Genomic DNA, 72,089 nt, shown 5'->3' with positions numbered 1-72,089 from the left:
ATTGTCCTTATCCATCTGTGGCCAAGGTATATACTGTGACCTTGCTCCTCCCTTCTCTAACAAAGGAAACTGTGAAAGCCCAAACTCGCATTCATCACCCATTGTCTGTCTATTCATAGCAGGGACAATGGTTCCACTCCGCCTTCTAACTGGAAGTGACCTTAGCTGGCTTACATAGGGTGGAGAGTCCCCACTCTGACCATGGGATCACTCTTTAGGTCAGTCTAGTCACATCAATGATTCTGACGGCAGAGATTTGGGTAAGTCTAACTCCGACCATCTTACTACCTTATCCATTGAAAAACACCCTTCAGGGCCACATGCGTCACCTTCCTCTTCCCCACGGAAGGTTGCTCTGTCCTCGTCTGACATATCATGTCCCCAACTCGTGTGACTTCTCTCCTCCTCATCTCTATTCAGAGTCAATCTATCTAAAGACAGCTCCTTTGGCTCAAAACTACATGAGGCTTCCTCATTGCCGTACCGCTGCGTACTCTCGAGTCGATCATTTTTACCCTTCCCTTGCAGTACTTTCTTAGTCTTTATATCATGATAGACTTTGTCGATAGTATCCCCAATGCTTCTCGAGTCAAATTCATCCTCTACATTTGCTCTAGATGGACCTGCTATTGGCTCATGTGCTGCGAAGAACTCTACTAAATCTTCCCATGACACTACTGGATTAGGATCCATTAACTCCTTTTCCATACAATCAATATCGCATGCTCTCTGCCTTCTCTTTTGTTCTCATTGTCAAATTCCCTTCACTTTCTTGCTTCCTCTCTTACCCATTCTTCGTCTTTTCTCTTCATGACTCTTCTCACATTTGCCCTTTGTATTTCCTCATCTCTACGTCTTAGCATTCTTTTATCCCTTAATTTCTGTTCCTCTTCCTCCATTATTTTCCTCTCTACTCTTTCTCTTTCTTTGATTGCCCTCTGTCTGTTCTCATATTTTCTCTGCTCTTCTGCTCTTTCCTGCTTTCTCAATTGCTCCTCTTGATACAATTGTTCCTGTCTTTGTCTAGCCTTTCTTTTCGCCCTATCATCTTTCAATATTTGCTCTCTTTCTTTATCCTTTTTGTCTTGGTTACCTCAATCTTCCCTTTGCCTTACGTCCTCGATGCTCTTACAATCAAGTTTGAGCAAGATCTGACCACCCATCCATTCGTTCTGTATAAGCGTTAACTCATCAGTCTCATCTTTTTCTCCTTTGCATCTCTTTATTTCTCTTCCTATTTCTATGGATGCACGTGGTCATTCGCTTCTCTCTTTATCACATCGCTCCTTGTCCCTCAGGCCGTTAGAGATTACATCTCTCTCAGTATTTTTCTCTGGGCCCTCGTCGCTGCTTTGCGCAGGCGACTCATCTGCCGGGTTACTATACCCTGTTGCCTTGAGCTCCCTTAATAGGTACAGCACATCATCCTTCTTACTATCGCCGTCTGCTTCAGGATGGAGCAGAAGCCTCCTCACCCCCCTCTTTGCATACATTAAGTACCAGCTCTAAACTCGCTAATCGTTTTTCTAACTTTATCCCTGTATATGCAGCATGCAAATATGGCATCATATGCTGCAGAACTGCTTTTGATAGTGATCCCTCTTGTGGCCATGGCATGAACATTTTGTCTGCTGTACCCTTCACCCACTCTACACTGTACTGCCTAAGCTTGGGTGCGGGCTTGGGTAACTGCTTGCAAAGGTCTACAAGCGGAGTAATAGCCTCCATTTTGACACGTCACTCTTGACTGTCAATACTCACCTCTACTCTTTGCAAATTAAAAAATATGTTTCAGAGGAATAAAACACTATGAGCATTCACCAATCATTGCAGGCTCCAAACCCTCTATATCACGTTTTTGACTTTACTCTATCTTGTCACTAAACACCATTAGTTAAATACCAACAAATAAAAATTAATTTACAATTCTCATTTTTTCTCTTTTGCGTCTATTAGTTCCTGTATTGTTTTTTCACCATTTATAATCACGTAAAATGAACAGACAAACGGACATACTCGACCGGCCACATATATCTCACAGTCTTCTCTTTAAGACCTGTCTTGCCCCTAAAAAACCCCGACATGGGATGTAAGTTGCCCTCTCAAAACTCGTCTTTAACTTAGTTCGTAGTCTACATCACCAGTAAAAAGGGCTCTAGGTGAAACTACTTCTGTTCCGTTTTTTAAAACGTCGAAATACCTGGGCGCATCCTTTATCGTGGCCTCTCTCCCAATACCTCTTAATTGCTTGGCCTCCCTTCAAGTCAATTACTTAATTTCAATGCTCATTGTTCTCAAGTTTCTTTACCCCAACCTCCCTCCGTTACTCGTTTTTCCCTTATCACTTTCTTCACCGACTGCCCATTCACACTTTTGCCACCTCACTCAGTTTTGCTCACCGTTCAGTTTTTCAACTTCCAACTCTCTGGATCGTACTCCTCCTCAGTAGCCTCTTCAACTTTTTGTCCGTTCAGCTTCTTGTAGATGCCAGGAGGGTTTCTGCCTGAAAACAAGGGACACGTCTAACCTGGCTTGCAAGACTTTGCGTTACACTAAAACCGCTATCTACAGTGGGCTTCACGTCTTTTCAGCCAAATGGCAGAGGTTGTGCGATATTTCCGGAACCCCAAAGCTTACTTATCTCGATGGGTATCTAACCATCCTATCTCTGCTACCACTTGTGTACGAGCGCAATAGAAACAAAATATCAATATCAATAACTGGGGTCTTCCAGCCCTTTAAGATGAGGTAGCAATACGCTTCAGATGGATGGGGATGCAGAAGTTACTCAAACATCAATAACCTAATTAACTCAGGTAGTTGGCAAAAGGATAACTGTTTTAATATCAATTATCTAAAACAGGGAGTACAATGGACATCAGCGGACGTCTCAGTGTTAGATCTCTCACTGCATCTTAAAAAAAAACATTCTTTTACAGCAAAAACCATCATAGGTGACGTCAACCTACATATTACTAACGTCATCCTACGTGGCAAACTACAAAAACCTAGTGGCAAGTATGATAGGGCCTAAGGGAACATCTAAGTTTACGATCCATACTCGTCTAAGGCAGTGAAGAATGTGATAGGTTTCTTAACATCAAGTGGGGCAACTAAGCCCTCCCCTAAAACAGGTCACTATGAACGTCACTAAATACATGACATCCCATTGGCTACACAAACTATAGGACCCTTAATTATGCAGTCCCCTACCATTGATTGGCACTCTAACCTCTGTCAGTAATTTTCCACCTATGTTTAGCAACACACAGACTGGGCTCCCAGGTGCTGGTGGGCTAGTCTTCATCCATAGATTCCCACCAATTAGCATAGTCATCCATCATCACCTCAGTGGTCTGCTGTCAATTAGGGCTTTGAACTTGTCCTTGGGAGTGTTCTTTGGATAATTCGGGGGAGTTAAGGCACGCTCTGCCCTCGTGTGTAGATGTGACCTTCATGTTCGTCCAACTTCATCCCTCCACGTAACTGAAGACCACAAAATCGATCCTCTCGTGTATTAAAAATACTATTTTCTACTAGACCTCTGATGTCTTCCTTGTTTTGTTTGTGCCTCCTGAAGAGGAGCTCTGTTCTTTTACACAATTTGTATCCAATGTCTGCTCACTCCAGCCTGATAAGTCCTTGGCTTCTTAGCTCATCCAGTCTCGCCTTTCTAAGATTCACTTCATAATTCACTTGTTTTCCAACTGCGACACACTGGAAAAAAGGCCTTCTTTCTTTAGCCTAGCTCTGCCATAACACGTAGTGGAAACATCCATTCTTTACTCACTTCTATATATATATATATATATATATATGTATATGTTGGCACATGGCGCAATCTATTCTCTACTTAGCTAGCCTCAAGAATACTTTGTCTGCTTGCGTTTCTCTGCACATGTACGCGTGTAAAATGTCTTGATATCTTCATCAGTTCTGTAGTATAAGTTTCTTCATCTTGATCCCAAGATGCCAATTATCTTCGATACTTTCTTGATGCCTTATAGAATATCTGCATTCTCTACTCTCTGCATCTCTTCTGTGTACGTCAGCTCGACTCTGTATGACGTTACCATTCATCTTCGTCATTCATTGGTCCTGCTTCTTCCGGATTTTCATTTAAATGACACTTGTACTGTCTTGTATGCAGGTATGGCGTCTCAACGGGAGCATTGCTTCCAGGATTCTCCTTGGTATCAGTATTTTCACTGGTACCGCACGTGTCTCACACTCTGATTCACAAGATATAGCAAGATGGGCGAAGTGGTTGAGGTGGGGGTACTTAGCTCCTTCTCTACACTCGGGCTAACAGACTGCAGTGCTTCTCCTTTTAAACAGTAATGTTATTGGTATTATCATTATTATTACAACCTTACAGGCAGCAGAGTCAAAAGAAATACATATATATTTTCTTAATGTGCCCTGCCCTTCATTCTGCCTACGCCTGGTGAAGAGATCTGAAGATTATGAAAACCTGGAAATGAATTGTTAGCCTAAGATTTCATCTAAGGCTTATGTTTTCTAATGTAATGTAATTTATTCAGTGATCTCAGTTCCTATGAAGTCATTGTAGTCATTGGTCAGGTGACATCACTTCCTATACCCCATCCATTTTGCTGATTTAAAGTAAGTTGGCACCCATGCCTGCAGGTGAATTTGAGTCCTGACAAGCGATGATTAGAGACAACAGACAAGTATCTTTACAAGGAGACTAGGTGGTGCTGCACCGAAGCATTCTGGCGTTGGGGTGACAGAAATATAAAAACATAAAGCCTCGACACGGATTCAAGTCTCTAGAAGCACTAGCAATAAGATGTAAAATATGTCATTGTAATAATAATACAACTGTATAGAGCTGGATCACCCTGTAACTTGTCTGCAAGCAGTTTAAATAAAGTTGGAAAAAAAAATATTAAAATAAATGTGAATCCGTTCTTTCTCAGTTTATGCCGCATTCCTCGGATTAGGACTGGCATTGGTTTCTTAACTGGTAGCCCTCCCACTTGCGGCTGAGATGGAATCACATCCCCTCTTAACAAGGCCAGAGTACTGGACTTGTCACACTTTATCTGCGAGGCCAAGGCCTAATGGTTGCTTAAGAATTAGGTGGAAAGAAACCTATTAAGAGGTCCCTAAACAATGGAAGCACACTAAACATGTTACCACCCTTGGTTAATTGAAATAGAAGAAATTTTTTAGGCATTTTCAAATATATTTGTTCTGGGATATAGATCTTCCCCAATAAATTCTATTTGACAACTTATAGATCAATTCAAAACAATACAATTTATTATTCATACAAAATAATGGGAATTGGCCCAACGCGTTTCGAGTTCAAAGAAGACTCTTCATCTGGGGCATCTTTTCATTTTCGATTACATTTCTATAAAGAAAAGAAACATTTTACATTTAAACAATACAAATGTATGTCTGTGTATATATATATTGTCAAAAGACAATTTTCAAAACAACTTGAGTGTGAACACCATTTCAAAATCACAAAGTAACGCTCAATTCCTCGAGTTTAAGAGTATATATTTAACATCAAGAATCTAGTGACCTGACTAGTTTGTTTGTATATGTTACTGGGTTCGAAAGAAGTGCCACAAAGCTATGCTTTCCGATGTGACCTTAGTCGATTTTGTGTTCGATGTTTTGTGGTCTAGACAGGGTGGACTACATGTGGCAGCCACATCCATGATAATTAATGTTAAGTCTGGGCCTATGGTTTTTAGGTTATTGTTGATCTGATCCTATTTGGAAGGATACAGAAGGTTCAAAGACCATGACGGGGTCCGTGTAAACCAGAGGGATTGTTTGCCCAATACTTACAAGATCCTCCATCAGAAAAATTGGAGGTTAGTGCGAGTTATCACAATGGAGTAATTCTGTGTTGTGTTGCATAAATCAAATATGCTGTGATAAAGAAATGAGGTTGGATTGTAACAAGTGTGTTTTTTTATTGTTTATAGGTGATTGAGGACTGTAGAATTTATGAAGACATCTACCACCTTATATTTTGGCATAAGCAGAGATCGAACTGCTTTTTGTTTGTATAGTTTGTCCTGAAGAAGGTCCTGAGAACTATGGGCAATATTGGTGCTTATTAGGGACCGAAACATATGTAGACATAGGCCACTAATCAATCTGAGTGGTCCGAAAGAAAGGCATACTGCAAAAGAGAATGTGGGGCCATAGTCACTATTGTAAATAGGTGAAGAGGAAAAGTAACTACAGTGTATATTACATTGTTTATATGTGCTAGAATATGTGGTAAATATTCGAGTGTGTGAAGGCATGAATGTGTATGCAAGGTGGTAGTGAGAAATGTGGTTAAAGTGTGGTGTATACAGTATCTATGACATTTTTATAAAATTTCTACGTATTTTGTTGTGAAAAAGAATAAAAAAAGAGATTTTTTTTTGCTAAATTCGATGCTATGAAGAATTTATACTAGTTGAATTAATCCAACCTCACTGCCCCTGATCCATGTTTTTGATTATACCTATATTGTTTACCTGAAAGGATTTGGGGTTATACAGGTATCCCTTTTTCGGTTTCTTAAGTCAATTTAACCTTGCATTCTCTGGGAAACAGTTGTTTATCCCAGAGAAAATATTTAAAGCTTTGGGAAGTCTAAAAAGACATCCCTGTGCCACTGCACTGAGGGTGCTGTGTAACACACATGAAAAGATGCCTATGGAGTTATCTTCAAACTCCATAATCAAAGAACACAAGAGTAAAACATACATCAAAATACCTGAAAGAGTGGGGAAAAGAGGCTCACACTCTTTCCAGGTAAAAAAATCAAGTCCTCAAAATCCAGCAAAGTTGCTTGGGGTCTCTAAGGTGAAGGGAATTAGCACATTTTTGAGAATTCTCCCAAGCAATATCTTCAGATGCTTTATGATATGATATGATGTGGCATTTATAACGCGCCTATACACAAGTGTTTCTAGGCGCTATGCCACGCTATGATTGGTTTATTCAAGAGCGGGCATGTCGTAAGCTGATTCATGCATCTATCTCATGTAAAAAGATGAAATATGGACACTGGAAAAGATAGTTTCAAATACGTTTGACAGGAGAAAAATAAAAACTGCCTCCCTTTATTCTCCTGTATTCCCACGCACCCTAAATGTAGAAAACCTGGAGGGAAGTAAGCAGCAAATCAGGGCCCACGGAGGCTTATACGCTTCTAAAGCAGATCTTTTTTTCTATATAAGAAGGGCTGTGGTCACAGCATCACTGGAAGTTTGACTGCACGCTATCCACGGCCATAGCCCCGGCTCCAGCAACAAGGGGACCAATGTGAAAGAGCCGCAGAGGGAACAGGGCTGGAAGCTATTTAAACACATAAGCGAAAGGGTGCTCCTTACTCTGAAAATCCCTTCAGCGCACAGTAAGGCATGCGCACAAATGCGGAAATTGAAACTACCGGTCCCACAATTCACTGCACTACAGTACGGCATGCGCACAAATGCGGAAATTGAAACTACCGGTCCCACAATTCACTGCACTATTTGAGTCAAAACCAGGTGTGAATCCCAGGTGTGATTCAACATACACGTATTTGCACTGGGTTCGCTAGGCAGGCTGGGAATATAAAACACAATTGCCACCGGGGTACACTGGTCAATTAACATCTATTATCTGCCCATAGCGCCCTGATGTCCTGCGTGGAGGTGGACATGTGCTTTAGAAATGCATCCGCCAACAGGCATTCATGCCAATCGATGCCAGTGTGCACAGGTAAGGCATGCTTGTTGTCAATGCTCAGGCAGGAGAGCTCTTTGAACAAATGCACCAAGAAAGCACGTGCTTTTCACCTTTACTTTTGGTGAGTTAGCACAGTTGCTTATGTGTTTTTATAAACATGAGTAATCTGTCTGCTTTAGAGATGTGCCCTCCAGCTTTGCCAGTGGCGCCTACACGTCATGCTGCCGTATGATCACACACACGCACAGGGCAGAGGAGAAGGGAACCGGATAAAGGGATGTGTGGTGCAGAGCGGCAGAGAGAAGAAGCGCGTCTGATCAGTGACCACGCCCAGACATGGACGCCATTGATGCGGCTTCTTGCACTGGAATGCCTGAATGCTACACATCTTGTAAATAAAGGCCCCCATTGCTTGATTTGGTGGAAAAATACAGGCAATAAAAATACGTGCTACAGGCAATATGTGCTAGACGTATTTCCAGTTGCCATGCCAACACACTATACTACTTATCAACAACCCTAACCTTTGTTGTTTTCTCTGTTGCTAGGAGTTGCAGAAATTACCATGGATGAACACAATTGCGTTTGCCCCTTTTGCACAAAAAGGGATCCTATGTGCCAAAACCATGGAGAGTGAAACTTGAAATATTCACATTCCTCATGTGAAATATTTTCAGTTATGTGAAAGTGACTTTTCTGTGTGAGTTGAAATTCGCTAAATTGGGCACATTTCTTTCAAATTTCAGTGATATATTTGCAGAGCAAATACACAGGACACATTTCGCCCCTATCTGTAGCATTGGTTTGGAGAGCATTGGTTTGCACTGTACCTAACATGAGACCATTTAAGTACTTTAATTCCGGGCTGTGGGCTGGAATGTGCCGTTGCTCAGAACTCAAGTTGCAGGAATTCACACATAGCTGGGGAGTTTCCCTACACAGGAAGCTGCTTGTTTGCTGCAATTAACTCATTGCATTTAGGCCGATGTGTTTGCAGACAGAAATTACAGCTTTACATTGCCTAAATGTGAATTCAGATAACGCATATAATTAGCTATAAGTCACAGTTCTGGAACATATGCACCCCTCCAAAAATGACAGAAAAAGACCCTGTGGTTTGGTATGCAAATAGTTTCTTCTCAGACATGCATCTATCACCAGCTCTTTAAGCCAACATAAAAAAGAGACTCTTTGATTCAAGTCCTGGAGAGCGCATCATCTAATCACTGAGCCTGGCATAACCGATCCACTGAGCATTAACATGAGCTCAGGTCTTCACAACACATCTAGCAGATCACATGATCCATCTTGAATTTCAATGTTGATGATTGGAATGCTTGTTGGGCAATTCTGAGAACGCAACTGGATTTTACTTTTTTACGAGCCCAGGAGTCCATCCCTGGTTACCCTTCGCTTTGGAGCAGCCACCAGGGCCGGAGTAACTCTGCAATAAAAACTATACACATTCATTCACTCACTCAAATGTACTTGCTTACAGGTACCCTCTATGATGGACACACTCATTCACTCACAGGCTGGCGCACCTGCTGATTCATCCACTGACTTCCACATTCACACACTCATTCCTACATTCACTAACACATCCAGGGGCTGATTCACACGTGCTTGCAAACATAGGAAAGTGTTCTTCCATGAAGGAGGAACACTTTCCTTACAAACACCATATTCAAACAAAGAAATAATTAATGTCCCTGATTTATGGCTTGCCAACAGCGCTGGCAACCATCAGGAATGCAGGGCAGCCACATGGAGGGGCTTCTCCATCTAGCGGCACTGGTTTAGCACGACAAAAAAAAGAGTTAAAATACAGTACCCGTGAGTTGACTTTGAACTCTACTGCATACATTTTCCCTTTATAAAAATTGCATGTCTTAGACTGCAGCACCACTTTTCTAGTTTAATGAAAGTTTAAGAAAACGTTCTCAAATTAGAAAAGTGGCAGACTTTTAAGAAATGCTCGCAATGCCACTGGAGTACATGCTTCCCCCACAATGAGGGATTTCAGCAGCTTTTGCTGCTGGAAAGCACAGCATCGCCCCACCAATATTTCCACCCACCTCAAAACGGTGGTGCTGGAAACTGGATGGGGAGAATGTCATATTTACACACTCTTTTTATCATGAGCACAGAATCGGCCTCTCAGTTGATAATTCCCACATTTACTCCTTCACTCACTCATAAACTCACTTGCTGACATACTCACTTATAGACACACTAATTCACTCACAGACTCATTCAACTGCTAACTCAGCCATTGACTTGCACATTCATGCATTCACTCATTCACTCTTGAAATCCTGATGGCTTCTGGAGTGCAATTATTTTTAAAAATGCTGCAGCTCAATTTTCAGTGGGAAGGAAGGGCCAAGTGGTACCATAACAACACAATAGCTGATGCTCTATGCTAATGCTCCCCAAACTCAAGCTCCTTCCACCTCCAGTGCTGCCTTTGTCCCTTCAACATCAATGCAGAGGAACCACTCAGCATGTTATCGTTACCATGGAGTGCTTCAAATACTTTTTCACCTAATAAGATTTCACCAAAAATGGTAGTGGAAATTGTATATGTGTAATAAGTGGGGTGTTGGGTAAGCGTATAAGTAAGGATAGGGAGCGGTGAGAGGGGGTTGCTGGGTGTTGCCCCTGCATTTAAAAAAAGTAGAAAAAGTAAAAAGTAGATTTCGTTTTTCAGTGAAATGGATTCGGTGAATTCTCTATTAGGTGAAATATTTTCGAAGAAATCGCATAGATCTGCATTTTTTCACGTCTCATCTGCTCACTTCCAACAGAAGTGACCAAAAGGTCCAGACTGCATAAAACGAGGAATATAGTGTGCTCATATATCCTCATGCCATAATGAGTAGGCAATCCAGGCCTGTTTTCCCTTTGAATTCTCGGATTTGTAGCCTGAAAAGCCAAAATGAAAATGATAAATCAGGGTTAGATCAAATTCCCCTACATGGCGTGAGCAAACGTGAGAGTTGTGGCTAAGTTGGACTATGTGCAACCCTTGCAACAAGAGTTTGTAACAGTACTGTGGGTTGGCTTTGCCAAACGTGCTTGACTTACAAGCTTGTGATGCCGGTTAAGAGCATAAAAGCTCCAAAGATCTGAGCATCCAGAGGCACGGAAATGGCTCTTCTGAACACCCGTGAAGAACTGCTTGCATCCCTGGACTCCAACGTCCCAGCTGTCCTCATCCGACTTGATCTCTCCTCAGCCTTTCACACTGCCAACCATGAGAAGGCTCCACAATACCGTTGGTATCTCGGAACGGGCACTGGAATGGCTGAACTCTTTCCTAACAGACCGCTCCTCCCAAGTCATCATGGGTACCTTCTCCTTTTCTTCCTTCTCCACCTGGGGTGTCCCCCAGGGTTCTCTCCTCTCTGCTGGCTCTTTAATATATACCTTGCTCACTGGCACTCTTCATCTCCTCCTTCTCCCCCAACTTCCAGTGTAATGCAGACGACACTCAACTCTTTTTCAGACTTCCTGCTGACTCACTCGCACCTTCCTTCATCCCTGAAGGCTTGCCTGCCATCCAGGCTTGGTGCTCTTCCAATGATCTCTGCCTCAATGACATCAAAACTTAGATCCTTCCTATTGGGACCCCTGCTCCCTCCTTCTTCCCTTCTCTCTGGCCTCCCTCCGTATTCTACCTAGCGCTAAAGATCCCATTGGGAGTACTGTGTCCAGTTCTGGTAGCGCAGTCATCCGTATTCTACCTAGTGCTGAAAATTGCATCTGGAGTACTGTGTCCAGTTCTGGTAGCCCTGTAATCAGTATTCTACCTAGCGCTGAAGATTGCATCTGGAGTACTGTGTCCAGTTCTGGTAGCCCCGTAATCAGTATTCTACCTAGTGCTGAAAATTGCATCTGGAGTACTGTGTCCAGTTTTGGCAGCCCCGTAATCAGTATTCTACCTAGCGCTGAAGATTGCATCTGGAGTATTGTGTCCAGTTCTGGTAGCCCCGTCATCAGTATTCTAACTAGTGCTGATGATCGTATCTGGAGTACTGTGTCCAGTTTTGGTAGCCCTGACATCAGTATTCTACCTAGCACTGAAGATCGCATCTGGAGTACTGTGTCCAGTTCTGGTAGCCTCGTCATCAGTATTCTACCTAGCGCTGACGATCGCATCTAGAGTACTGTGTCCATTTCTGGTAGCCCCGTCATCAGTATTCTACCTAGCGCTGAAGATCGCATTTGGAGTATTCTGTTCAGTTCTGGTAGCCCCGTCATCAGTAGTCTACCTATCGCTGAAGATCGCATCTGGAGTACTGTGTCCCGTTCTGGCAGTCCCGTCATCAGTATTCTACCTAGCGTTGAAGATCGCATCTGGAGTACTGTGTCCAGTTCTGGCAGCACAGTCAATGTATTCTACCTGACGCTGAAGATCACATCTGGAGTACTGTGTCCAGTTCTGGTAACCCCGTCATCAGTATTTTACCTAGCACTGAAGATCGCATCTGGAGTACTGTATCCAGATCTGGTAGCCCCGTCATCAGTATTCTACCTAGCGCTGAAGATTTCATTTGGAACATTCATCCAGTTCTTGTAGCCCAGTCATCAGTATTCTACCTAGCGCTGAAGATCGCATCTGGAGTACTGTGTCCAGTTTTGGCAGCCCCGTAATCAGTATTCTACCTAGCGCTGAAGATTGCATCTGGAGTATTGTGTCCAGTTCTGGTAGCCCCGTCATCAGTATTCTAACTAGTGCTGATGATCGTATCTGGAGTACTGTGTCCAGTTTTGGTAGCCCTGACATCAGTATTCTACCTAGCACTGAAGATCGCATCTGGAGTACTGTGTCCAGTTCTGGTAGCCTCGTCATCAGTATTCTACCTAGCGCTGACGATCGCATCTAGAGTACTGTGTCCATTTCTGGTAGCCCCGTCATCAGTATTCTACCTAGCGCTGAAGATCGCATTTGGAGTATTCTGTTCAGTTCTGGTAGCCCCGTCATCAGTAGTCTACCTATCGCTGAAGATCGCATCTGGAGTACTGTGTCCAGTTCTGGCAGTCCCGTCATCAGTATTCTACCTAGCGTTGAAGATCGCTTCTGGAGTACTGTGTCCAGTTCTGGCAGCACAGTCAATGTATTCTACCTGACGCTGAAGATCACATCTGGAGAACTGTGTCCAGTTCTGGTAACCCCGTCATCAGTATTTTACCTAGCACTGAAGATCGCATCTGGAGTACTGTGTCCAGATCTGGAAGCCCCGTCATCAGTATTCTACCTAGCGCTGAAGATTTCATTTGGAACATTCATCCAGTTCTTGTAGCCCAGTCATCAGTATTCTACCTAGCGCTGAAGATCGCATCTGGAGTACTGTGTCCAGTTCTGGTAGCCCCGTCATCAGTATTCTACCTAGCGCTGAAGATCGCATCTGGAGTACAGTGTCCAGTTCTGGTAGCCCCGTCATCAGTATTCTACCCAGTGCTGAAGATCGCATCTGCAGTACTGTGTCCAGTTCTGGTAGCCCTGTCATCACTATTCTACCTAGTGCTGAAGATCACATCTGGCGTATTCTGTACAGTTCTGGCAGCCCCATCATCAGTATTCTACCTAGCACTGAAGATCGCATCTGGAGTACTGTGCCCAGTTCTGGCAGCCCCGTCATCAGTATTCTACCTAGCGCCGAAGATAGCATCTGGAGTACTGTGTCCAGTTCTGGCAGCCCCGTCATCAGTATTCTACTTAGCGCTGAAGATCGCATCTGGAGTACTGTGTCCAGGTTGGGTCGCCCCATCATCAGTATTCTACCTAGTGCAGAAGATCACATCTGGAGTACTGTGTCCAGTGCTGGCAGCCCGCCATCAGTATTCTACCTAGTGCTGAAGATCGCATCTGGAGTACTGTGTCCAGTTCTGGTAGCCCCGTCATCAGTATTCTACCTAGCGCTGAAGATCACATTTGGAGTATTCTGTCCAGTTCTGGTAGACCTGTCATTAGTATTCTACCTAGCACTGAAGATCGCCTCTGGAGTACTGTGTGCAGTTCTGGTAGCCCCCTCATCAGTTTTCTACCTAGCGCTGAGGATCGCATCTGGAGTACTTGTCTAGTTCTGGTAGCCTCGTCATCAGTATTGTATCTAGCGCTGAAGATCGCATCTGGAGTACTGTGTCCAGTTCTGGTAGCCCGGTCATCAGTATTCTACCTAGTGCTAAAGATCACATCTGGAGTACAGTGTCCAGTTCTGGCAGCCCCGTCATCAGTATTCTACCTAGCACTGAAGATCACATCTGTAGTACTGTGCCCAGTTTTGGCAGCCCCATCATCAGTATTCTACCTAGCGCTGAAGATCGCATCTGGAGTACTGTGTCCAGTTCTGGCAGGCCCATCATCTGTATTGTACCTATCGCCAAAGATCGCATCTGGAGTACTGTGTCCAGTTCTGGTAGCCTCATCATCAATATTCTGCCTAGTGCTGAAGATCGCATCTGGACTACTGTGTCCAGTTCTGGTAGCCCTGTCATCAATATTCTATCTAGAGCAGAAGATCGCATCTGGAGTACTGTGTCCAGTTCTGGCAGCACGTCATCAGTATTCTACCTAGCGCTAAAGATCGAATCTGGAGTATTGTGTCCAGTTCTGGTAGCCCTGTCATCAGTATTCTACCTAGCGCTGAAGATCGCATCTGGAGTACTGTGTCCAGTTCTGGTAGCCCCGTCATCAGTATTCTACCTAGCGCTGAAGATCGCATCTGAAGTATTCTGCCCAGTTCTGGTTGCCCCATCATCATTATTCTACCTAGTGCTAAAGAACGCATTTGGAGTACTGTGTTCAGTTCTGGCAGCCCCGTCATCAGTATTCTACCTAGTGCTGAAGATATCATCTAGAGTACTGTGTCTAGTTCTGGTAGCCCCTTCATAAGTATTCTACCTAGCACTGAAGATCGCATCTGGAGTACTTGGCCAGTTCTGGCAGCCCCGTCATTAGTATTCTACCTAGCACTGAAGAAAGCATCTGGAGTACTGTGTCCAGTTCTGGTAGCCCCATCATCAGTATTCTACCTAGTGCTGAAGATATCGTCTGGAGTACTTTGTCCAGTTCTGGTAGCCCTGTCATCAGTTTTCTACCAAGTGCCGAGGATCGCATCTGGAGTACTTGTCTAGATCTGGTAGCCCCGTCATCAGTATTGTACCTAGCGCTGAAGATCACATCTGGACTACTGTGTCCATTTCTGGTAGCCCGGTCATCAGTATTCTACCAAGTGCTGAAGATCGCATTTGGAGTACTGTGTCCAGTTCTGGTAGCCCCGCCATCAGTATTCTCCCTAGCTCTGAAGAGCACATCTGGTGTATTCTGTCCAGTTCTGGCAGCCCCATCATCAGTATTCTACCTACCACTGAAGATCGCATCTAGCGTACTGTGCCCAGTTCTGGCAGCCCCGTCATCAGTATTCTACCTAGCGCTGAAGATCGCATCTGGAGTACTGTGTCCAGTTCTGGCAGCCCCGTCATCTGTATTGTACCTATCGCCAAAGATCGCATCTGGAGTACTGTGTCCAGTTCTGGTAGCCTCATCATCAGTATTCTGCCTAGTGCTGAAGATCACATCTGGAGTACTGTGCCCAGTTCTGGTAGCCCTGTCATCAATACTCTATCTAGCGCAGAAGATCGCATCTGGAGTACTGTGTCCAGTTCTGGCAGCCCGTCATCAGTATTCTACCTAGCGCTGAAGATTGCATCTGGAGTACTGTGTCCAGTTCTGGTAGCCCTGTCATCAGTATTCTACCTAGCGCTGAGGATTGCATCTGGAGTAGTGTGTCCAGTTCTGGTAGCCCCATCATCAGTATTCTACCTAGCGCTGAAGATCGCATCTGGAGTATTCTGTCCAGTTCTGGTTGACCCGTCATCATTATTCTACCTAGCGCTAAAGATCGCATTTGGAGTACTGTGTTCAGTTCTGGCAGCCCCGTCATCAGTATTCTACCTAGTGCCGAAGATCGCATCTGGAGTACTGTGTTCAGTTCTGGCAGACCCGTCATCAGTATTCTACCTAGCGATGAAGATCGCATCTGGAGTACTGTGTCCAGTTCTGGCAGCCCCACCATCAGTATTCTACCTAACGATGAAAATCGCATCTGGAGTACTTGGCCAGTTCTGGCAGCCCTGTCATTAGTATTCTACCTAGCGATGAAGATCGCATCTGGAGTACTGTGTCTAGTTCTGGCAGCCCCACCATCAGTATTCTACCTAGCGATGAAGATCGCATCTGGAGTACTTGGCCAGTTCTGGCACCCCCGTCGTTAGTATTCTACCTAGCGATGAAGATCGCATCTGGAGTACTGTGTCCCATTCTGGCAGCACCGTCATCAGTATTCTACCTAGCGCTGAAGATCGCATCTAGAGTATTCTGTCCAGTTCTGGTAGCCCCGTCATCAGTATTCTACCTAGCGATGAAGATCGCATCAGGAGTACTGTGCCCAGTTCTAGCAGCCCCGTCATCAGTATTCTACCTAGCGCTGTAGATCGCATCTAGAATACTGTGTCCAGTTCTGGCAGCCCTGTCATCTGTATTGTACCTATCGCCAAAGATCGCATCTGGAGTACTGTGTCCAGTTCTGGTAGCCTCATCATCAGTATTCTGCCTAGTGCTGAAGATCGTATCTGGAGTACTGTGTCCAGTTCTGGTAGCCCTGTCATCAATATTCTATCTAGCGCAGAAGATCGCATCTGGAGTACTGTGTCCAGTTCTGAAAGCCCGTCATCAGTATTCTACCTAGCGCTGAAGATCGCATTTGGAGTACTGTGTCCAGTTCTGGTAGCCCTGTCATCAGTATTCTACCTAGAGCTGAAGATCGCATCTGGAGTACTGTGTCCAGTTCTGGTAGCCCCGTCATCATTATTCCACCTAGCGCTAAAGATCGCATTTGGAGTACTGTGTTCAGTTCTGGCAGCCCCATCATCAGTATTGTACCTAGTGCTGAAGATCGCATCTGGAGTACTGTGTTCAGTTCTGGCAGCCCCGTCATCAGTATTCTACAATAGCGATGAAGATCGCATCTGGAGTATTCTGTCCAGTTCTGGTTGCCCCGTCATCATTATTCTAGCTAGCACTAAAGATCGCATTTGGAGTACTGTGTTCAGTTCTGGAAGCCCCACCATCAGTATTCTACCTAGCGATGAAGATCGCCTCTGGAGTACTTGGCCAGTTCTGGTAGCCCCTTCATTAGTATTCTACCTAGCGATGAAGATCGCATCTGGAGTACTGTGTCTAGTTCTGGCAGCCCCACCATAAGTATTCTACCTAGCGATGAAGATCGCATCTGGAGTACTTGGCCAGTTCTGGCAGCCCCATCATTAGTATTCTACCTAGCGAAGAAGATCGCATCTGGAGTGCTGTGCCTAGTTCTGGCAGCCCCACAATCAGTATTCTACCTAGCGATGATGATCGCATCTGGTGTACTGTGTCCAGTTCTGGTAGCCCCGTCATCAGTATTCTACCTAGCGCTGAAGGTCGCATCTGGAGTATTCTGTTCAGTTCTGGCAGCCCGTCATCAGTATTCTACCTAGCGCTGAAGATCGCATCTGGAGTACTGTGTTCAGTTCTGGTAGCCCCGTCATCAGTATTCTACCTAGCACTAAAGATCGCATTTGGAGTACTGTGTTCAGTTCTGGCAGCCCCGTCATCAGTATTCTACCTAGCGCTGAAGATTGCATTTGGAACATTTGACCAGTTCTTGTAGCCCCGTCATCAATATTCTACCTAGCGCTGAAGATTGCATCTGGAGTAGTGTGTCCAGTTCTGGTAGCCCCGTCATCAGTATTCTACCTAGCGCTAAAGATCGCATTTGGAGTACTGTGTTCAGTTCTGGCAGCCCCGTCATCAGTATTCTACCTAGTGCCGAAGATCGCATCTGGAGTACTGTGTTCAGTTCTGGCAGCCCCGTCATCAGTATTCTACCTAGCAATGAAGATCGCATCTGGAGTACTGTGTCTAGTTCTGGCAGCCCCACCATCAGTATTCTACCTAACGATGAAGATCGCATCTGGAGTACTTGGCCAGTTCTGGCAGCCCTGTCATTAGTATTCTACCTAGCGATGAAGATCGCATCTGGAGTACTGTGTCTAGTTCTGGCAGCCCCACCATCAGTATTCTACCTAGCGATGAAGATCGCATCTGGAGTACTTGGCCAGTTCTGGCACCCCCGTCGTTAGTATTCTACCTAGCGATGAAGATCGCATCTGGAGTACTGTGTCCCATTCTGGCAGCACCGTCATCAGTATTCTACCTAGCGCTGAAGATCGCATCTAGAGTATTCTGTCCAATTCTGGAAGCCCCGTCATCAGTATTCTACCTAGCGATGAAGATCGCATCAGGAGTACTGTGCCCAGTTCTAGCAGCCCCGTCATCAGTATTCTACCTAGCGCTGTAGATCGCATCTAGAATACTGTGTCCAGTTCTGGCAGCCCTGTCATCTGCATTGTACCTATCGCCAAAGATCGCATCTGGAGTACTGTGTCCAGTTCTGGTAGCCTCATCATCAGTATTCTGCCTAGTGCTGAAGATCGTATCTGGAGTACTGTGTCCAGTTCTGGTAGCCCTGTCATCAATATTCTATCTAGCGCAGAAGATCGCATCTGGAGTACTGTGTCCAGTTCTGAAAGCCCGTCATCAGTATTCTACCTAGCGCTGAAGATCGCATTTGGAGTACTGTGTCCAGTTCTGGTAGCCCTGTCATCAGTATTCTACCTAGCGCTGAAGATCGCATCTGGAGTACTGTGTCCAGTTCTGGTAGCCCCGTCATCATTATTCTACATAGCGCTAAAGATCGCATTTGGAGTACTGTGTTCAGTTCTGGCAGCCCCATCATCAGTATTGTACCTAGTGCTGAAGATCGCATCTGGAGTACTGTGTTCAGTTCTGGCAGCCCCGTCATCAGTATTCTACAATAGCGATGAAGATCGCATCTGGAGTATTCTGTCCAGTTCTGGTTGCCCCGTCATCATTATTCTAGCTAGCACTAAAGATTGCATTTGGAGTACTGTGTTCAGTTCTGGAAGCCCCACCATCAGTATTCTACCTAGCGATGAAGATCGCATCTGGAGTACTTGGCCAGTTCTGGGAGCCCCTTCATTAGTATTCTACCTAGCGATGAAGATCGCATCTGGAGTACTGTGTCTAGTTCTGGCAGCCCCACCATCAATATTCTACCTAGCGATGAAGATCGCATCTGGAGTACTTGGCCAGTTCTGGCAGCCCCATCATTAGTATTCTACCTAGCGATGAAGATCGCATCTGGAGTGCTGTGCCTAGTTCTGGCAGCCCCACAATCAGTATTCTACCTAGCGATGATGATCGCATCTGGTGTACTGTGTCCAGTTCTGGTAGCCCCGTCATCAGTATTCTACCTAGCGCTGAAGATCGCATCTGGAGTATTCTGTTCAGTTCTGGCAGCCCGTCATCAGTATGCTACCTAGCGCTGAAGATCGCATCTGGAGTACTGTGTTCAGTTCTGGTAGCCCCGTCATCAGTATTCTACCTAGCACTAAAGATCGCATTTGGAGTACTGTGTTCAGTTCTGGCAGCCCCGTCTTCAGTATTCTACCTAGCGCCGAAGATTGCATTTGGAACATTCGACCAGTTCTTGTAGCCCTGTCATCAGTATTCTACCTAGCGCTGAAGATCGCATCTGGAGTACTGTGTCCAGTTCTGGTAGCCCCGTCATCAGTATTCTACGTAGCGCTGAAGATCGCATCTGGAGTACTGTGTCCAGTTCTGCTAGCCCCGTCATCAGTATTCTACCCAGTGCTGAAGATTGCATCTGGAGTACTGTGTCCAGTTCTGGTAGCCCTGTCATCAGTATTCTACCTAGCGCTGAAGATCGCATCTGGAGTACTGTGTCCAGTTCTGGTAGCCCCCCCATCAGTATTCTCCCTAGCGCTGAAGATCGCATCTGGCGTATTCTGTCCAGTTCTGGCAGCCCCATCATCAGTATTCTACCTAGCGCTGAAGATCGCATCTGGAGTACTGTGTCCAGTTCTGGCAGCCTCGTCATCAGTATTCTACTTAGTGCTGAAGATTGCATCTGGAGTACTGTGTCCAGTTCTGGTAGCCCTGTCATCAGTATTCTACCTAGCGCTGAAGATCGCATCTGGAGTACTGTGTCCAGTTCTGGTAGCCCCCCCATCAGTATTCTCCCTAGCGCTGAAGATCGCATCTGGCGTATTCTGTCCAGTTCTGGCAGCCCCATCATCAGTATTCTACCTAGCGTTGAAGATCGCACCTGGAGTACTGTGTCCAGTTCTGGCAGCCTCGTCATCAGTATTCTACTTAGCGCTGAAGATCGCATCTGGAGTACTGTGTCCAGGTTGGGTAGCCCCATCATGAGTATTCTACCTATTGCAGAAGATCCCATCTGGAGTACTGTGTCCAGTGCTGGCAGCCCGCCATCAGTATTCTACCTAGTGCTGAAGATCGCATCTGGAGTACTGTGTCCAGTTCTGGTAGCCCCGTCATCAGTATTCTACCTAGCGCTGAAGATCACATTTGGAGTATTCTGTCCAGTTCTGGTAGCCCTGTCATTAGTATTCTACCTAGCACTGAAGATCGCCTCTGGAGTACTGTGTGCATTTCTGGTAGCCCCCTCATCAGTTTTCTACCTAGCGCTGAGGATCGCATCTGGAGTACTTGTCTAGTTCTGGTAGCCTCGTCATCAGTATTGTATCTAGCGCTAAAGATCGCATCTGGAGTACTGTGTCCAGTTCTGGTAGCCCGGTCATCAGTATTCTACCTAGTGCTAAAGATCACATCTGGAGTACAGTGTCCAGTTCTGGTAGCCCCATCATCAGTATTCTATCTAGCGCTGAAGAGCGCATCTGGTGTATTCTGTCCAGTTCTGGCAGCCCCGTCATCAGTATTCTACCTAGCACTGAAGATCACATCTGTAGTACTGTGCCCAGTTTTGGCAGCCCCGTCATCAGTATTCTACCTAGCGCTGAAGATCGCATCTGGAGTACTGAATCCAGTTCTGGCAGGCCCGTCATCTGTATTGTACCTATCGCCAAAGATCGCATCTGGAGTACTGTGTCCATTTCTGTTAGCATCATCATCAATATTCTGCCTAGTGCTGAAGATCGCATCTGGACTACTGTGTCCAGTTCTGGTAGCCCTGTCATCAATATTCTATCTAGCACAGAAGATAGCATCTGGAGTACTGTGTCGAGTTCTGGCAGCACGTCATCAGTATTCTACCTAGCGCTAAAGATCGCATCTGGAGTATTGTGTCCAGTTCTGGTAGCCCTGTCATCAGTATTCTACCTAGCGATGAAGATCGCATCTGGAGTACTGTGTCCAGTTCTGGTAGCCCCGTCATCAGTATTCTACCTAGCGCTGAAGATCGCATCTGAAGTATTCTGCCCAGTTCTGGTTGCCCCATCATCATTATTCTACCTACTGCTAAAGATCGCATTTGGTGTACTGTGTTCAGTTCTTGCAGCCCCGTCATCAGTATTCTACCTAATACCGAAGATCGCATCTGGAGTACTGTGTTCAGTTCTGGCAGCCCCGTCATCAGTATTCAACCTAGCGATGAAGATCGCATCTGGAGTACTTGGCCAGTTCTGGCAGCCCCGTCATTAGTATTCTACCTAGCACTGAAGAAAGCATCTGGAGTACTGTGTCAAGATCTGGTAGCCCCGTCATTAGTATTCTACCTAGCACTAAAGATCGCATCTGGAGTATTTTGTCCAGTTCTGGTAGCCCTGTCATCAGTTTTCTACCAAGTGCCGAGGATCGCATCTGGAGTACTTGTCTAGTTCTGGTAGCCCCGTCATCAGTATTGTACCTAGCGCTGAAGATCGCATCTGGACTACTGTGTCCAGTTCTGGTAGCCCGGTCATCAGTATTCTACCTAGTGCTGAAGATCGCATTTGGAGTACTGTGTCCAGTTCTGGTAGCCCCGCCATCAGTATTCTCCCTAGCTCTGAAGAGCACATCTGGCATATTCTGTCCAGTTCTGGCAGCCCCATCATCAGTATTCTACCTACCACTGAAGATCGCATCTAGAGTACTGTGCCCAGTTCTGGCAGTCCCGTTATCAGTATTCTACCTAGCGCTGAAGATCGCATCTGGAGTACTGTGTCCAGTTCTGGCAGCCCCGTCATCAGTATTGTACCTATCGCCAAAGATCGCATCGGCAGTACTGTGTCCAGTTCTGGTAGCCCCGTCATCAGTATTCTACCTAATGCCGAAGATCGCATCTGGAGTACTGTGTTCAGTTCTGGTAGCCCCGTCATCGGTATTCTACCTAGCGCTGAAGATCGCATCTGGAGTACTGTGTCCAGTTCTGCTAGCCCCGTCATCAGTATTCTACCCAGTGCTGAAGATCGCATCTGGAGTACTGTGTCCAGTTCTGGTAGCCCTGTCATCAGTATTCTACCTAGCGCTGAAGATCGCATCTGGAGTACTGTGTCCAGTTCTGGTAGCCCCGCCATCAGTGTTCTCCCTAGCGCTGAAGATCGCATCTGGCGTATTCTGTCCAGTTCTCGCAGCCCCATCATCAGTATTCTACCTAGCACTGAAGATCGCATCTGGAGTACTGTGCCCAGTTCTGGCAGCCCCGTCATCAGTATTCTACCTAGCGCCGAAGATAGCATCTGGAGTACTGTGTCCAGTTCTGGTAGCCCGGTCATCAGTATTCTACCTAGTGCTGAAGATCGCATTTGGAATACTGTGTCCAGTTCTGGTAGCCCCACCATCAGTATTCTCCCTAGCTCTGAAGAGCACATCTGGCGTATTCTGTCCAGTTCTGGCAGCCCCATCATCAGTATTCTACCTACCACTGAAAATCGCATCTAGAGTACTGTGCCCAGTTCTGGCAGTCCCGTTATCAGTATTCTACCTAGCGCTGAAGATCACATCTGGAGTACTGTGTCCAGTTCTGGCAGCCCCGTCATCAGTATTCTACCTAGCGCTGAAGATCGCATCTGGAGTACTGTGTCCAGTTCTGGCAGCCCCGTCATCTGTATTGTACCTATCGCCAAAGATCGCATCAGGAGTACTGTGTCCAGTTCTGGTAGCCCCGTCATCAGCATTCTACCTAGCGCTGAAGATCGCATCTGAAGTATTCTGCCCAGTTCTGGTTGCCCCATCATCATTATTCTACCTAGTGCTAAAGATCGCATTTGGAGTACTGTGTTCAGTTCTGGCAGCCCCGTCATCAGTATTCTACCTTATGCCGAAGATAGCATCTGGAGTACTGTGTCCAGTTCTGGCAGCCCCGTCATCAGTATTCTACTTAGCGCTGAAGATCGCATCTGGAGTACTGTGTCCAGGTTGGGTAGCCCCATCATCAGTATTCTACCTAGTGCAGAAGATCACATCTGGAGTACTGTGTCCAGTGCTGGCAGCCCGCCATCAGTATTCTATCTAGTGCTGAAGATTGCATCTGGAGTACTGTGTCCAGTTCTGGTAGCCCCGTCATCAGTATTCTACCTAGCGCTGAAGATCACATTTGGAGTATTCTGTCCAGTTCTGGTAGCCCTGTCATTAGTATTGTACTTAGCACTGAAGATCGCCTCTGGAGTACTGTGTGCAGTTCTGGTAGCCCCCTCATTAGTTTTCTACCTAGCGCTGAGGATCGCATCTGGAGTACTTGTCTAGTTCTGGTAGCCTCGTCATCAGTATTGTATCTAGCGCTAAAGATCGCATCTGGAGTACTGTGTCCAGTTCTGGTAGCCCGGTCATCAGTATTCTACCTAGTGCTAAAGATCACATCTGGAGTACAGTGTCCAGTTCTGGTAGCCCCATCATCAGTATTCTATCTAGCGCTGAAGAGCGCATCTGGTGTATTCTGTCCAGTTCTGGCAGCCCCGTCATCAGTATTCTACCTAGCACTGAAGATCACATCTGTAGTACTGTGCCCAGTTTTGGGAGCCCCGTAATCAGTATTCTACCTAGCGCTGAAGATCGCATCTGGAGTACTGTGTCCAGTTCTGGCAGGCCCGTCATCTGTATTGTACCTATCGCCAAAGATCGCATCTGGAGTACTGTGTCCAGTTCTGGTAGCCTCATCATCAATATTCTGCCTAGTGCTGAAGATCGCATCTGGACTACTGTGTCCAGTTCTGGTAGCCCTGTCATCAATATTCTATCTAGGGCAGAAGATCGCATCTGGAGTACTGTGTCCAGTTCTGGCAGCACGTCATCAGTATTCTGCCTAGCGCTAAAGATCACATCTGGAGTACTGTGTCCAGTTCTGGCAGCCCCGTCATCTGTATTCTACCTAGCGCTGAAGATCGCATCTGGAGTACTGTGTCCAGTTCTGGCAGCCCCGTCATCTGTATTGTACCTATCGCCAAAGATCGTATCGGCAGTACTGTGTCCAGTTCTGGTAGCCCCGTCATCAGTATTCTACCTAATGCCGAAGATCGCATCTGGAGTACTGTGTTCAGTTCTGGCAGCCCCGTCATCGGTATTCTACCTAGCGCTGAAGATCGCATCTGGAGTACACTGTCCAGTTCTGCTAGCCCCGTCATCAGTATTCTACCCAGTGCTGAAGATCGCATCTGGAGTACTGTGTCCAGTTCTGGTAGCCCTGTCATCAGTATTCTACCTAGCGCTGAAGATCGCATCTGGAGTACTGTGTCCAGTTCTGGTAGCCCCGCCATCAGTATTCTCCCTAGCGCTGAAGATCGCATCTGGCGTATTCTGTCCAGTTCTGGTAGCCTCATCATCAATATTCTGCCTAGTGCTGAAGATCGCATCTGGACTACTGTGTCCAGTTCTGGTAGCCCTGTCATCAATATTCTATCTAGGGCTGAAGATCGCATCTGGAGTACTGTGTCCAGTTCTGGCAGCCCCGTCATCAGTATTCTACCTAGCGCTGAAGATCGCATCTGGAGTACTGTGTCCAGTTCTGGCAGCCCCGTCATCTGTATTGTACCTTTCGCCAAAGATCGCATCAGGAGTACTGTGTCCAGTTCTGGTAGCCCCGTCATCAGCATTCTACCTAGTGCTGAAGATCGCATCTGAAGTATTCTGCCCAGTTCTGGTTGCCCCATCATCATTATTCTACCTAGTGCTAAAGATCGCATTTGGAGTACTGTGTTCAGTTCTGGCAGCCCCGTCATCAGTATTCTACCTTATGCCGAAGATAGCATCTGGAGTACTGTGTCCAGTTCTGGCAGCCCCGTCATCAGTATTCTACTTAGCGCTGAAGATCGCATCTGGAGTACTGTGTCCAGGTTGGGTAGCCCCATCATCAGTATTCTACCTAGTGCAGAAGATCACATCTGGAGTACTGTGTCCAGTGCTGGCAGCCCGCCATCAGTATTCTATCTAGTGCTGAAGATTGCATCTGGAGTACTGTGTCCAGTTCTGGTAGCCCCGTCATCAGTATTCTACCTAGCGCTGAAGATCACATTTGGAGTATTCTGTCCAGTTCTGGTAGCCCTGTCATTAGTATTGTACTTAGCACTGAAGATCGCCTCTGGAGTACTGTGTGCAGTTCTGGTAGCCCCCTCATTAGTTTTCTACCTAGCGCTGAGGATCGCATCTGGAGTACTTGTCTAGTTCTGGTAGCCTCGTCATCAGTATTGTATCTAGCGCTAAAGATCGCATCTGGAGTACTGTGTCCAGTTCTGGTAGCCCGGTCATCAGTATTCTACCTAGTGCTAAAGATCACATCTGGAGTACAGTGTCCAGTTCTGGTAGCCCCATCATCAGTATTCTATCTAGCGCTGAAGAGCGCATCTGGTGTATTCTGTCCAGTTCTGGCAGCCCCGTCATCAGTATTCTACCTAGCACTGAAGATCACATCTGTAGTACTGTGCCCAGTTTTGGGAGCCCCGTAATCAGTATTCTACCTAGCGCTGAAGATCGCATCTGGAGTACTGTGTCCAGTTCTGGCAGGCCCGTCATCTGTATTGTACCTATCGCCAAAGATCGCATCTGGAGTACTGTGTCCAGTTCTGGTAGCCTCATCATCAATATTCTGCCTAGTGCTGAAGATCGCATCTGGACTACTGTGTCCAGTTCTGGTAGCCCTGTCATCAATATTCTATCTAGGGCAGAAGATCGCATCTGGAGTACTGTGTCCAGTTCTGGCAGCACGTCATCAGTATTCTGCCTAGCGCTAAAGATCACATCTGGAGTACTGTGTCCAGTTCTGGCAGCCCCGTCATCTGTATTCTACCTAGCGCTGAAGATCGCATCTGGAGTACTGTGTCCAGTTCTGGCAGCCCCGTCATCTGTATTGTACCTATCGCCAAAGATCGTATCGGCAGTACTGTGTCCAGTTCTGGTAGCCCCGTCATCAGTATTCTACCTAATGCCGAAGATCGCATCTGGAGTACTGTGTTCAGTTCTGGCAGCCCCGTCATCGGTATTCTACCTAGCGCTGAAGATCGCATCTGGAGTACACTGTCCAGTTCTGCTAGCCCCGTCATCAGTATTCTACCCAGTGCTGAAGATCGCATCTGGAGTACTGTGTCCAGTTCTGGTAGCCCTGTCATCAGTATTCTACCTAGCGCTGAAGATCACATCTGGAGTACTGTGTCCAGTTCTGGTAGCCCCGCCATCAGTATTCTCCCTAGCGCTGAAGATCGCATCTGGCGTATTCTGTCCAGTTCTGGTAGCCTCATCATCAATATTCTGCCTAGTGCTGAAGATCGCATCTGGACTACTGTGTCCAGTTCTGGTAGCCCTGTCATCAATATTCTATCTAGGGCAGAAGATCACATCTGGAGTACTGTGTCCAGTTCTGGCAGCACGTCATCAGTATTCTGCCTAGCGCTAAAGATCGCATCTGGAGTACTGTGTCCAGTTCTGGCAGCCCCGTCATCAGTATTCTACCTAGCGCTGAAGATCGCATCTGGAGTACTGTGTCCAGTTCTGGCAGCCCCGTCATCTGTATTGTACCTATCGCCAAAGATCGCATCAGCAGTACTGTGTCCAGTTCTGGTAGCCCCGTCATCAGTATTCTACCTAATGCCGAAGATCGCATCTGGAGTACTGTGTCCAGTTCTGCTAGCCCCGTCATCAGTATTCTACCCAGTGCTGAAGATCGCATCTGGAGTACTGTGTCCAGTTCTGGTAGCCCTGTCATCAGTATTCTACCTAGCGCTGAAGATCGCATCTGGAGTACTGTGTCCAGTTCTGGTAGCCCCGCCATCAGTATTCTCCCTAGCGCTGAAGATCGCATCTGGCGTATTCTGTCCAGTTCTGGCAGCCCCATCATCAGTATTCTACCTAGCGCTGAAGATCGCATCTGGAGTACTGTGCCCAGTTCTGGCAGCCCTGTCATCAGTATTCTACCTAGCGCCGAAGATAGCATCTGGAGTACTTGTCTAGTTCTGGTAGCCCCGTCATCAGTATTGTACCTAGCGCTGAAGATCGCATCTGGACTACTGTGTCCAGTTCTGGTAGCCCGGTCATCAGTATTCTACCTAGTGCTGAAGATCGCATTTGGAGTACTGTGTCCAGTTCTGGTAGCCCCGCCATCAGTATTCTCCCTAGCTCTGAAGAGCACATCTGGCGTATTATGTCCAGTTCTGGCAGCCCCATCATCAGTATTCTACCTACCACTGAAGATCGCATCTAGAGTACTGTGCCCAGTTCTGGCAGTCCCGTTATCAGTATTCTACCTAGCGCTGAAGATCGCATCTGGAGTACTGTGTCCAGTTCTGGCAGCCCCATCATCAGTATTCTACCTAGCGCTGAAGATCGCATCTGGAGTACTGTGTCCAGTTCTGGCAGCCCTGTCATCTGTATTGTACCTATCGCCAAAGATCGCATCGGGAGTACTGTGTCCAGTTCTGGTAGCCCCGTCATCAGTATTCTACCTAGCGCTGAAGATCGCATCTGAAGTATTCTGCCCAGTTCTGGTTGCCCCATCATCATTATTCTACCTAGTGCTAAAGATCGCATTTGGAGTACTGTGTTCAGTTCTGGCAGCCCCGTCATCAGTATTCTACCTAATGCCGAAGATCGCATCTGGAGTACTGTGTTCAGTTCTGGCAGTCCCGTCATCAGTATTCTACCTAGCGCTGAAGATCGCATCTGGAGTACTGTGTCCAGTTCTGCTAGCCCCGTCATCAGTATTCTACCCAGTGCTGAAGATCGCATCTGGAGTACTGAGTCCAGTTCTGGTAGCCCTGTCATCAGTATTCTACCTAGCGCTGAAGATCGCATCTGGAGTACTGTGTCCAGTTCTGGTAGCCCCGCCATCAGTATTCTCCCTAGCGCTGAAGATCGCATCTGGCGTATTCTGTCCAGTTCTGGCAGCCCCATCATCAGTATTCTACCTAGCGCTGAAGATCGCATCTTGAGTACTGTGCCCAGTTTTGGCAGCCCCGTCATCAGTATTCTACCTAGCGCCGAAGATAGCATCTGGAGTACTGTGTCCAGTTCTGGCAGCCCCGTCATCAGTATTCTACCTAGTGCAGAAGATCACATCTGGAGTACTGTGTCCAGGTTGGGTAGCCCCATCATCAGTATTCTACCTAGTGCAGAAGATCACATCTGGAGTACTGTGTCCAGTGCTGGCAGCCCGCCATCAGTATTCTATCTAGTGCTGAAGATCGCATCTGGAGTACTGTGTCCAGTTCTGGTAGCCCCGTCATCAGTATTCTACCTAGCGCTGAAGATCACATTTGGAGTATTCTGTCCAGTTCTGGTAGCCCTGTCATTAGTATTCTACTTAGCACTGAAGATCGCCTCTGGAGTACTGTGTGCAGTTCTGGTAGCCCCCTCATCAGTTTTCTACCTAGCGCTGAGGATCGCATCTGGAGTACTTGTCTAGTTCTGGTAGCCTCGTCATCAGTATTGTATCTAGCGCTAAAGATCGCATCTGGAGTACTGTGTCCAGTTCTGGTAGCCCGGTCAACAGTATTCTACCTAGTGCTAAAGATCACATCTGGAGTACAGTGTCCAGTTCTGGTAGACCCATCATCAGTATTCTATCTAGCGCTGAATAGCGCATCTGGTGTATTCTGTCCAGTTCTGGTAGCCCCGTCATCAGTATTGTACCTAGCGTTGAAGATCGCATCTGGACTACTGTGTCCATTTCTGGTAGCCCGGCCATCAGTATTCTACCAAGTGCTGAAGATCGCATTTGGAGTACTGTGTCCAGTTCTGGTAGCCCCGCCATCAGTATTCTCTCTAGCTCCGAAGAGCACATCTGGCGTATTCTGTCCAGTTCTGGCAGCCCCATCATGAGTATTCTACCTACTACTGAAGATCGCATCTAGAGTACTGTGCCCAGTTCTGGCAGTCCCGTTATCAGTATTCTACCTAGCGCTGAAGAATGCATCTGGAGTACTGTGTCCAGTTCTGGCAGCCCCGTCATCAGTATTCTACCTAGCGCTGAAGATCGCATCTGGAGTACTGTGTCCAGTTCTGGCAGCCCCGTCATCTGTATTGTACCTATCGCCAAAGATCGCATCTGGAGTACTGTGTCCAGTTCGGGCAGCCCGTCATCAGTATTCTACCTAGCGCTGAAGATTGCATCTGGAGTACTGTGTCCAGTTCTGGTAGCCCTGTCATCAGTATTCTACCTAGCGCTGAGGATTGCATCTGGAGTAGTGTGTCCAGTTCTGGTAGCCTCGTCATCAGTATTCTACCTAGCGCTGAAGATCGCATCTGGAATATTCTTTCCAGTTCTGGTTGACCCGTCATCATTATTCTACCTAGCGCTAAAGATCGCATTTGGAGTACTGTGTTCAGTTCTGGCAGCCCCGTCATCAGTATTCTACCTAGTGCCGAAGATCGCATCAGGAGTACTGTGTTCAGTTCTGGCAGCCCCGTCATCAGTATTCTACCTAGCGATGAAGATCGCATCTGGAGTACTGTGTCCAGTTCTGGCAGCCGTACCATCAGTATTCTTCCTAACGATGAAAATCGCATCTGGAGTACTTGGCCAGTTCTGACAGCCCTGTCATTAGTATTCTACCTAGCGATGAAGATCGCCTCTGGAGTACTGTGTCTAGTTCTGGCAGCCCCACCATCAGTATTCTACCTAGCGATGAAGATCGCATCTGGAGTACTTGGCCAGTTCTGGCACCCTGTCGTTAGTATTCTACCTAGCGATGAAGATCGCATCTGGAGTACTGTGTCCCATTCTAGCAGCACCGTCATCAGTATTCTACCTAGCGCTGAAGATCGCATCTAGAGTATTCTGTCCAGTTCTGGTAGCCCCGTCATCAGTATTCTACCTAGCGATGAAGATCGCATCAGGAGTACTGTGCCCAGTTCTAGCAGCCCCGTCATCAGTATTCTACCTAGCGCTGTAGATCGCATCTAGAATACTGTGTCCAGTTCTGGCAGCCCTGTCATCTGTATTGTACCTATCGCCAAAGATCGCATCTGGAGTACTGTGTCCAGTTCTGGTAGCCTCATCATCAGTATTCTGCCTAGTGCTGAAGATCGTATCTGGAGTACTGTGTCCAGTTCTGGTAGCCCTGTCATCAATATTCTATCTAGCGCAGAAGATCGCATCTGGAGTACTGTGTCCAGTTCTGAAAGCCCGTCATCAGTATTCTACCTAGCGCTGAAGATCGCATTTGGAGTACTGTGTCCAGTTCTGGTAGCCCTGTCATCAGTATTCTACCTAGCGCTGAAGATCGCATCTGGAGTACTGTGTCCAGTTCTGGTAGCCCCGTCATCATTATTCCACCTAGCGCTAAAGATCGCATTTGGAGTACTGTGTTCAGTTCTGGCAGCCCCATCATCAGTATTGTACCTAGTGCTGAAGATCGCATCTGGAGTACTGTGTTCAGTTCTGGCAGCCCCGTCATCAGTATTCTACAATAGCGATGAAGATCGCATCTGGAGTATTCTGTCCAGTTCTGGTTGCCCCGTCATCATTATTCTAGCTAGCACTAAAGATCGCATTTGGAGTACTGTGTTCAGTTCTGGAAGCCCCACCATCAGTATTCTACCTAGCGATGAAGATCGCATCTGGAGTACTTGGCCAGTTCTGGTAGCCCCTTCATTAGTATTCTACCTAGCGATGAAGATCGCATCTGGAGTACTGTGTCTAGTTCTGGCAGCCCCACCATCAGTATTCTACCTAGCGATGAAGATAGCATCTGGAGTACTTGGCCAGTTCTGGCAGCCCCATCATTAGTATTCTACCTAGCGAAGAAGATCGCATCTGTAGTGCTGTGCCTAGTTCTGGCAGCCCCACAATCAGTATTCTACCTAGCGATGATGATCGCATCTGGTGTACTGTGTCCAGTTCTGGTAGCCCCGTCATCAGTATTCTACCTAGCGCTGAAGATCGCATCTGGAGTATTCTGTTCAGTTCTGGCAGCCCGTCATCAGTATTCTACCTAGCACTAAAGATCGCATTTGGAGTACTGTGTTCAGTTCTGGCAGCCCCGTCATCAGTATTCTACCTAGTGCCGAAGATCGCATCAGGAGTACTGTGTTCAGTTCTGGCAGCCCCGTCATCAGTATTCTACCTAGCGATGAAGATCGCATCTGGAGTACTGTGTCCAGTTCTGGCAGCCGTACCATCAGTATTCTTCCTAACGATGAAAATCGCATCTGGAGTACTTGGCCAGTTCTGACAGCCCTGTCATTAGTATTCTACCTAGCGATGAAGATCGCCTCTGGAGTACTGTGTCTAGTTCTGGCAGCCCCACCATCAGTATTCTACCTAGCGATGAAGATCGCATCTGGAGTACTTGGCCAGTTCTGGCACCCTGTCGTTAGTATTCTACCTAGCGATGAAGATCGCATCTGGAGTACTGTGTCCCATTCTAGCAGCACCGTCATCAGTATTCTACCTAGCGCTGAAGATCGCATCTAGAGTATTCTGTCCAGTTCTGGTAGCCCCGTCATCAGTATTCTACCTAGCGATGAAGATCGCATCAGGAGTACTGTGCCCAGTTCTAGCAGCCCCGTCATCAGTATTCTACCTAGCGCTGTAGATCGCATCTAGAATACTGTGTCCAGTTCTGGCAGCCCTGTCATCTGTATTGTACCTATCGCCAAAGATCGCATCTGGAGTACTGTGTCCAGTTCTGGTAGCCTCATCATCAGTATTCTGCCTAGTGCTGAAGATCGTATCTGGAGTACTGTGTCCAGTTCTGGTAGCCCTGTCATCAATATTCTATCTAGCGCAGAAGATCGCATCTGGAGTACTGTGTCCAGTTCTGAAAGCCCGTCATCAGTATTCTACCTAGCGCTGAAGATCGCATTTGGAGTACTGTGTCCAGTTCTGGTAGCCCTGTCATCAGTATTCTACCTAGCGCTGAAGATCGCATCTGGAGTACTGTGTCCAGTTCTGGTAGCCCCGTCATCATTATTCCACCTAGCGCTAAAGATCGCATTTGGAGTACTGTGTTCAGTTCTGGCAGCCCCATCATCAGTATTGTACCTAGTGCTGAAGATCGCATCTGGAGTACTGTGTTCAGTTCTGGCAGCCCCGTCATCAGTATTCTACAATAGCGATGAAGATCGCATCTGGAGTATTCTGTCCAGTTCTGGTTGCCCCGTCATCATTATTCTAGCTAGCACTAAAGATCGCATTTGGAGTACTGTGTTCAGTTCTGGAAGCCCCACCATCAGTATTCTACCTAGCGATGAAGATCGCATCTGGAGTACTTGGCCAGTTCTGGTAGCCCCTTCATTAGTATTCTACCTAGCGATGAAGATCGCATCTGGAGTACTGTGTCTAGTTCTGGCAGCCCCACCATCAGTATTCTACCTAGCGATGAAGATAGCATCTGGAGTACTTGGCCAGTTCTGGCAGCCCCATCATTAGTATTCTACCTAGCGAAGAAGATCGCATCTGTAGTGCTGTGCCTAGTTCTGGCAGCCCCACAATCAGTATTCTACCTAGCGATGATGATCGCATCTGGTGTACTGTGTCCAGTTCTGGTAGCCCCGTCATCAGTATTCTACCTAGCGCTGAAGATCGCATCTGGAGTATTCTGTTCAGTTCTGGCAGCCCGTCATCAGTATTCTACCTAGCACTAAAGATCGCATTTGGAGTACTGTGTTCAGTTCTGGCAGCCCCGTCATCAGTATTCTACCTAGCGCTGAAGATTGCATTTGGAACATTTGACCAGTTCTTGTAGCCCCGTCATCAATATTCTACCTAGCGCTGAAGATTGCATCTGGAGTAGTGTGTCCAGTTCTGGTAGCCCCGTCATCAGTATTCTACCTAGCGCTGAAGATCGCATCTGGAGTATTCTGTCCAGTTCTGGTTGACCCGTCATCATTATTCTACCTAACGCTAAAGATCGCATTTGGAGTACTGTGTTCAGTTCTGGCAGCCCCGTCATCAGTATTCTACCTAGTGCCGAAGATCGCATCTGGAGTACTGTGTTCAGTTCTGGCAGCCCCGTCATCAGTATTCTACCTAGCAATGAAGATCGCATCTGGAGTACTGTGTCTAGTTCTGGCAGCCCCACCATCAGTATTCTACCTAACGATGAAGATCGCATCTGGAGTACTTGGCCAGTTCTGGCAGCCCTGTCATTAGTATTCTACCTAGCGATGAAGATCGCATCTGGAGTACTGTGTCTAGTTCTGGCAGCCCCACCATCAGTATTCTACCTAGCGATGAAGATCGCATCTGGAGTACTTGGCCAGTTCTGGCACCCCTGTCGTTTGTATTCTACCTAGCGATGAAGATCGCATCTGGAGTACTGTGTCCCATTCTGGCAGCACCGTCATCAGTATTCTACCTAGCGCTGAAGATCGCATCTAGAGTATTCTGTCCAGTTCTGGTAGCCCCGTCATCAGTATTCTACCTAGCGATGAAGATCGCATCAGGAGTACTGTGCCCAGTTCTAGCAGCCCCGTCATCAGTATTCTACCTAGCGCTGTAGATCGCATCTAGAATACTGTGTCCAGTTCTGGCAGCCCTGTCATCTGCATTGTACCTATCGCCAAAGATCGCATCTGGAGTACTGTGTCCAGTTCTGGTAGCCTCATCATCAGTATTCTGCCTAGTGCTGAAGATCGTATCTGGAGTACTGTTTCCAGTTCTGGTAGCCCTGTCATCAATATTCTATCTAGCGCAGAAGATCGCATCTGGAGTACTGTGTCCAGTTCTGAAAGCCCGTCATCAGTATTCTACCTAGCGCTGAAGATCGCATTTGGAGTACTGTGTCCAGTTCTGGTAGCCCTGTCATCAGTATTCTACCTAGCGCTGAAGATCGCATCTGGAGTACTGTGTCCAGTTCTGGTAGCCCCGTCATCATTATTCTACATAGCGCTAAAGATTGCATTTGGAGTACTGTGTTCAGTTCTGGAAGCCCCACCATCAGTATTCTACCTAGCGATGAAGATCGCATCTGGAGTACTTGGCCAGTTCTGGTAGCCCCTTCATTAGTATTCTACCTAGCGATGAAGATCGCATCTGGAGTACTGTGTCTAGTTCTGGCAGCCCCACCATCAATATTCTACCTAGCGATGAAGATCGCATCTGGAGTACTTGGCCAGTTCTGGAAGCCCCATCATTAGTATTCTACCTAGCGATGAAGATCGCATCTGGAGTGCTGTGCCTAGTTCTGGCAGCCCCACAATCAGTATTCTACCTAGCGATGATGATCGCATCTGGTGTACTGTGTCCAGTTCTGGTAGCCCCGTCATCAGTATTCTACCTAGCGCTGAAGATCGCATCTGGAGTATTCTGTTCAGTTCTGGCAGCCCGTCATCAGTATGCTACCTAGCGCTGAAGATCGCATCTGGAGTACTGTGTTCAGTTCTGGTAGCCCCGTCATCAGTATTCTACCTAGCACTAAAGATCGCATTTGGAGTACTGTGTTCAGTTCTGGCAGCCCCGTCTTCAGTATTCTACCTAGCGCCGAAGATTGCATTTGGAACATTCGACCAGTTCTTGTAGCCCCGTCATCAGTATTCTACCTAGCGCTGAAGATCGCATCTGGAGTACTGTGTCCAGTTCTGGTAGCCCCGTCATCAGTATTCTACGTAGCGCTGAAGATCGCATCTGGAGTACTGTGTCCAGTTCTGCTAGCCCCGTCATCAGTATTCTACCCAGTGCTGAAGATCGCATCTGGAGTACTGTGTCCAGTTCTGGTAGCCCTGTCATCAGTATTCTACCTAGCGCTGAAGATCGCATCTGGAGTACTGTGTCCAGTTCTGGTAGCCCCCCTTTCAGTATTCTCCCTAGCGCTGAAGATCGCATCTGGCGTATTCTGTCCAGTTCTGGCAGCCCCATCATCAGTATTCTACCTAGCGCTGAAGATCGCATCTGGAGTACTGTGTCCAGTTCTGGCAGCCTCGTCATCAGTATTCTACTTAGCGCTGAAGATCGCATCTGGAGTACTGTGTCCAGGTTGGGTAGCCCCATCATGAGTATTCTACCTAGTGCAGAAGATCCCATCTGGAGTACTGTGTCCAGTGCTGGCAGCCCGCCATCAGTATTCTACCTAGTGCTGAAGATCGCATCTGGAGTACTGTGTCCAGTTCTGGTAGCCCCGTCATCAGTATTCTACCTAGCGCTGAAGATCACATTTGGAGTATTCTGTCCAGTTCTGGTAGCCCTGTCATTAGTATTCTACCTAGCACTGAAGATCGCCTCTGGAGTACTGTGTGCAGTTCTGGTAGCCCCCTCATCAGTTTTCTACCTAGCGCTGAGGATCGCATCTGGAGTACTTGTCTAGTTCTGGTAGCCTCGTCATCAGTATTGTATCTAGCGCTAAAGATCGCATCTGGAGTACTGTGTCCAGTTCTGGTAGCCCGGTCATCAGTATTCTACCTAGTGCTAAAGATCACATCTGGAGTACAGTGTCCAGTTCTGGTAGCCCCATCATCAGTATTCTATGTAGCGCTGAAGAGCGCATCTGGTGTATTCTGTCCAGTTCTGGCAGCCCCGTCATCAGTATTCTACCTAGCACTGAAGATCACATCTGTAGTACTGTGCCCAGTTTTGGCAGCCCCGTCATCAGTATTCTACCTAGCGCTGAAGATCGCATCTGGAGTACTGAATCCAGTTCTGGCAGGCCCGTCATCTGTATTGTACCTATCGCCAAAGATCGCATCTGGAGTACTGTGTCCATTTCTGTTAGCCTCATCATCAATATTCTGCCTAGTGCTGAAGATCGCATCTGGACTACTGTGTCCAGTTCTGGTAGCCCTGTCATCAATATTCTATCTAGCGCAGAAGATAGCATCTGGAGTACTGTGTCGAGTTCTGGCAGCACGTCATCAGTATTCTACCTAGCGCTAAAGATCGCATCTGGAGTATTGTGTCCAGTTCTGGTAGCCCTGTCATCAGTATTCTACCTAGCGCTGAAGATCGCATCTGGAGTACTGTGTCCAGTTCTGGTAGCCCCGTCATCAGTATTCTACCTAGCGCTGAAGATCGCATCTGAAGTATTCTGCCCAGTTCTGGTTGCCCCATCATCATTATTCTACCTACTGCTAAAGATCGCATTTGGAGTACTGTGTTCAGTTCTTGCAGCCCCGTCATCAGTATTCTACCTAATACCGAAGATCGCATCTGGAGTACTGTGTTCAGTTCTGGCAGCCCCGTCATCAGTATTCAACCTAGCGATGAAGATCGCATCTGGAGTACTTGGCCAGTTCTGGCAGACCCGTCATTAGTATTCTACCTAGCACTGAAGAAAGCATCTGGAGTACTGTGTCAAGATCTGATAGCCCCGTCATTAGTATTCTACCTAGCACTAAAGATCGCATCTGGAGTATTTTGTCCAGTTCTGGTAGCCCTGTCATCAGTTTTCTACCAAGTGCCGAGGATCGCATCTGGAGTACTTGTCTAGTTCTGGTAGCCCCGTCATCAGTATTGTACCTAGCGCTGAAGATCGCATCTGGACTACTGTGTCCAGTTCTGGTAGCCTGGTCATCAGTATTCTACCTAGTGCTGAAGATCGCATTTGGAGTACTGTGTCCAGTTCTGGTAGCCCCGCCATCAGTATTCTCCCTAGCTCTGAAGAGCACATCTGGCATATTCTGTCCAGTTCTGGCAGCCCCATCATCAGTATTCTACCTACCACTGAAGATCGCATCTAGAGTACTGTGCCCAGTTCTGGCAGTCCCGTTATCAGTATTCTACCTAGCGCTGAAGATCGCATCTGGAGTACTGTGTCCAGTTCTGGCAGACCCGTCATCAGTATTGTACCTATTGCCAAAGATCGCATCGGCAGTACTGTGTCCAGTTCTGGTAGCCCCGTCATCAGTATTCTACCTAATGCCGAAGATCGCATCTGGAGTACTGTGTTCAGTTCTGGTAGCCCCGTCATCGGTAGTCTACCTAGCGCTGAAGATCGCATCTGGAGTACTGTGTCCAGTTCTGCTAGCCCCGTCATCAGTATTCTACCCAGTGCTGAAGATCGCATCTGGAGTACTGTGTCCAGTTCTGGTAGCCCTGTCATCAGTATTCTACCTAGCGCTGAAGATCGCATCTGGAGTACTGTGTCCAGTTCTGGTAGCCCCGCCATCAGTGTTCTCCCTAGCGCTGAAGATCGCATCTGGCGTATTCTGTCCAGTTCTCGCAGCCCCATCATCAGTATTCTACCTAGCACTGAAGATCGCATCTGGAGTACTGTGCCCAGTTCTGGCAGCCCCGTCATCAGTATTCTACCTAGCGCCGAAGATAGCATCTGGAGTACTGTGTCCAGTTCTGGTAGCCCGGTCATCAGTATTCTACCTAGTGCTGAAGATCGCATTTGGAGTACTGTGTCCAGTTCTGGTAGCCCCGCCATCAGTATTCTCCCTAGCTCTGAAGAGCACATCTGGCGTATTCTGTCCAGTTCTGGCAGCCCCATCATCAGTATTCTACCTACCACTGAAAATCGCATCTAGAGTACTGTGCCCAGTTCTGGCAGTCCCGTTATCAGTATTCTACCTAGCGCTGAAGATCACATCTGGAGTACTGTGTCCAGTTCTGGCAGCCCCGTCATCAGTATTCTACCTAGCGCTGAAGATCGCATCTGGAGTACTGTGTCCAGTTCTGGCAGCCCCGTCATCTGTATTGTACCTATCGCCAAAGATCGCATCGGGAGTACTGTGTCCAGTTCTGGTAGCCCCGTCATCAGCATTCTACCTAGCGCTGAAGATCGCATCTGAAGTATTCTGCCCAGTTCTGGTTGCCCCATCATCATTATTCTACCTAGTGCTAAAGATCGCATTTGGAGTACTGTGTTCAGTTCTGGCAGCCCCGTCATCAGTATTCTACCTTATGCCGAAGATAGCATCTGGAGTACTGTGTCCAGTTCTGGCAGCCCCGTCATCAGTATTCTACTTAGCGCTGAAGATCGCATCTGGAGTACTGTGTCCAGGTTGGGTAGCCCCATCATCAGTATTCTACCTAGTGCAGAAGATCACATCTGGAGTACTGTGTCCAGTGCTGGCAGCCCGCCATCAGTATTCTATCTAGTGCTGAAGATTGCATCTGGAGTACTGTGTCCAGTTCTGGTAGCCCCGTCATCAGTATTCTACCTAGCGCTGAAGATCACATTTGGAGTATTCTGTCCAGTTCTGGTAGCCCTGTCATTAGTATTCTACTTAGCACTGAAGATCGCCTCTGGAGTACTGTGTGCAGTTCTGGTAGCCCCCTCATTAGTTTTCTACCTAGCGCTGAGGATCGCATCTGGAGTACTTGTCTAGTTCTGGTAGCCTCGTCATCAGTATTGTATCTAGCGCTAAAGATCGCATCTGGAGTACTGTGTCCAGTTCTGGTAGCCCGGTCATCAGTATTCTACCTAGTGCTAAAGATCACATCTGGAGTACAGTGTCCAGTTCTGGTAGCCCCATCATCAGTATTCTATCTAGCGCTGAAGAGCGCATCTGGTGTATTCTGTCCAGTTCTGGCAGCCCCGTCATCAGTATTCTACCTAGCACTGAAGATCACATCTGTAGTACTGTGCCCAGTTTTGGGAGCCCCGTAATCAGTATTCTACCTAGCGCTGAAGATCGCATCTGGAGTACTGTGTCCAGTTCTGGCAGGCCCGTCATCTGTATTGTACCTATCGCCAAAGATCGCATCTGGAGTACTGTGTCCAGTTCTGGTAGCCTCATCATCAATATTCTGCCTAGTGCTGAAGATCGCATCTGGACTACTGTGTCCAGTTCTGATAGCCCTGTCATCACTATTCTATCTAGGGCAGAAGATCGCATCTGGAGTACTGTGTTCAGTTCTGGCTGCACGTCATCAGTATTCTGCCTAGCGCTAAAGATCGCATCAGGAGTACTGTGTCCAGTTCTGGCAGCCCCGTCATCTGTATTCTACCTAGCGCTGAAGATCGCATCTGGAGTACACTGTCCAGTTCTGCTAGCCCCGTCATCAGTATTCTACCCAGTGCTGAAGATCGCATCTGGAGTACTGTGTCCAGTTCTGGTAGCCCTGTCATCAGTATTCTACCTAGCGCTGAAGATCGCATCTGGAGTACTGTGTCCAGTTCTGGTAGCCCCGCCATCAGTATTCTCCCTAGCGCTGAAGATCGCATCTGGCGTATTCTGTCCAGTTCTGGTAGCCTCATCATCAATATTCTGCCTAGTGCTGAAGATCGCATCTGGACTACTGTGTCCAGTTCTGGTAGCCCTGTCATCAATATTCTATCTAGGGCAGAAGATCACATCTGGAGTACTGTGTCCAGTTCTGGCAGCACGTCATCAGTATTCTGCCTAGCGCTAAAGATCGCATCTGGAGTACTGTGTCCAGTTCTGGCAGCCCCGTCATCAGTATTCTACCTAGCGCTGAAGATCGCATCTGGAGTACTGTGTCCAGTTCTGGCAGCCCCGTCATCTGTATTGTACCTATCGCCAAAGATCGCATCAGCAGTACTGTGTCCAGTTCTGGTAGCCCCGTCATCAGTATTCTACCTAATGCCGAAGATCGCATCTGGAGTACTGTGTCCAGTTCTGCTAGCCCCGTCATCAGTATTCTACCCAGTGCTGAAGATCGCATCTGGAGTACTGTGTCCAGTTCTGGTAGCCCCGTCATCAGTATTGTACCTAGCGCTGAAGATCGCATCTGGAGTACTGTGCCCAGTTCTGGCAGCCCCGTCATCAGTATTCTACCTAGCGCCGAAGATAGCATCTGGAGTACTTGTCTAGTTCTGGTAGCCCCGTCATCAGTATTGTACCTAGCGCTGAAGATCGCATCTGGACTACTGTGTCCAGTTCTGGTAGCCCGGTCATCAGTATTCTACCTAGTGCTGAAGATCGCATTTGGAGTACTGTGTCCAGTTCTGGTAGCCCCGCCATCAGTATTCTCCCTAGCTCTGAAGAGCACATCTGGCGTATTATGTCCAGTTCTGGCAGCCCCATCATCAGTATTCTACCTACCACTGAAGATCGCATCTAGAGTACTGTGCCCAGTTCTGGCAGTCCCGTTATCAGTATTCTACCTAGCGCTGAAGATCGCATCTGGAGTACTGTGTCCAGTTCTGGCAGCCCCGTCATCAGTATTCTACCTAGCGCTGAAGATCGCATCTGGAGTACTGTGTCCAGTTCTGGCAGCCCTGTCATCTGTATTGTACCTATCGCCAAAGATCGCATCGGGAGTACTGTGTCCAGTTCTGGTAGCCCCGTCATCAGTGTTCTACCTAGCGCTGAAGATCGCATCTGAAGTATTCTGCCCAGTTCTGGTTGCCCCATCATCATTATTCTACCTAGTGCTAAAGATCGCATTTGGAGTACTGTGTTCAGTTCTGGCAGCCCCGTCATCAGTATTCTACCTAATGCCGAAGATCGCATCTGGAGTACTGTGTTCAGTTCTGGCAGTCCCGTCATCAGTATTCTACCTAGCGCTGAAGATTGCATCTGGAGTACTGTGTCCAGTTCTGCTAGCCCCGTCATCAGTATTCTACCCAGTGCTGAAGATCGCATCTGGAGTACTGAGTCCAGTTCTGGTAGCCCTGTCATCAGTATTCTACCTAGCGCTGAAGATCGCATCTGGAGTACTTGGCCAGTTCTGGCAGCCCCATCATTAGTATTCTACCTAGCGATGAAGATCGCATCTGGAGTGCTGTGCCTAGTTCTGGCAGCCCCACAATCAGTATTCTACCTAGCGATGAAGATCGCATCTGGAGTACTTGGCCAGTTCTGGTAGCCCCTTCATTAGTATTCTACCTAGCGATGAAGATCGCATCTGGAGTACTGTGTCTAGTTCTGGCAGCCCCACCATCAATATTCTACCTAGCGATGAAGATCGCATCTGGAGTACTTGGCCAGTTCTGGCAGCCCCATCATTAGTATTCTACCTAGCGATGAAGATCGCATCTGGAGTGCTGTGCCTAGTTCTGGCAGCCCCACAATCAGTATTCTACCTAGCGATGATGATCGCATCTGGTGTACTGTGTCCAGTTCTGGTAGCCCCGTCATCAGTATTCTACCTAGCGCTGAAGATAGCATCTGGAGTATTCTGTTCAGTTCTGGCAGCCCGTCATCAGTATGCTACCTAGCGCTGAAGATCGCATCTGGAGTACTGTGTTCAGGTCTGGTAGCCCCGTCATCAGTATTCTACCTAGCACTAAAGATCGCATTTGGAGTACTGTGTTCAGTTCTGGCAGCCCCGTCTTCAGTATTCTACCTAGCGCCGAAGATTGCATTTGGAACATTCGACCAGTTCTTGTAGCCCCGTCATCAGTATTCTACCTAGCGCTGAAGATCGCATCTGGAGTACTGTGTCCAGTTCTGGTAGCCCTGTTATCAGTATTCTATGTAGCGCTGAAGATCGCATCTGGAGTACTGTGTCCAGTTCTGCTAGCCCCGTCATCATTATTCTACCCAGTGCTGAAGATCGCATCTGGAGTACTGTGTCCAGTTCTGGTAGCCCTGTCATCAGTATTCTACCTAGCGCTGAAGATCGCATCTGGAGTACTGTGTCCAGTTCTGGTAGCCCCCCCATCAGTATTCTCCCTAGCGCTGAAGATCGCATCTGGCGTATTCTGTCCAGTTCTGGCAGCCCCATCATCAGTATTCTACCTAGCGCTGAAGATCGCATCTGGAGTACTGTGTCCAGTTCTGGCAGCCTCGTCATCAGTATTCTACTTAGCGCTGAAGATCGCATCTGGAGTACTGTGTCCAGGTTGGGTAGCCCCATCATGAGTATTCTACCTATTGCAGAAGATCCCATCTGGAGTACTGTGTCCAGTGCTGGCAGCCCGCCATCAGTATTCTACCTAGTGCTGAAGATCGCATCTGGAGTACTGTGTCCAGTTCTGGTAGCCCCGTCATCAGTATTCTACCTAACGCTGAAGATCACATTTGGAGTATTCTGTCCAGTTCTGGTAGCCCTGTCATTAGTATTCTACCTAGCACTGAAGATCGCCTCTGGAGTACTGTGTGCAGTTCTGGTAGCCCCCTCATCAGTTTTCTACCTAGCGCTGAGGATCGCATCTAGAGTACTTGTCTAGTTCTGGTAGCCTCGTCATCAGTATTGTATCTAGCGCTAAAGATCGCATCTGGAGTACTGTGTCCAGTTCTGGTAGCCCGGTCATCAGTATTCTACCTAGTGCTAAAGATCACATCTGGAGTACAGTGTCCAGTTCTGGTAGCCCCATCATCAGTATTCTATCTAGCGCTGAAGAGCGCATCTGGTGTATTCTGTCCAGTTCTGGCAGCCCCGTCATCAGTATTCTACCTAGCACTGAAGAACACATCTGTAGTACTGTGCCCAGTTTTGGCAGCCCCGTCATCTGTATTGTACCTAGCGCTGAAGATCGCATCTGGAGTACTGTGTCCATTTCTGTTAGCCTCATCATCAATATTCTGCCTAGTGCTGAAGATCGCATCTGGACTACTGTGTCCAGTTCTGGTAGCCCTGTCATCAATATTCTATCTAGCACAGAAGATAGCATCTGGAGTACTGTGTCGAGTTCTGGCAGCACGTCATCAGTATTCTACCTAGCGCTAAAGATCGCATCTGGAGTATTGTGTCCAGTTCTGGTAGCCCTGTCATCAGTATTCTACCTAGCGCTGAAGATCGCATCTGGAGTACTGTGTCCAGTTCTGGTAGCCCCGTCATCAGTATTCTACCTAGTGCTGAAGATCGCATCTGAAGTATTCTGCCCAGTTCTGGTTGCCCCATCATCATTATTCTACCTACTGCTAAAGATCGCATTTGGAGTACTGTGTTCAGTTCTTGCAGCCCCGTCATCAGTATTCTACCTAATACCGAAGATCGCATCTGGAGTACTGTGTTCAGTTCTGGCAGCCCCGTCATCAGTATTCAACCTAGCGATGAAGATCGCATCTGGAGTACTTGGCCAGTTCTGGCAGCCCCGTCATTAGTATTCTACCTAGCACTGAAGAAAGCATCTGGAGTACTGTGTCAAGATCTGGTAGCCCCGTCATTAGTATTCTACCTAGCACTAAAGATCGCATCTGGAGTATTTTGTCCAGTTCTGGTAGCCCTGTCATCAGTTTTCTACCAAGTGCCGAGGATCGCATCTGGAGTACTTGTCTAGTTCTGGTAGCCCCGTCATCAGTATTGTACCTAGCGCTGAAGATCGCATCTGGACTACTGTGTCCAGTTCTGGTAGCCCGGTCATCAGTATTCTACCTAGTGCTGAAGATCGCATTTGGAGTACTGTGTCCAGTTCTGGTAGCCCCGCCATCAGTATTCTCCCTAGCTCTGAAGAGCACATCTGGCATATTCTGTCCAGTTCTGGCAGCCCCATCATCAGTATTCTACCTACCACTGAAGATCGCATCTAGAGTACTGTGCCCAGTTCTGGCAGTCCCGTTATCAGTATTCTACCTAGCGCTGGAGATCGCATCTGGAGTACTGTGTCCAGTTGTGGCAGCCCCGTCATCAGTATTGTACCTATCGCCAAAGATCGCATCGGCAGTACTGTGTCCAGTTCTGGTAGCCCCGTCATCAGTATTCTACCTAATGCCGAAGATCGCATCTGGAGTACTGTGTTCAGTTCTGGTAGCCCCGTCATCGGTATTCTACCTAGCGCTGAAGATCGCATCTGGAGTACTGTGTCCAGTTCTGCTAGCCCCGTCATCAGTATTCTACCCAGTGCTGAAGATCGCATCTGGAGTACTGTGTCCAGTTCTGGTAGCCCTGTCATCAGTATTCTACCTAGCGCTGAAGATCGCATCTGGAGTACTGTGTCCAGTTCTGGTAGCCCCGCCATCAGTGTTCTCCCTAGCGCTGAAGATCGCATCTGGCGTATTCTGTCCAGTTCTCGCAGCCCCATCATCAGTATTCTACCTAGCACTGAAGATCGCATCTGGAGTACTGTGCCCAGTTCTGGCAGCCCCGTCATCAGTATTCTACCTAGCGCCGAAGATAGCATCTGGAGTACTGTGTCCAGTTCTGGTAGCCCGGTCATCAGTATTCTACCTAGTGCTGAAGATCGCATTTGGAGTACTGTGTCCAGTTCTGGTAGCCCCGCCATCAGTATTCTCCCTAGCTCTGAAGAGCACATCTGGCGTATTCTGTCCAGTTCTGGCAGCCCCATCATCAGTATTCTACCTACCACTGAAAATCGCATCTAGAGTACTGTGCCCAGTTCTGGCAGTCCCGTTATCAGTATTCTACCTAGCGCTGAAGATCACATCTGGAGTACTGTGTCCAGTTCTGGCAGCCCCGTCATCAGTATTCTACCTAGCGCTGAAGATCGCATCTGGAGTACTGTGTCCAGTTCTGGCAGCCCCGTCATCTGTATTGTACCTATCGCCAAAGATCGCATCAGGAGTACTGTGTCCAGTTCTGGTAGCCCCGTCATCAGCATTCTACCTAGCGCTGAAGATCGCATCTGAAGTATTCTGCCCAGTTCTGGTTGCCCCATCATCATTATTCTACCTAGTGCTAAAGATCGCATTTGGAGTACTGTGTTCAGTTCTGGCAGCCCCGTCATCAGTATTCTACCTTATGCCGAAGATAGCATCTGGAGTACTGTGTCCAGTTCTGGCAGCCCCGTCATCAGTATTCTACTTAGCGCTGAAGATCGCATCTGGAGTACTGTGTCCAGGTTGGGTAGCCCCATCATCAGTATTCTACCTAGTGCAGAAGATCACATCTGGAGTACTGTGTCCAGTGCTGGCAGCCCGCCATCAGTATTCTATCTAGTGCTGAAGATTGCATCTGGAGTACTGTGTCCAGTTCTGGTAGCCCCGTCATCAGTATTCTACCTAGCGCTGAAGATCACATTTGGAATATTCTGTCCAGTTCTGGTAGCCCTGTCATTAGTATTCTACTTAGCACTGAAGATCGCCTCTGGAGTACTGTGTGCAGTTCTGGTAGCCCCCTCATTAGTTTTCTACCTAGCGCTGAGGATCGCATCTGGAGTACTTGTCTAGTTCTGGTAGCCTCGTCATCAGTATTGTATCTAGCGCTAAAGATCGCATCTGGAGTACTGTGTCCAGTTCTGGTAGCCCGGTCATCAGTATTCTACCTAGTGCTAAAGATCACATCTGGAGTACAGTGTCCAGTTCTGGTAGCCCCATCATCAGTATTCTATCTAGCGCTGAAGAGCGCATCTGGTGTATTCTGTCCAGTTCTGGCAGCCCCGTCATCAGTATTCTACCTAGCACTGAAGATCACATCTGTAGTACTGTGCCCAGTTTTGGGAGCCCCGTAATCAGTATTCTACCTAGCGCTGAAGATCGCATCTGGAGTACTGTGTCCAGTTCTGGCAGGCCCGTCATCTGTATTGTACCTATCGCCAAAGATCGCATCTGGAGTACTGTGTCCAGTTCTGGTAGCCTCATCATCAATATTCTGCCTAGTGCTGAAGATCGCATCTGGACTACTGTGTCCAGTTCTGGTAGCCCTGTCATCAATATTCTATCTAGGGCAGAAGATCGCATCTGGAGTACTGTGTCCAGTTCTGGCAGCACGTCATCAGTATTCTGCCTAGCGCTAAAGATCACATCTGGAGTACTGTGTCCAGTTCTGGCAGCCCCGTCATCTGTATTCTACCTAGCGCTGAAGATCGCATCTGGAGTACTGTGTCCAGTTCTGGCAGCCCCGTCATCTGTATTGTACCTATCGCCAAAGATCGCATCGGCAGTACTGTGTCCAGTTCTGGTAGCCCCGTCATCAGTATTCTACCTAATGCCGAAGATCGCATCTGGAGTACTGTGTTCAGTTCTGGCAGCCCCGTCATCGGTATTCTACCTAGCGCTGAAGATCGCATCTGGAGTACACTGTCCAGTTCTGCTAGCCCCGTCATCAGTATTCTACCCAGTGCTGAAGATCGCATCTGGAGTACTGTGTCCAGTTCTAGTAGCCCTGTCATCAGTATTCTACCTAGCGCTGAAGATCGCATCTGGAGTACTGTGTCCAGTTCTGGTAGCCCCGCCATCAGTATTCTCCCTAGCGCTGAAGATCGCATCTGGCGTATTCTGTCCAGTTCTGGTAGCCTCATCATCAATATTCTGCCTAGTGCTGAAGATCGCATCTGGACTACTGTGTCCAGTTCTGGTAGCCCTGTCATCAATATTCTATCTAGGGCAGAAGATCACATCTGGAGTACTGTGTCCAGTTCTGGCAGCACGTCATCAGTATTCTGCCTAGCGCTAAAGATCGCATCTGGAGTACTGTGTCCAGTTCTGGCAGCCCCGTCATCAGTATTCTACCTAGTGCTGAAGATCGCATCTGGAGTACTGTGTCCAGTTCTGGCAGCCCCGTCATCTGTATTGTACCTATCGCCAAAGATCGCATCAGCAGTACTGTGTCCAGTTCTGGTAGCCCCGTCATCAGTATTCTACCTAATGCCGAAGATCGCATCTGGAGTACTGTGTCCAGTTCTGCTAGCCCCGTCATCAGTATTCTACCCAGTGCTGAAGATCGCATCTGGAGTACTGTGTCCAGTTCTGGTAGCCCTGTCATCAGTATTCTACCTAGCGCTGAAGATCGCATCTGGAGTACTGTGTCCAGTTCTGGTAGCCCCGCCATCAGTATTCTCCCTAGCGCTGAAGATCGCATCTGGCGTATTCTGTCCAGTTCAGGCAGCCCCATCATCAGTATTCTACCTAGCGCCGAAGATAGCATCTGGAGTACTTGTCTAGTTCTGGTAGCCCCGTCATCAGTATTGTACCTAGCGCTGAAGATCGCATCTGGACTACTGTGTCCATTTCTGGTAGCCCGGTCATCAGTATTCTACCAAGTGCTGAAGATCGCATTTGGAGTACTGTGTCCAGTTCTGGTAGCCCCGCCATCAGTATTCTCCCTAGCTCTGAAGAGCACATCTGGCGTATTCTGTCCAGTTCTGGCAGCCCCATCATCAGTATTCTACCTACCACTGAAGATCGCATCTAGAGTACTGTGCCCAGTTCTGGCAGTCCCGTTATCAGTATTCTACCTAGCGCTGAAGAACGCATCTGGAGTACTGTGTCCAGTTCTGGCAGCCCCGTCATCAGTATTCTACCTAGCGCTGAAGATCGCATCTGGAGTACTGTGTCCAGTTCTGGCAGCCCCGTCATCTGTATTGTACCTATCGCCAAAGATCGCATCTGGAGTACTGTGTCCAGTTCTGGCAGCCCGTCATCAGTATTCTACCTAGCGCTGAAGATTGCATCTGGAGTACTGTGTCCAGTTCTGGTAGCCCTGTCATCAGTATTCTACCTAGCGCTGAGGATTGCATCTGGAGTAGTGTGTCCAGTTCTGGTAGCCCCGTCATCAGTATTCTACCTAGCACTGAAGATCGCATCTGGAGTATTCTGTCCAGTTCTGGTTGACCCGTCATCATTATTCTACCTAGCGCTAAAGATCGCATTTGGAGTACTGTGTTCAGTTCTGGCAGCCCCGTCATCAGTATTCTACCTAGTGCCGAAGATCGCATCTGGAGTACTGTGTTCAGTTCTGGCAGCCCCGTCATCAGTATTCTACCTAGCAATGAAGATCGCATCTGGAGTACTGTGTCTAGTTCTGGCAGCCCCACCATCAGTATTCTACCTAACGATGAAGATCGCATCTGGAGTACTTGGCCAGTTCTGGCAGCCCTGTCATTAGTATTCTACCTAGCGATGAAGATTGCATCTGGAGTACTGTGTCTAGTTCTGGCAGCCCCACCATCAGTATTCTACCTAGCGATGAAGATCGCATCTGGAGTACTTGGCCAGTTCTGGCACCCCCGTCGTTAGTATTCTACCTAGCGATGAAGATCGCATCTGGAGTACTGTGTCCCATTCTGGCAGCACCGTCATCAGTATTCTACCTAGCGCTGAAGATCGCATCTAGAGTATTCTGTCCAGTTCTGGTAGCCCCGTCATCAGTATTCTACCTAGCGATGAAGATCGCATCAGGAGTACTGTGCCCAGTTCTAGCAGCCCCGTCATCAGTATTCTACCTAGCGCTGTAGATCGCATCTAGAATACTGTGTCCAGTTCTGGCAGCCCTGTCATCTGCATTGTACCTATCGCCAAAGATCGCATCTGGAGTACTGTGTCCAGTTCTGGTAGCCTCATCATCAGTATTCTGCCTAGTGCTGAAGATCGTATCTGGAGTACTGTTTCCAGTTCTGGTAGCCCTGTCATCAATATTCTATCTAGCGCAGAAGATCGCATCTGGAGTACTGTGTCCAGTTCTGAAAGCCCGTCATAAGTATTCTACCTAGCGCTGAAGATCGCATTTGGAGTACTGTGTCCGGTTCTGGTAGCCCTGTCATCAGTATTCTACCTAGCGCTGAAGATTGCATCTGGAGTACTGTGTCCAGTTCTGGTAGCCCCGTCATCAGTATTCTACCTAGCGCTGAAGATCACATTTGGAGTATTCTGTCCAGTTCTGGTAGCCCTGTCATTAGTATTCTACTTAGCACTGAAGATCGCCTCTGGAGTACTGTGTGCAGTTCTGGTAGCCCCCTCATTAGTTTTCTACCTAGCGCTGAGGATCGCATCTGGAGTACTTGTCTAGTTCTGGTAGCCTCGTCATCAGTATTGTATCTAGCGCTAAAGATCGCATCTGGAGTACTGTGTCCAGTTCTGGTAGCCCGGTCATCAGTATTCTACCTAGTGCTAAAGATCACATCTGGAGTACAGTGTCCAGTTCTGGTAGCCCCATCATCAGTATTCTATCTAGTGCTGAAGAGCGCATCTGGTGTATTCTGTCCAGTTCTGGCAGCCCCGTCATCAGTATTCTACCTAGCACTGAAGATCACATCTGTAGTACTGTGCCCAGTTTTGGGAGCCCCGTAATCAGTATTCTACCTAGCGCTGAAGATCGCATCTGGAGTACTGTGTCCAGTTCTGGCAGGCCCGTCATCTGTATTGTACCTATCGCCAAAGATCGCATCTGGAGTACTGTGTCCAGTTCTGGTAGCCTCATCATCAATATTCTGCCTAGTGCTGAAGATCGCATCTGGACTACTGTGTCCAGTTCTGGTAGCCCTGTCATCAATATTCTATCTAGGGCAGAAGATCGCATCTGGAGTACTGTGTCCAGTTCTGGCAGCCCCGTCATCTGTATTCTACCTAGCGCTGAAGATCGCATCTGGAGTACTGTGTCCAGTTCTGGCAGCCCCGTCATCTGTATTGTACCTATCGCCAAAGATCGCATCGGCAGTACTGTGTCCAGTTCTGGCAGCCCCGTCATCAGTATTCTACCTAATGCCGAAGATCGCATCTGGAGTACTGTGTTCAGTTCTGGCAGCCCCGTCATCGGTATTGTACCTGGCGCTGAAGATCGCATCTGGAGTACACTGTCCAGTTCTGCTAGCCCCGTCATCAGTATTCTACCCAGTGCTGAAGATCGCATCTGGAGTACTGTGTCCAGTTCTGGTAGCCCTGTCATCAGTATTCTACCTAGCGCTGAAGATCGCATCTGGAGTACTGTGTCCAGTTCTGGTAGCCCCGCCATCAGTATTCTCCCTAGCGCTGAAGATCGCATCTGGCGTATTCTGTCCAGTTCTGGTAGCCTCATCATCAATATTCTGCCTAGTGCTGAAGATCGCATCTGGACTACTGTGTCCAGTTCTGGTAGCCCTGTCATCAATATTCTATCTAGGGCAGAAGATCACATCTGGAGTACTGTGTCCAGTTCTGGCAGCACGTCATCAGTATTCTGCCTAGCGCTAAAGATCGCATCTGGAGTACTGTGTCCAGTTCTGGCAGCCCCGTCATCAGTATTGTACCTAGCGCTGAAGATCGCATCTGGAGTACTGTGTCCAGTTCTGGCAGCCCCGTCATCTGTATTGTACCTATCGCCAAAGATCGCACCAGCAGTACTGTGTCCAGTTCTGGTAGCCCCGTCATCAGTATTCTACCTAATGCCGAAGATCGCATCTGGAGTACTGGGTCCAGTTCTGCTAGCCCCGTCATCAGTATTCTACCCAGTGCTGAAGATCGCATCTGGAGTACTGTGTCCAGTTCTGGTAGCCCTGTCATCAGTATTCTACCTAGCGCTGAAGATCGCATCTGGAGTACTGTGTCCAGTTCTGGTAGCCCCGCCATCAGTATTCTCCCTAGCGCTGAAGATCGCATCTGGCGTATTCTGTCCAGTTCTGGCAGCCCCATCATCAGTATTCTACCTAGCGCTGAAGATCGCATCTGGAGTACTGTGCCCAGTTCTGGCAGCCCCGTCATCAGTATTCTACCTAGCGCCGAAGATAGCATCTGGAGTACTTGTCTAGTTCTGGTAGCCCCGTCATCAGTATTGTACCTAGCGCTGAAGATCGCATCTGGACTACTGTGTCCAGTTCTGGTAGCCCGGTCATCAGTATTCTACCTAGTGCTGAAGATCGCATTTGGAGTACTGTGTCCAGTTCTGGTAGCCCCGCCATCAGTATTCTCCCTAGCTCTGAAGAGCACATCTGGCGTATTATGTCCAGTTCTGGCAGCCCCATCATCAGTATTCTACCTACCACTGAAGATCGCATCTAGAGTACTGTGCCCAGTTCTGGCAGTCCCGTTATCAGTATTCTACCTAGCGCTGAAGATCGCATCTGGAGTACTGTGTCCAGTTCTGGCAGCCCCGTCATCAGTATTCTACCTAGCGCTGAAGATCGCATCTGGAGTACTGTGTCCAGTTCTGGCAGCCCTGTCATCTGTATTGTACCTATCGCCAAAGATCGCATCGGGAGTACTGTGTCCAGTTCTGGTAGCCCCGTCATCAGTATTCTACCTAGCGCTGAAGATCGCATCTGAAGTATTCTGCCCAGTTCTGCTTGCCCCATCATCATTATTCTACCTAGTACTAAAGATCGCATTTGGAGTACTGTGTTCAGTTCTGGCAGCCCCGTCATCAGTATTCTACCTAATGCCGAAGATCGCATCTGGAGTACTGTGTTCAGTTCTGGCAGTCCCGTCATCAGTATTCTACCTAGCGCTGAAGATCGCATCTGGAGTACTGTGTCCAGTTCTGCTAGCCCCGTCATCAGTATTCTACCCAGTGCTGAAGATCGCATCTGGAGTACTGAGTCCAGTTCTGGTAGCCCTGTCATCAGTATTCTACCTAGCGCTGAAGATCGCATCTGGAGTACTGTGTCCAGTTCTGGTAGCCCCGCCATCAGTATTCTCCCTAGCGCTGAAGATCGCATCTGGCGTATTCTGTCCAGTTCTGGCAGCCCCATCATCAGTATTCTACCTAGCGCTGAAGATCGCATCTTGAGTACTGTGCCCAGTTTTGGCAGCCCCGTCATCAGTATTCTACCTAGCGCCGAAGATAGCATCTGGAGTACTGTGTCCAGTTCTGGCAGCCCCGTCATCAGTATTCTACTTAGCGCTGAAGATCGCATCTGGAGTACTGTGTCCAGGTTGGGTAGCCCCATCATCAGTATTCTACCTAGTGCAGAAGATCACATCTGGAGTACTGTGTCCAGTGCTGGCAGCCCGCCATCAGTATTCTATCTAGTGCTGAAGATCGCATCTGGAGTACTGTGTCCAGTTCTGGTAGCCCCGTCATCAGTATTCTACCTAGCGCTGAAGATCACATTTGGAGTATTCTGTCCAGTTCTGGTAGCCCTGTCATTAGTATTCTACTTAGCACTGAAGATCGCCTCTGGAGTACTGTGTGCAGTTCTGGTAGCCCCCTCATCAGTTTTCTACCTAGCGCTGAGGATCGCATCTGGAGTACTTGTCTAGTTCTGGCAGCCTCGTCATCAGTATTGTATCTAGCGCTAAAGATCGCATCTGGAGTACTGTGTCCAGTTCTGGTAGCCCGGTCAACAGTATTCTACCTAGTGCTAAAGATCACATCTGAAGTACAGTGTCCAGTTCTGGTAGACCCATCATCAGTATTCTATCTAGCGCTGAAGAGCGCATCTGGTGTATTCTGTCCAGTTCTGGTAGCCCCGTCATCAGTATTGTACCTAGCGCTGAAGATCGCATCTGGACTACTGTGTCCATTTCTGGTAGCCCGGTCATCAGTATTCTACCAAGTGCTGAAGATCGCATTTGGAGTACTGTGTCCAGTTCTGGTAGCCCCGCCATCAGTATTCTCCGTAGCTCTGAAGAGCACATCTGGCGTATTCTGTCCAGTTCTGGCAGCCCCATCATCAGTATTCTACCTACCACTGAAGATCGCATCTAGAGTACTGTGCCCAGTTCTGGCAGTCCCGTTATCAGTATTCTACCTAGCGCTGAAGAACGCATCTGGAGTACTGTGTCCAGTTCTGGCAGCCCCGTCATCAGTATTCTACCTAGCGCTGAAGATCGCATCTGGAGTACTGTGTCCAGTTCTGGCAGCCCCGTCATCTGTATTGTACCTATCGCCAAAGATCGCATCTGGAGTACTGTGTCCAGTTCTGGCAGCCCGTCATCAGTATTCTACCTAGCGCTGAAGATTGCATCTGGAGTACTGTGTCCAGTTCTGGTAGCCCTGTCATCAGTATTCTACCTAGCGCTGAGGATTGCATCTGGAGTAGTGTGTCCAGTTCTGGTAGCCCCGTCATCAGTATTCTACCTAGCGCTGAAGATCGCATCTGGAGTATTCTGTCCAGTTCTGGTTGACCCGTCATCATTATTCTACCTAGCGCTAAAGATCGCATTTGGAGTACTGTGTTCAGTTCTGGCAGCCCCGTCATCAGTATTCTACCTAGTGCCGAAGATCGCATCTGGAGTACTGTGTTCAGTTCTGGCAGCCCCGTCATCAGTATTCTACCTAGCAATGAAGATCGCATCTGGAGTACTGTGTCTAGTTCTGGCAGCCCCACCATCAGTATTCTACCTAACGATGAAGATCGCATCTGGAGTACTTGGCCAGTTCTGGCAGCCCTGTCATTAGTATTCTACCTAGCGATGAAGATCGCATCTGGAGTACTGTGTCTAGTTCTGGCAGCCCCACCATCAGTATTCTACCTAGCGATGAAGATCGCATCTGGAGTACTTGGCCAGTTCTGGCACCCCCGTCGTTAGTATTCTACCTAGCGATGAAGATCGCATCTGGAGTACTGTGTCCCATTCTGGCAGCACCGTCATCAGTATTCTACCTAGCGCTGAAGATTGCATCTAGAGTATTCTGTCCAGTTCTGGTAGCCCCGTCATCAGTATTCTACCTAGCGATGAAGATCGCATCAGGAATACTGTGCCCAGTTCTAGCAGCCCCGTCATCAGTATTCTACCTAGCGCTGTAGATCGCATCTAGAATACTGTGTCCAGTTCTGGCAGCCCTGTCATCTGCATTGTACCTATCGCCAAAGATCGCATCTGGAGTACTGTGTCCAGTTCTGGTAGCCTCATCATCAGTATTCTGCCTAGTGCTGAAGATCGTATCTGGAGTACTGTTTCCAGTTCTGGTAGCCCTGTCATCAATATTCTATCTAGCGCAGAAGATCGCATCTGGAGTACTGTGTCCAGTTCTGAAAGCCCGTCATCAGTATTCTACCTAGCGCTGAAGATCGTATTTGGATACTGTGTCCAGTTCTGGTAGCCCTGTCATCAGTATTCTACCTAGCGCTGAAGATCGCATCTGGAGTACTGTGTCCAGTTCTGGTAGCCCCGTCATCATTATTCTACATAGCGCTAAAGATTGCATTTGGAGTACTGTGTTCAGTTCTGGCAGCCCCATCATCAGTATTGTACCTAGTGCTGAAGATCGCATCTGGAGTACTGTGTTCAGTTCTGGCAGCCCCGTCATCAGTATTCTACAATAGCGATGAAGATCGCATCTGGAGTATTCTGTCCAGTTCTGGTTGCCCCGTCATCATTATTCTAGCTAGCACTAAAGATTGCATTTGGAGTACTGTGTTCAGTTCTGGAAGCCCCACCATCAGTATTCTACCTAGCGATGAAGATCGCATCTGGAGTACTTGGCCAGTTCTGGTAGCCCCTTCATTAGTATTCTACCTAGCGATGAAGATCGCATCTGGAGTACTGTGTCTAGTTCTGGCAGCCCCACCATCAATATTCTACCTAGCGATGAAGATCGCATCTGGAGTACTTGGCCAGTTCTGGCAGCCCCATCATTAGTATTCTACCTAGCGATGAAGATCGCATCTGGAGTGCTGTGCCTAGTTCTGGCAGCCCCACAATCAGTATTCTACCTAGCGATGATGATCGCATCTGGTGTACTGTGTCCAGTTCTGGTAGCCCCGTCATCAGTATTCTACCTAGCGCTGAAGATCGCATCTGGAGTATTCTGTTCAGTTCTGGCAGCCCGTCATCAGTATTCTACCTAGCACTAAAGATCGCATTTGGAGTACTGTGTTCAGTTCTGGCAGCCCCGTCTTCAGTATTCTACCTAGCGCCGAAGATTGCATTTGGAACATTCGACCAGTTCTTGTAGCCCCGTCATCAGTATTCTACCTAGCACTGAAGATCGCCTCTGGAGTACTGTGTGCAGTTCTGGTAGCCCCCTCATTAGTTTTCTACCTAGCGCTGAGGATCGCATCTGGAGTACTTGTCTAGTTCTGGTAGCCTCGTCATCAGTATTGTATCTAGCGCTAAAGATCGCATCTGGAGTACTGTGTCCAGTTCTGGTAGCCCGGTCATTAGTATTCTACCTAGTGCTAAAGATCACATCTGGAGTACAGTGTCCAGTTCTGGTAGCCCCATCATCAGTATTCTATCTAGCGCTGAAGAGCGCATCTGGTGTATTCTGTCCAGTTCTGGCAGCCCCGTCATCAGTATTCTACCTAGCACTGAAGATCACATCTGTAGTACTGTGCCCAGTTTTGGGAGCCCCGTAATCAGTATTCTACCTAGCGCTGAAGATCGCATCTGGAGTACTGTGTCCAGTTCTGGCAGGCCCGTCATCTGTATTGTACCTATCGCCAAAGATCGCATCTGGAGTACTGTGTCCAGTTCTGGTAGCCTCATCATCAATATTCTGCCTAGTGCTGAAGATCGCATCTGGACTACTGTGTCCAGTTCTGGTAGCCCTGTCATCAATATTCTATCTAGGGCAGAAGATCGCATCTGGAGTACTGTGTCCAGTTCTGGCAGCACATCATCAGTATTCTGCCTAGCGCTAAAGATCACATCTGGAGTACTGTGTCCAGTTCTGGCAGCCCCGTCATCTGTATTCTACCTAGCGCTGAAGATCGCATCTGGAGTACTGTGTCCAGTTCTGGCAGCCCCGTCATCTGTATTGTACCTATCGCCAAAGATCGCATCGGCAGTACTGTGTCCAGTTCTGGTAGCCCCGTCATCAGTATTCTACCTAATGCCGAAGATCGCATCTGGAGTACTGTGTCCAGTTCTGGTAGCCCTGTCATCAATATTCTATCTAGGGCAGAAGATCGCATCTGGAGTACTGTGTCCAGTTCTGGCAGCACGTCATCAGTATTCTGCCTAGCGCTAAAGATCACATCTGGAGTACTGTGTCCAGTTCTGGTAGCCCTGTCATCAGTATTCTACCTAGCGCTGAAGATCGCATCTGGAGTACTGTGTCCAGTTCTGGTAGCCCCGCCATCAGTATTCTCCCTAGCGCTGAAGATCGCATCTGGCGTATTCTGTCCAGTTCTGGTAGCCTCATCATCAATATTCTGCCTAGTGCTGAAGATCGCATCTGGACTACTGTGTCCAGTTCTGGTAGCCCTGTCATCAATATTCTATCTAGGGCAGAAGATCACATCTGGAGTACTGTGTCCCGTTCTGGCAGCACGTCATCAGTATTCTGCCTAGCGCTAAAGATCGCATCTGGAGTACTGTGTCCAGTTCTGGCAGCCCCGTCATCAGTATTCTACCTAGCGCTGAAGATCGCATCTGGAGTACTGTGTCCAGTTCTGGCAGCCCCGTCATCTGTATTGTACCTATCGCCAAAGATCGCATCAGCAGTACTGTGTCCAGTTCTGGTAGCCCCGTCATCAGTATTCTACCTAATGCCGAAGATCGCATCTGAAGTACTGTGTCCAGTTCTGCTAGCCCCGTCATCAGTATTCTACCCAGTGCTGAAGATCGCATCTGGAGTACTGTGTCCAGTTCTGGTAGCCCTGTCATCAGTATTCTACCTAGCGCTGAAGATCGCATCTGGAGTACTGTGTCCAGTTCTGGTAGCCCCGCCATCAGTATTCTCCCTAGCGCTGAAGATCGCATCTGGCGTATTCTGTCCAGTTCTGGCAGCCCCATCATCAGTATTCTACCTAGCGCTGAAGATCGCATCTGGAGTACTGTGCCCAGTTCTGGCAGCCCCGTCATCAGTATTCTACCTAGCGCCGAAGATAGCATCTGGAGTACTTGTCTAGTTCTGGTAGCCCCGTCATCAGTATTGTACCTAGCGCTGAAGATCGCATCTGGACTACTGTGTCCAGTTCTGGTAGCCCGGTCATCAGTATTCTACCTAGTGCTGAAGATCGCATTTGGAGTACTGTGTCCAGTTCTGGTAGCCCCGCCATCAGTATTCTCCCTAGCTCTGAAGAGCACATCTGGCGTATTATGTCCAGTTCTGGCAGCCCCATCATCAGTATTCTACCTACCACTGAAGATCGCATCTAGAGTACTGTGCCCAGTTCTGGCAGTCCCGTTATCAGTATTCTACCTAGCGCTGAAGATCGCATCTGGAGTACTGTGTCCAGTTCTGGCAGCCCCGTCATCAGTATTCTACCTAGCGCTGAAGATCGCATCTGGAGTACTGTGTCCAGTTCTGGCAGCCCTGTCATCTGTATTGTACCTATCGCCAAAGATCGCATCGGGAGTACTGTGTCCAGTTCTGGTAGCCCCGTCATCAGTATTCTACCTAGCGCTGAAGATCGCATCTGAAGTATTCTGCCCAGTTCTGGTTGCCCCATCATCATTATTCTACCTAGTACTAAAGATCGCATTTGGAGTACTGTGTTCAGTTCTGGCAGCCCCGTCATCAGTATTCTACCTAGCGCTGAAGATCGCATCTGGAGTACTGTGTCCAGTTCTGGTAGCCCCGCCATCAGTATTCTCCCTAGCGCTGAAGATCGCATCTGGCGTATTCTGTCCAGTTCTGGCAGCCCCATCATCAGTATTCTACCTAGCGCTGAAGATCGCATCTTGAGTACTGTGCCCAGTTTTGGCAGCCCCGTCATCAGTATTCTACCTAGCGCCGAAGATAGCATCTGGAGTACTGTGTCCAGTTCTGGCAGCCCCGTCATCAGTATTCTACTTAGCGCTGAAGATCGCATCTGGAGTACTGTGTCCAGGTTGGGTAGCCCCATCATCAGTATTCTACCTAGTGCAGAAGATCACATCTGGAGTACTGTGTCCAGTGCTGGCAGCCCGCCATCAGTATTCTATCTAGTGCTGAAGATCGCATCTGGAGTACTGTGTCCAGTTCTGGTAGCCCCGTCATCAGTATTCTACCTAGCGCTGAAGATCACATTTGGAGTATTCTGTCCAGTTCTGGTAGCCCTGTCATTAGTATTCTACTTAGCACTGAAGATCGCCTCTGGAGTACTGTGTGCAGTTCTGGTAGCCCCCTCATCAGTTTTCTACCTAGCGCTGAGGATCGCATCTGGAGTACTTGTCTAGTTCTGGCAGCCTCGTCATCAGTATTGTATCTAGCGCTAAAGATCGCATCTGGAGTACTGTGTCCAGTTCTGGTAGCCCGGTCAACAGTATTCTACCTAGTGCTAAAGATCACATCTGGAGTACAGTGTCCAGTTCTGGTAGACCCATCATCAGTATTCTATCTAGCACTGAAGAGCGCATCTGGTGTATTCTGTCCAGTTCTGGTAGCCCCGTCATCAGTATTGTACCTAGCGCTGAAGATCGCATCTGGACTACTGTGTCCATTTCTGGTAGCCCGGTCATCAGTATTCTACCAAGTGCTGAAGATCGCATTTGGAGTACTGTGTCCAGTTCTGGTAGCCCCGCCATCAGTATTCTCCCTAGCTCTGAAGAGCACATCTGGCGTATTCTGTCCAGTTCTGGCAGCCCCATCATCAGTATTCTACCTACCACTGAAGATCGCATCTAGAGTACTGTGCCCAGTTCTAGCAGTCCCGTTATCAGTATTCTACCTAGCGCTGAAGAACGCATCTGGAGTACTGTGTCCAGTTCTGGCAGCCCCGTCATCAGTATTCTACCTAGCGCTGAAGATCGCACCTGGAGTACTGTGTCCAGTTCTGGCAGCCTCGTCATCTGTATTGTACCTATCGCCAAAGATCGCATCTGGAGTACTGTGTCCAGTTCTGGCAGCCCGTCATCAGTATTCTACCTAGCGCTGAAGATTGCATCTGGAGTACTGTGTCCATTTCTGGTAGCCCTGTCATCAGTATTCTACCTAGCGCTGAGGATTGCATCTGGAGTAGTGTGTCCAGTTCTGGCAGCCCCGTCATCAGTATTCTACAATAGCGATGAAGATCGCATCTGGAGTATTCTGTCCAGTTCTGGTTGCCCCGTCATCATTATTCTAGCTAGCACTAAAGATTGCATTTGGAGTACTGTGTTCAGTTCTGGAAGCAACACCATCAGTATTCTACCTAGCGATGAAGATCGCATCTGGAGTACTTGGCCAGTTCTGGTAGCCCCTTCATTAGTATTCTACCTAGCGATGAAGATCGCATCTGGAGTACTGTGTCTAGTTCTGGCAGCCCCACCATCAATATTCTACCTAGCGATGAAGATCGCATCTGGAGTACTTGGCCAGTTCTGGCAGCCCCATCATTAGTATTCTACCTAGCGATGAAGATCGCATCTGGAGTGCTGTGCCTAGTTCTGGCAGCCCCACAATCAGTATTCTACCTAGCGATGATGATCGCATCTGGTGTACTGTGTCCAGTTCTGGTAGCCCCGTCATCAGTATTCAACCTAGCGCTGAAGATCGCATCTGGAGTATTCTGTTCAGTTCTGGCAGCCCGTCATCAGTATGCTACCTAGCGCTGAAGATCGCATCTGGAGTACTGTGTTCAGTTCTGGTAGCCCCGTCATCAGTATTCTACCTAGCACTAAAGATCGCATTTGGAGTACTGTGTTCAGTTCTGGCAGCCCCGTCTTCAGTATTCTACCTAGCGCCGAAGATTGCATTTGGAACATTCGACCAGTTCTTGTAGCCCCGTCATCAGTATTCTACCTAGCGCTGAAGATCGCATCTGGAGTACTGTGTCCAGTTCTGGTAGCCCCGTCATCAGTATTCTACGTAGCGCTGAAGATCGCATCTGGAGTACTGTGTCCAGTTCTGCTAGCCCCGTCATCAGTATTCTACCCAGTGCTGAAGATCGCATCTGGAGTACTGTGTCCAGTTCTGGTAGCCCTGTCATCAGTATTCTACCTAGCGCTGAAGATCGCATCTGGAGTACTGTGTCCAGTTCTGGTAGCCCCCCATCAGTATTCTCCCTAGCGCTGAAGATCGCATCTGGCGTATTCTGTCCAGTTCTGGCAGCCCCATCATCAGTATTCTACCTAGCGCTGAAGATCGCATCTGGAGTACTGTGTCCAGTTCTGGCAGCCTCGTCATCAGTATTCTACTTAGCGCTGAAGATCGCATCTGGAGTACTGTGTCCAGGTTGGGGAGCCCCATCATGAGTATTCTACCTAGTGCAGAAGATCCCATCTGGAGTACTGTGTCCAGTGCTGGCAGCCCGCCATCAGTATTCTACCTAGTGCAGAAGATCGCATCTGGAGTACTGTGTCCAGTTCTGGTAGCCCCGTCATCAGTATTCTACCTAGCGCTGAAGATCACATTTGGAGTATTCTGTCCAGTTCTGGTAGCCCTGTCATTAGTATTCTACCTAGCACTGAAGATCGCCTCTGGAGTACTGTGTGCAGTTCTGGTAGCCCCCTCATCAGTTTTCTACCTAGCGCTGAGGATCGCATCTGGAGTACTTGTCTAGTTCTGGTAGCCTCGTCATCAGTATTGTATCTAGCGCTAAAGATCGCATCTGGAGTACTGTGTCCAGTTCTGGTAGCCCGGTCATCAGTATTCTACCTAGTGCTAAAGATCACATCTGGAGTACAGTGTCCAGTTCTGGTAGACCCATCATCAGTATTCTATCTAGCACTGAAGAGCGCATCTGGTGTATTCTGTCCAGTTCTGGTAGCCCCGTCATCAGTATTGTACCTAGCGCTGAAGATCGCATCTGGACTACTGTGTCCATTTCTGGTAGCCCGGTCATCAGTATTCTACCAAGTGCTGAAGATCGCATTTGGAGTACTGTGTCCAGTTCTGGTAGCCCCGCCATCAGTATTCTCCCTAGCTCTGAAGAGCACATCTGGCGTATTATGTCCAGTTCTGGCAGCCCCATCATCAGTATTCTACCTACCACTGAAGATCGCATCTAGAGTACTGTGCCCAGTTCTGGCAGTCCCGTTATCAGTATTCTACCTAGCGCTGAAGATCGCATCTGGAGTACTGTGTCCAGTTCTGGCAGCCCCGTCATCAGTATTCTACCTAGCGCTGAAGATCGCATCTGGAGTACTGTGTCCAGTTCTGGCAGCCCTGTCATCTGTATTGTACCTATCGCCAAAGATCGCATCGGGAGTACTGTGTCCAGTTCTGGTAGCCCCGTCATCAGTATTCTACCTAGCGCTGAAGATCGCATCTGAAGTATTCTGCCCAGTTCTGGTTGCCCCATCATCATTATTCTACCTAGTACTAAAGATCGCATTTGGAGTACTGTGTTCAGTTCTGGCAGCCCCGTCATCAGTATTCTACCTAATGCCGAAGATCGCATCTGGAGTACTGTGTTCAGTTCTGGCAGTCCCGTCATCAGTATTCTACCCAGTGCTGAAGATCGCATCTGGAGTACTGAGTCCAGTTCTGGTAGCCCTGTCATCAGTATTCTACCTAGCGCTGAAGATCGCATCTGGAGTACTGTGTCCAGTTCTGGTAGCCCCGCCATCAGTATTCTCCCTAGCGCTGAAGATCGCATCTGGCGTATTCTGTCCAGTTCTGGCAGCCCCATCATCAGTATTCTACCTAGCGCTGAAGATCGCATCTTGAGTACTGTGCCCAGTTGTGGCAGCCCCGTCATCAGTATTCTACCTAGCGCCGAAGATAGCATCTGGAGTACTGTGTCCAGTTCTGGCAGCCCCGTCATCAGTATTCTACTTAGCGCTGAAGATCGCATCTGGAGTACTGTGTCCAGGTTGGGTAGCCCCATCATCAGTATTCTACCTAGTGCAGAAGATCACATCTGGAGTACTGTGTCCAGTGCTGGCAGCCCGCCATCAGTATTCTATCTAGTGCTGAAGATCGCATCTGGAGTACTGTGTCCAGTTCTGGTAGCCCCGTCATCAGTATTCTACCTAGCGCTGAAGATCACATTTGGAGTATTCTGTCCAGTTCTGGTAGCCCTGTCATTAGTATTCTACTTAGCACTGAAGATCGCCTCTGGAGTACTGTGTGCAGTTCTGGTAGCCCCCTCATCAGTTTTCTACCTAGCGCTGAGGATCGCATCTGGAGTACTTGTCTAGTTCTGGCAGCCTCGTCATCAGTATTGTATCTAGCGCTAAAGATCGCATCTGGAGTACTGTGTCCAGTTCTGGTAGCCCGGTCAACAGTATTCTACCTAGTGCTAAAGATCACATCTGGAGTACAGTGTCCAGTTCTGGTAGACCCATCATCAGTATTCTATCTAGCACTGAAGAGCGCATCTGGTGTATTCTGTCCAGTTCTGGTAGCCCCGTCATCAGTATTGTACCTAGCGCTGAAGATCGCATCTGGACTACTGTGTCCATTTCTGGTAGCCCGGTCATCAGTATTCTACCAAGTGCTGAAGATCGCATTTGGAGTACTGTGTCCAGTTCTGGTAGCCCCGCCATCAGTATTCTCCCTAGCTCTGAAGAGCACATCTGGCGTATTCTGTCCAGTTCTGGCAGCCCCATCATCAGTATTCTACCTACCACTGAAGATCGCATCTAGAGTACTGTGCCCAGTTCTAGCAGTCCCGTTATCAGTATTCTACCTAGCGCTGAAGAACGCATCTGGAGTACTGTGTCCAGTTCTGGCAGCCCCGTCATCAGTATTCTACCTAGCGCTGAAGATCGCACCTGGAGTACTGTGTCCAGTTCTGGCAGCCTCGTCATCTGTATTGTACCTATCGCCAAGGATCGCATCTGGAGTACTGTGTCCAGTTCTGGCAGCCCGTCATCAGTATTCTACCTAGCGCTGAAGATTGCATCTGGAGTACTGTGTCCAGTTCTGGTAGCCCTGTCATCAGTATTCTACCTAGCGCTGAGGATTGCATCTGGAGTAGTGTGTCCAGTTCTGGCAGCCCCGTCATCAGTATTCTACAATAGCGATGAAGATCGCATCTGGAGTATTCTGTCCAGTTCTGGTTGCCCCGTCATCATTATTCTAGCTAGCACTAAAGATTGCATTTGGAGTACTGTGTTCAGTTCTGGAAGCAACACCATCAGTATTCTACCTAGCGATGAAGATCGCATCTGGAGTACTTGGCCAGTTCTGGTAGCCCCTTCATTAGTATTCTACCTAGCGATGAAGATCGCATCTGGAGTACTGTGTCTAGTTCTGGCAGCCCCACCATCAATATTCTACCTAGCGATGAAGATCGCATCTGGAGTACTTGGCCAGTTCTGGCAGCCCCATCATTAGTATTCTACCCAGCGATGAAGATCGCATCTGGAGTGCTGTGCCTAGTTCTGGCAGCCCCACAATCAGTATTCTACCTAGCGATGATGATCGCATCTGGTGTACTGTGTCCAGTTCTGGTAGCCCCGTCATCAGTATTCTACCTAGCGCTGAAGATCGCATCTGGAGTATTCTGTTCAGTTCTGGCAGCCCGTCATCAGTATGCTACCTAGCGCTGAAGATCGCATCTGGAGTACTGTGTTCAGTTCTGGTAGCCCCGTCATCAGTATTCTACCTAGCACTAAAGATTGCATTTGGAGTACTGTGTTCAGTTCTGGCAGCCCCGTCTTCAGTATTCTACCTAGCGCCGAAGATTGCATTTGGAACATTCGACCAGTTCTTGTAGCCCCGTCATCAGTATTCTACCTAGCGCTGAAGATCGCATCTGGAGTACTGTGTCCAGTTCTGGTAGCCCCGTCATCAGTATTCTACGTAGCGCTGAAGATCGCATCTGGAGTACTGTGTCCAGTTCTGCTAGCCCCGTCATCAGTATTCTACCCAGTGCTGAAGATCGCATCTGGAGTACTGTGTCCAGTTCTGGTAGCCCTGTCATCAGTATTCTACCTAGCGCTGAAGATCACATCTGGAGTACTGTGTCCAGTTCTGGTAGCCCCCCCATCAGTATTCTCCCTAGCGCTGAAGATCGCATCTGGCGTATTCTGTCCAGTTCTGGCAGCCCCATCATCAGTATTCTACCTAGCGCTGAAGATCGCATCTGGAGTACTGTGTCCAGTTCTGGTAGCCCCGTCATCAGTATTCTACGTAGCGCTGAAGATCGCATCTGGAGTACTGTGTCCAGTTCTGCTAGCCCCGTCATCAGTATTCTACCCAGTGCTGAAGATCGCATCTGGAGTACTGTGTCCAGTTCTGGTAGCCCTGTCATCAGTATTCTACCTAGCGCTGAAGATCGCATCTGGAGTACTGTGTCCAGTTCTGGTAGCCCCCCCATCAGTATTCTCCCTAGCGCTGAAGATCGCATCTGGCGTATTCTGTCCAGTTCTGGCAGCCCCATCATCAGTATTCTACCTAGCGCTGAAGATCGCATCTGGAGTACTGTGTCCAGTTCTGGCAGCCTCGTCATCAGTATTCTACTTAGCGCTGAAGATCGCATCTGGAGTACTGTGTCCAGGTTGGGGAGCCCCATCATGAGTATTCTACCTAGTGCAGAAGATCCCATCTGGAGTACTGTGTCCAGTGCTGGCAGCCCGCCATCAGTATTCTACCTAGTGCAGAAGATCGCATCTGGAGTACTGTGTCCAGTTCTGGTAGCCCCGTCATCAGTATTCTACCTAGCGCTGAAGATCACATTTGGAGTATTCTGTCCAGTTCTGGTAGCCCTGTCATTAGTATTCTACCTAGCACTGAAGATCGCCTCTGGAGTACTGTGTGCAGTTCTGGTAGCCCCCTCATCAGTTTTCTACCTAGCGCTGAGGATCGCATCTGGAGTACTTGTCTAGTTCTGGTAGCCTCGTCATCAGTATTGTATCTAGCGCTAAAGATCGCATCTGGAGTACTGTGTCCAGTTCTGGTAGCCCGGTCATCAGTATTCTACCTAGTGCTAAAGATCACATCTGGAGTACAGTGTCCAGTTCTGGTAGACCCATCATCAGTATTCTATCTAGCACTGAAGAGCGCATCTGGTGTATTCTGTCCAGTTCTGGTAGCCCCGTCATCAGTATTGTACCTAGCGCTGAAGATCGCATCTGGACTACTGTGTCCATTTCTGGTAGCCCGGTCATCAGTATTCTACCAAGTGCTGAAGATCGCATTTGGAGTACTGTGTCCAGTTCTGGTAGCCCCGCCATCAGTATTCTCCCTAGCTCTGAAGAGCACATCTGGCGTATTATGTCCAGTTCTGGCAGCCCCATCATCAGTATTCTACCTACCACTGAAGATCGCATCTAGAGTACTGTGCCCAGTTCTGGCAGTCCCGTTATCAGTATTCTACCTAGCGCTGAAGATCGCATCTGGAGTACTGTGTCCAGTTCTGGCAGCCCCGTCATCAGTATTCTACCTAGCGCTGAAGATCGCATCTGGAGTACTGTGTCCAGTTCTGGCAGCCCTGTCATCTGTATTGTACCTATCGCCAAAGATCGCATCGGGAGTACTGTGTCCAGTTCTGGTAGCCCCGTCATCAGTATTCTACCTAGCGCTGAAGATCGCATCTGAAGTATTCTGCCCAGTTCTGGTTGCCCCATCATCATTATTCTACCTAGTACTAAAGATCGCATTTGGAGTACTGTGTTCAGTTCTGGCAGCCCCGTCATCAGTATTCTACCTAATGCCGAAGATCGCATCTGGAGTACTGTGTTCAGTTCTGGCAGTCCCGTCATCAGTATTCTACCCAGTGCTGAAGATCGCATCTGGAGTACTGAGTCCAGTTCTGGTAGCCCTGTCATCAGTATTCTACCTAGCGCTGAAGATCGCATCTGGAGTACTGTGTCCAGTTCTGGTAGCCCCGCCATCAGTATTCTCCCTAGCGCTGAAGATCGCATCTGGCGTATTCTGTCCAGTTCTGGCAGCCCCATCATCAGTATTCTACCTAGCGCTGAAGATCGCATCTTGAGTACTGTGCCCAGTTGTGGCAGCCCCGTCATCAGTATTCTACCTAGCGCCGAAGATAGCATCTGGAGTACTGTGTCCAGTTCTGGCAGCCCCGTCATCAGTATTCTACTTAGCGCTGAAGATCGCATCTGGAGTACTGTGTCCAGGTTGGGTAGCCCCATCATCAGTATTCTACCTAGTGCAGAAGATCACATCTGGAGTACTGTGTCCAGTGCTGGCAGCCCGCCATCAGTATTCTATCTAGTGCTGAAGATCGCATCTGGAGTACTGTGTCCAGTTCTGGTAGCCCCGTCATCAGTATTCTACCTAGCGCTGAAGATCACATTTAGAGTATTCTGTCCAGTTCTGGTAGCCCTGTCATTAGTATTCTACTTAGCACTGAAGATCGCCTCTGGAGTACTGTGTGCAGTTCTGGTAGCCCCCTCATCAGTTTTCTACCTAGCGCTGAGGATCGCATCTGGAGTACTTGTCTAGTTCTGGCAGCCTCGTCATCAGTATTGTATCTAGCGCTAAAGATCGCATCTGGAGTACTGTGTCCAGTTCTGGTAGCCCGGTCAACAGTATTCTACCTAGTGCTAAAGATCACATCTGGAGTACAGTGTCCAGTTCTGGTAGACCCATCATCAGTATTCTATCTAGCACTGAAGAGCGCATCTGGTGTATTCTGTCCAGTTCTGGTAGCCCCGTCATCAGTATTGTACCTAGCGCTGAAGATCGCATCTGGACTACTGTGTCCATTTCTGGTAGCCCGGTCATCAGTATTCTACCAAGTGCTGAAGATCGCATTTGGAGTACTGTGTCCAGTTCTGGTAGCCCCGCCATCAGTATTCTCCCTAGCTCTGAAGAGCACATCTGGCGTATTCTGTCCAGTTCTGGCAGCCCCATCATCAGTATTCTACCTACCACTGAAGATCGCATCTAGAGTACTGTGCCCAGTTCTAGCAGTCCCGTTATCAGTATTCTACCTAGCGCTGAAGAACGCATCTGGAGTACTGTGTCCAGTTCTGGCAGCCCCGTCATCAGTATTCTACCTAGCGCTGAAGATCGCACCTGGAGTACTGTGTCCAGTTCTGGCAGCCTCGTCATCTGTATTGTACCTATCGCCAAAGATCGCATCTGGAGTACTGTGTCCAGTTCTGGCAGCCCGTCATCAGTATTCTACCTAGCGCTGAAGATTGCATCTGGAGTACTGTGTCCAGTTCTGGTAGCCCTGTCATCAGTATTCTACCTAGCGCTGAGGATTGCATCTGGAGTAGTGTGTCCAGTTCTGGCAGCCCCGTCATCAGTATTCTACAATAGCGATGAAGATCGCATCTGGAGTATTCTGTCCAGTTCTGGTTGCCCCGTCATCATTATTCTAGCTAGCACTAAAGATTGCATTTGGAGTACTGTGTTCAGTTCTGGAAGCAACACCATCAGTATTCTACCTAGCGATGAAGATCGCATCTGGAGTACTTGGCCAGTTCTGGTAGCCCCTTCATTAGTATTCTACCTAGCGATGAAGATCGCATCTGGAGTACTGTGTCTAGTTCTGGCAGCCCCACCATCAATATTCTACCTAGCGATGAAGATCGCATCTGGAGTACTTGGCCAGTTCTGGCAGCCCCATCATTAGTATTCTACCCAGCGATGAAGATCGCATCTGGAGTGCTGTGCCTAGTTCTGGCAGCCCCACAATCAGTATTCTACCTAGCGATGATGATCGCATCTGGTGTACTGTGTCCAGTTCTGGTAGCCCCGTCATCAGTATTCTACCTAGCGCTGAAGATCGCATCTGGAGTATTCTGTTCAGTTCTGGCAGCCCGTCATCAGTATGCTACCTAGCGCTGAAGATCGCATCTGGAGTACTGTGTTCAGTTCTGGTAGCCCCGTCATCAGTATTCTACCTAGCACTAAAGATTGCATTTGGAGTACTGTGTTCAGTTCTGGCAGCCCCGTCTTCAGTATTCTACCTAGCGCCGAAGATTGCATTTGGAACATTCGACCAGTTCTTGTAGCCCCGTCATCAGTATTCTACCTAGCGCTGAAGATCGCATCTGGAGTACTGTGTCCAGTTCTGGTAGCCCCGTCATCAGTATTCTACGTAGCGCTGAAGATCGCATCTGGAGTACTGTGTCCAGTTCTGCTAGCCCCGTCATCAGTATTCTACCCAGTGCTGAAGATCGCATCTGGAGTACTGTGTCCAGTTCTGGTAGCCCTGTCATCAGTATTCTACCTAGCGCTGAAGATCACATCTGGAGTACTGTGTCCAGTTCTGGTAGCCCCCCCATCAGTATTCTCCCTAGCGCTGAAGATCGCATCTGGCGTATTCTGTCCAGTTCTGGCAGCCCCATCATCAGTATTCTACCTAGCGCTGAAGATCGCATCTGGAGTACTGTGTCCAGTTCTGGCAGCCTCGTCATCAGTATTCTACTTAGTGCTGAAGATCGCATCTGGAGTACTGTGTCCAGGTTGGGGAGCCCCATCATGAGTATTCTACCTAGTGCAGAAGATCCCATCTGGAGTACTGTGTCCAGTGCTGGCAGCCCGCCATCAGTATTCTACCTAGTGCAGAAGATCGCATCTGGAGTACTGTGTCCAGTTCTGGTAGCCCCGTCATCAGTATTCTACCTAGCGCTGAAGATCACATTTGGAGTATTCTGTCCAGTTCTGGTAGCCCTGTCATTAGTATTCTACCTAGCACTGAAGATCGCCTCTGGAGTACTGTGTGCAGTTCTGGTAGCCCCCTCATCAGTTTTCTACCTAGCGCTGAGGATCGCATCTGGAGTACTTGTCTAGTTCTGGTAGCCTCGTCATCAGTATTGTATCTAGCGCTAAAGATCGCATCTGGAGTACTGTGTCCAGTTCTGGTAGCCCGGTCATCAGTATTCTACCTAGTGCTAAAGATCACATCTGGAGTACAGTGTCCAGTTCTGGTAGCCCCATCATCAGTATTCTATCTAGCGCTGAAGAGCGCATCTGGTGTATTCTGTCCAGTTCTGGCAGCCCCGTCATCAGTATTCTACCTAGCACTGAAGATCACATCTGTAGTACTGTGCCCAGTTTTGGCAGCCCCGTCATCAGTATTCTACCTAGCGCTGAAGATCGCATCTGGAGTACTGAATCCAGTTCTGGCAGGCCCGTCATCTGTATTGTACCTATCGCCAAAGATCGCATCTGGAGTACTGTGTCCATTTCTGTTAGCCTCATCATCAATATTCTGCCTAGTGCTGAAGATCGCATCTGGACTACTGTGTCCAGTTCTGGTAGCCCTGTCATCAATATTCTATCTAGTGCAGAAGATAGCATCTGGAGTACTGTGTCGAGTTCTGGCAGCACGTCATCAGTATTCTACCTAGCGCTAAAGATCGCATCTGGAGTATTGTGTCCAGTTCTGGTAGCCCTGTCATCAGTATTCTACCTAGCGCTGAAGATCGCATCTGGAGTACTGTGTCCAGTTCTGGTAGCCCCGTCATCAGTATTCTACCTAGCGCTGAAGATCGCATCTGAAGTATTCTGCCAAGTTCTGGTTGCCCCATCATCATTATTCTACCTACTGCTAAAGATCGCATTTGGAGTACTGTGTTCAGTTCTTGCAGCACCGTCATCAGTATTCTACCTAATACCGAAGATCGCATCTGGAGTACTGTGTTCAGTTCTGGCAGCCCCGTCATCAGTATTCAACCTAGCGATGAAGATCGCATCTGGAGTACTTGGCCAGTTCTGGCAGCCCCGTCATTAGTATTCTACCTAGCACTGAAGAAAGCATCTGGAGTACTGTGTCAAGATCTGGTAGCCCCGTCATTAGTATTCTACCTAGCACTAAAGATCGCATCTGGAGTATTTTGTCCAGTTCTGGTAGCCCTGTCATCAGTTTTCTACCAAGTGCCGAGGATCGCATCTGGAGTACTTGTCTAGTTCTGTTAGCCCCGTCATCAGTATTGTACCTAGCGCTGAAGATCGCATCTGGACTACTGTGTCCAGTTCTGGTAGCCCGGTCATCAGTATTCTACCTAGTGCTGAAGATCGCATTTGGAGTACTGTGTCCAGTTCTGGTAGCCCCGCCATCAGTATTCTCCCTAGCTCTGAAGAGCACATCTGGCATATTCTGTCCAGTTCTGGCAGCCCCATCATCAGTATTCTACCTACCACTGAAGATCGCATCTAGAGTACTGTGCCCAGTTCTGGCAGTCCCGTTATCAGTATTCTACCTAGCGCTGAAGATCGCATCTGGAGTACTGTGTCCAGTTCTGGCAGCCCCGTCTTCAGTATTGTACCTATCGCCAAAGATCGCATCGGCAGTACTGTGTCCAGTTCTGGTAGCCCCGTCATCAGTATTCTACCTAATGCCGAAGATCGCATCTGGAGTACTGTGTTCAGTTCTGGTAGCCCTGTCATCTGTATTCTACCTAGCGCTGAAGATCGCATCTGGAGTACTGTGTCCAGTTCTGCTAGCCCCGTCATCAGTATTCCACCCAGTGCTGAAGATCGCATCTGGAGTACTGTGTCCAGTTCTGGTAGCCCTGTCATCAGTATTCTACCTAGCGCTGAAGATCGCATCTGGAGTACTGTGTCCAGTGCTGGTAGCCCCGCCATCAGTGTTCTCCCTAGCGCTGAAGATCGCATCTGGCGTATTCTGTCCAGTTCTCGCAGCCCCATCATCAGTATTCTACCTAGCACTGAAGATCGCATCTGGAGTACTGTGCCCAGTTCTGGCAGCCCCGTCATCAGTATTCTACCTAGCGCCGAAGATAGCATCTGGAGTACTGTGTCCAGTTCTGGTAGCCCGGTCATCAGTATTCTACCTAGTGCTGAAGATCGCATTTGGAGTACTGTGTCCAGTTCTGGTAGCCCCGCCATCAGTATTCTCCCTAGCTCTGAAGAGCACATCTGGCGTATTCTGTCCAGTTCTGGCAGCCCCATCATCAGTATTCTACCTACCACTGAAAATCGCATCTAGAGTACTGTGCCCAGTTCTGGCAGTCCCGTTATCAGTATTCTACCTAGCGCTGAAGATCACATCTGGAGTACTGTGTCCAGTTCTGGCAGCCCCGTCATCAGTATTCTACCTAGCGCTGAAGATCGCATCTGGAGTACTGTGTCCAGTTCTGGCAGCCCCGTCATCTGTATTGTACCTATCGCCAAAGATCGCATCGGGAGTACTGTGTCCAGTTCTGGTAGCCCCGTCATCAGCATTCTACCTAGCGCTGAAGATCGCATCTGAAGTATTCTGCCCAGTTCTGGTTGCCCCATCATCATTATTCTACCTAGTGCTAAAGATCGCATTTGGAGTACTGTGTTCAGTTCTGGCAGCCCCGTCATCAGTATTCTACCTTATGCTGAAGATAGCATCTGGAGTACTGTGTCCAGTTCTGGCAGCCCCGTCATCAGTATTCTACTTAGCACTGAAGATCGCATCTGGAGTACTGTGTCCAGGTTGGGTAGCCCCATCATCAGTATTCTGCCTAGTGCAGAAGATCACATCTGGAGTACTGTGTCCAGTGCTGGCAGCCCGCCATCAGTATTCTATCTAGTGCTGAAGATTGCATCTGGAGTACTGTGTCCAGTTCTGGTAGCCCCGTCATCAGTATTCTACCTAGCGCTGAAGATCACATTTGGAGTATTCTGTCCAGTTCTGGTAGCCCTGTCATTAGTATTCTACTTAGCACTGAAGATCGCCTCTGGAGTACTGTGTGCAGTTCTGGTAGCCCCCTCATTAGTTTTCTACCTAGCGCTGAGGATCGCATCTGGAGTACTTGTCTAGTTCTGGTAGCCTCGTCATCAGTATTGTATCTAGCGCTAAAGATCGCATCTGGAGTACTGTGTCCAGTTCTGGTAGCCCGGTCATCAGTATTCTACCTAGTGCTAAAGATCACATCTGGAGTACAGTGTCCAGTTCTGGTAGCCCCATCATCAGTATTCTATCTAGCGCTGAAGAGCGCATCTGGTGTATTCTGTCCAGTTCTGGCAGCCCCGTCATCAGTATTCTACCTAGCACTGAAGATAACATCTGTAGTACTGTGCCCAGTTTTGGGAGCCCCGTAATCAGTATTCTACCTAGCGCTGAAGATCGCATCTGGAGTACTGTGTCCAGTTCTGGCAGGCCCGTCATCTATATTGTACTTATCGCCAAAGATCGCATCTGGAGTACTGTGTCCAGTTCTGGTAGCCTCATCATCAATATTCTGCCTAGTGCTGAAGATCGCATCTGGACTACTGTGTCCAGTTCTGGTAGCCCTGTCATCAATATTCTATCTAGGGCAGAAGATCGCATCTGGAGTACTGTGTCCAGTTCTGGCTGCACGTCATCAGTATTCTGCCTAGCGCTAAAGATCGCATCTGGAGTACTGTGTCCAGTTCTGGCAGCCCCGTCATCTGTATTCTACCTAGCGCTGAAGATCGCATCTGGAGTACTGTGTCCAGTTCTGGCAGCCCCGTCATCTGTATTGTACCTATCGCCAAAGATCGCATCGGCAGTACTGTGTCCAGTTCTGGTAGCCCCGTCATCAGTATTCTACCTAATGCCGAAGATCGCATCTGGAGAACTGTGTTCAGTTCTGGCAGCCCCGTCATCGGTATTCTACCTAGCGCTGAAGATCGCATCTGGAGTACACTGTCCAGTTCTGCTAGCCCCGTCATCAGTATTCTACCCAGTGCTGAAGATCGCATCTGGAGTACTGTGTCCAGTTCTGGTAGCCCTGTCATCAGTATTCTACCTAGCGCTGAAGATCGCATCTGGAGTACTGTGTCCAGTTCTGGTAGCCCCGCCATCAGTATTCTCCCTAGCGCTGAAGATTGCATCTGGCGTATTCTGTCCAGTTCTGGTAGCCTCATCATCAATATTCTGCCTAGTGCTGAAGATCGCATCTGGACTACTGTGTCCAGTTCTGGTAGCCCTGTCATCAATATTCTATCTAGGGCAGAAGATCACATCTGGAGTACTGTGTCCAGTTCTGGCAGCACGTCATCAGTATTCTGCCTAGCGCTAAAGATCGCATCTGGAGTACTGTGTCCAGT

Source organism: Ambystoma mexicanum, chromosome 11 (assembly GCF_040938575.1).
Source record: "Ambystoma mexicanum isolate Mex_15411 chromosome 11, UKY_AmexF1_1, whole genome shotgun sequence".
In the NCBI taxonomy this organism is placed as follows: Eukaryota; Metazoa; Chordata; class Amphibia; order Caudata; family Ambystomatidae; genus Ambystoma; species Ambystoma mexicanum.
The sequence above is the reverse complement of the archived record's forward strand: the minus strand, read 5'-3'. Positions refer to the sequence as shown.